Genomic DNA, 68,756 nt, shown 5'->3' on the forward strand with positions numbered 1-68,756 from the left:
TGACCCCTTCCCTAGAGAAGCTTCAGCATCTGGAGCGGCTGCTTGTTGAGCTCAACAGCTGAGAAAACAGCAGAGCCCCGTGTACCAAATGCCCTGTGAGCTACAAACCTGACAAAACAGGTGGATTCCAGCCTTCCGGGGTACACAGGTATTCCTTGGGCAGAATAAAATATGAACAAGCCCTTCCACTGTACCTTGATTGAAGGGAAGTGGTTATCTATGTGAAACACAGATTAAAAAGAAAAGCTTTCCAGTGTCCTGTGTGTGTGCTGACTGCTAAACCTCAGGAATGTACGATGATAAGAGAAACAGGCAAGAGGAGATTTAATTGAATAAAAACTCCAGGCTGTGACAAGGGTGGGACGACACAAAGCAGTAACTAACAGCATACTTTTTTAAATGATGATGCAATTAATTGCATCCTGAGTGTAAGGGGAGGGAAGGGGAGGGGAGAAGCATTCTTCAGCCTAGAAACACTGCTCCATAAAGGGAACTTTGCACTTTCAGAAAAACATCGATGTACAAAAGGCCCTGGTTATCATGACTTCAGCGAAGCCCATATCACCAACCCAAGAAAGAGGTTACTCGTGGCAGAGGAAGCTGACAAATGAATCAACCTTGTATTTCATTTTATTCCGCAACTTGTAACCATTTTATGCTCATCTTTGAGGGAGAGAGATCAGGGTAGACAACGAAATGGGCAGAAATTCAGGTTCCATTCATGCTTTGGGTTGAGGACTAGTCTCCCCTGAGGATGCTGGAGGCGGGGGTCCAGGAGCTGAGAGCCTCCCTGGCGTGGGCTCCCCAGCCTGTAGATGTTTACTAAAACTGCCGTAGTGGGACTGGTAGCAGTCGGTCAGGGTGGTGTGGAGGCTAACCATAATCTGCTCAGGAAATGATTTTTCACAGCCACTGGGAGGCTCACTCGTGTGAGGTGGCTGCTTGGACATAAAAGGAATGCCTCAGAGCAGTGACTCTTCCATGATTCGCACTGATCCTATTCCCTTCTCAGTCCTCCCCATCTGCCTACAGGTTTGAAGACGACAGCTGGACATGTGTTTCAAGCTCACTTCTGGAAGGAACCCCTCGCACTAATTTCTGGGCTCCCTATGAGGCTGGAAAGTCAATGCCCCCTTCATAGTTACAGGACCCCCAGCACCTGCCCAATGATTGAGATGGCCATCTCGATGGGATCATTCTAGAGTCAAGAAACAGAATGAAGTTCATGGCCTGTTGGAAGTCTTGTCATGACCTTGAGTTTCTTCTCTCAAGAGAACATCCAGCCGCAAGGCCACTTGACTGGGAAGGCCTGTCAGTCACAAGACTTATCTTTACACCAATGACACATTAGCCCCTAGCCTAAAGCTCAGTACAGGGTGAATTCTCAGTTTATCTCCATTGTTTTAAGATGCAAACTTCTTTTGCCACGATATCCTGTTACCTCCTGCCCAATCTGGTCATTTTTAGGACTTAGGAGACACTACCCAAAGTTATATCAGCACAGAAACCTGATAACTTGGCTTAAAACAAGGGTTACTTTATTGAATCGCTGCTCCTAAAGCATGTGACATATGTAAAGAGTGAGACACAAGGTGTGTGAACAGTTTTTACGTTCTTGACCTGCCATTGTTGAAGGAAGCGCTTCTTCAGCAGACTTCAGCAGCAGTCACACGCACAGCTCTGGAAATTGGCATTTCACAGCCACAAACTGAAGTGAAAACCCACCCACACATCTACCAGGGCTATACAGACTGAGATGGAGCAAATCAATCTAGTTCTAGGGGGTTGGTGGGAAGGCCACTATTAACTCAACAGAAATGGACGATTACAATACAGAATAGTTCAAACATTCTTTTTTCCTAAACTGAATTTGACCTACGGTAGAGATCTAAAGAAAAAAAAAAAATCCTTCACTACCACTGAAACAAACACTAAAGTCCTTTATAATCTATAGAACTAAAGTTTAAGATGAACATTGTCCTAGCATCTAGGGGGCTGAAATAGACTTAAGCTGACTTGGTTTTAATCAAGAAGGTACTGTTCATAAAAAGACTACACCTATTCCTTGGATTTCAAAACTTCCCATTCAGAAAAGAACATTTTATGTAGTTTTTTCTTTGATCTCTTTAGGCATTTTAAACAGTTGCTTGATACTTCATGGAACTATAAAGCTAGGTATAACGCAGAAATCATTCCAGAACATATGTGCTTCCTTTTTTTTTTTTTTTTTACAAGAAGGTTATTTTTGAGAACAAAGATCTTGTTTTCAAACAAATATGGTCATTAACTGTGGCGCGTCAGAAAACATAGGGCATGTTCGTTTCAACAGAATTATTCCTAAAGGAAGTGACTCAGTTCCCATGAGGAATCAAGACATGTTCAATTCACGAGGACTGGGAGAGAGGAGCCCTGCACGACCAGCTGAAGGTTCACAGATAGCTCGGAATGCTCCCAATTTCAACATGGGGCCAGGAGTCCACATCTCGGTTTATGTCACATCAGCAAAGAGCTTCTAAGAGTCGTAAGCAGTAGCCTTTGTAAAGGCTCTTCGCTGAAGCCCACTTAACAAAGTAGCCATTGCCCGTCTCCCACTTCCCTCTCCTCCGGGGTTAGGGAGTTCAGTGGAGACACAAAATTTCAGAAACTCAAACCACCTCCCCCTCAAAGACGACTATGTTACACTGTATTTAATAGAACAAATGTCAGGGCTCTCCCCTCTTTTTTTTTTTTTTTTTCCTCTTCTTTTCTTCCTGACAGCAGATCCATAAAAAGTGAAAGAACCAGAAAAACATCACCTTGGGAGACAGAAAAGACTAAGACAGATCTGACCACACGACAATTGTCTCGGCCTTGACCTACACGGGGCAGCTAAGACTCTGGAGTGAGAGGCACTGCCCCTACCGCCGCTGCTGCACAACACTGTGTTTAGACGGTTGAACAAGTGCAAAAAGAACCCTGCTGAGTCTCGTTGGTGTGGCCCGGCCCGCGTGCAGCTCAGGGTGTCGGAGGTGGTCTCGGAGACGGGCACGAGCTCTCGCTGTCGAAGCTGGCGGCTCGGCCCTGCCACTGGGGAGAGGAGAAAAAGCCACTTACCCGTTGCCAAGGGAATGTATATTTCAACTTTTGAAGCTCATCCGGCCCATGCACTGAATTCACCTTTTCCCGGCTTTTCATAAGCTTTCGTGAATTTTGCTGTTAGCCATGCAAAGACGTAAGGAGACCAGCTTTCGAGCTTCTAGTTTGGAAGGCCTGATTTTTAGAAAAGACCTGCTGCAGAGATAATGAAAGCTTTCTCTAGCGTGTGGAATGCATGCGTGCAGGTGTGTGTGTGTGCACGTACGTGCGTGCGTGCACGTGCGTGCATGTGTGTTAGTTAATGAGGTGCTATGACTGGACCATTTCTGAATGCTTCAGCCATTTTTCACGCTGAAAATCGGATTTTGTTAGCAGCGAAAGAGGCCGTCTGCAGAGTATGCCCTTACGGCCAAGATCCTGCAATCGTGAATTCTTAGCAGTTTGTCTGGGAGCTGTTCGTACAGCTAAAGCCCTGATCTCGCTTCAGCGCTGGGCTCTCCTCTTCAGTCTGAGTGCTTCCCGGGGGGACTTCACACTCAACTTGTGAAGAGGTGGGAGGAGATGGCAGCCCCCTGCCCTTTCGGGTGCCTCCACCTTTCTTTTCCTCCCTCTCCTGTCTCACAGGCTGCCACCCCCTCAGCCCGACTCTAACCCCTCTGTGAAGATGGTGATGTAATGAGGTGTAATGGAGTGAGGAGAGGGCTGAGGGTGGATGACCCACGCTTGGACCATCGAACCCTTCTCTACATTGAAAAGCCAGGCAAAGCTGGAGCCATGTTTTCTGGACAAGGATCTGACCCTGTGAATATTCCAGAGCCGTCTGGTGACTGTATAACTTCAAAGCAAGTCAGTGTCCACTGCTCACTCCATCCTTTCTGTGAGCAGAGGAGATGCCATACTCTCCTAGGTGCCTGCGGGACAAGGCTCCAGGGAGAGAAGTTAGGTACGTGGGTGAGATGGCCTTTCTGAACCTGAAGTGCAGCCCCTTTTGCTTCTCATGGGTTTTTGGGGTCTCCATGTGGAGGGATGGGGCTGAGGAGAAGTGGACTACACCTCTGTGTTATGTGTAGGGGTAGGATGGGGAAGGACGTGGTCCCTTCTCCACCCCACACCTCACAACACAGCCCTTTCTAGACAGAGCCAAGCCACTTAAGGATTAGACCATCCCTTCCAGCATCTCCTGTGGGAACCCACAACGCAGAGGAGAGACCCAGACCTGCTGATTGCTTTCATGTTCCTGGCTCTTAGGAAAGCCTCTGTCACCTGTCCCCAGGCTCGGTCCTTCATGGTCCCTTAGTACCCACTGGGCAGGCCAACCTGAAGATCTTTACAAGTAATCAAAGGCTGGACAGGCAGGTATTGATGACCACCATAGCGTGGCCTGGGCCTGAGCAATCTTAGCATGCGAAACCCGGAGGCAGGCCTGGGGGATCATCGAGGCTAGCTCTTTTGTTCTTGCAGATAAGAAAACCAAGACACAGAGGAGTCAACGCACAGCTCGTTAGGAGCAGAGCCAGGATCTGAGGCCAGGTCTCCTAACTCCGTCCACACTCAGTGTTCCCTCCGCTCCATCCTGTGGCCACCTTTGCACCTGGCCACATCAGGAGAAGAAGGAGACACACAATGGAATAAGAAACCTAACCTCTTTGGTGCCATACCAGGTACTTACTCCTAACTCCGGTGGCAGTCTCTCTGATTGCAGCATCCACGTGAGTGAAATCACAAGCGAGGGTTTCCCTGGTGAAATATTTTACATAAATAAATGCCTGGTTTTTGAGCCCACTGTGACTCTTCTGACTCAAGTGTTTCTTAACCAGAAGGTGACATAAGATGATTACTAATGCTTTCATTTAACAGATCTTCATTTTAGAGCTTCTGCTTTTTCTGTTACAACCTTTAATGTCGGTGAAAGGTACATTGTAATTACGGGCTTCTCCCCTGGGTAAGCATGCCTCTTAAACAACCCGACTGATAGGCCAGCTCAGAGGAGGAGAAAAAGAAAGGGCTACACAGAGTACATCTTTCTTCCTTTATATAATAGCTCAAAGAGAAGTCACACGGAGCATAATTGTTTATCCAGGACACATGAAGAAGGCACACGGGCTCCCCTGCCAGCCCCTGATTTTTCCTGTGAGGATAAACAGAGGGAGGAGATGGGGTTCCTGGACAACGGGAAGATGAATGGTTCCTGCAGGCTTATCATGGTGGCTCTGAAATAGCATGAATTGGTCTCCGGGACACCAATGAGGATGATTATTCAAGGGCGGCTGTGGTCCAGTGAGATCTTTTATTGTTCTGAAATGTGTGACATTCCAACAGAGATATAAAATCTCTGGCAGATGATCTGAATTTGACCCTTCATAGTAAACCGCCTTGGAGAAGATCGCTGGTCAACGTGGGCTGTGTGTGTGGTGACAGCGACAGCACGTAGCATTGGGCAGGAGTGCTGAGAGGAAAGAGGCCACAGCCTCTGCTGGGGAAGGATGCTCACTGTGGCTTAATCAATTTTTATTCATGAAAAAACCCCAGCAGGGAAAAATACCTTTTCAGTTAAATTGTTCCTTCAACCTAATTTTAAAACTCCAAACAAACAAGCCAGTATGGTGCCCTCTGTTCTCGTTAATAAAAAAGAAATGAGGGCTTCCCTGGTGGTGCAGTGGTTGAGAGTCCGCCTGCCGATGCAGGGGACACAGGTTTGTGCCCCGGTCCGGGAAGATCCCATGTGCCGCGGAGCGGCTGGGCCCGTGAGCCATGGCCGCTGAGCCTGCGCGTCCGGAGCCTGTGCTCCGCAACGGGAGAGGCCACAACAGTGAGAGGAAAAAGAAAAAAAAAGAAATGATCACAGCACTTGAAACTCCTCTAAGAAAGGTAGAATATAAATATAGTGCTTTCTAGATATGATGCCACTTATCTTCCCAGGAGGGGGAGAATAAGAGTTTTGTATGTATTATACAAATGGGAGAAACAAGCTCCAAGAGCAAGGTTCTTGCTCAGTGTCCAGAACAGGACCAAAAAGAAGGCAGGAGCTCTAAGGATGATTGAGATGATAAATGTTCAAGTACAATGCATCACATGAACACAAAGAGGGTGTATTTAATGTTACCCTAGTGGTTTTTAGATGCATCTCTATACAGGTACTTAAACTGTGGATGCTAAAAAGTGCAGGTACACATTTTTACAAATTTGTACTGAAGAAATCCTAAGTCGCCAAGATGAATGTCATTTTCAGCTTCTTCACACAGAGAAATGATCAGCTGAGCAGAAAATGGAAGGCCAGGGAGTGGGGGAAGGGAAAGTCTCGGGAACTTGGTGTGCGAGGTCAAGAAAAAAGTAAACCCAAAGGATATGAATCAATTTATTCTCTTTCCGTTTTCCATATACTGTTACTTTCCCTTTTCTGTCTTATCAAATATTCATTTTCAAGGACTTGGTTCTACTTTATCTTTCTTTTGTAGTCTGGACCAGTGAGTTGGAGTTCTCAAAGCAACAGGACTTGAAATCAATTATTGGGCTTAATTAGGTGGTATTCGTCATGGAGAGCGATGCTGGGGCTGAGCCCCAGCCCCTCTGTGCTACCCTGCACCTCAGCCCCATCTCCAGCCACTGTTGGCTGGTTACTCCAGTCTGTGTGGCCAGACTAACCAGGTAACAGCAATGGATTATTGCAGCTTCAAGGTCAGAAAGGCGATGCAAGTTGTGGGCTCACCTGCCACCTGTTGTCCTGTCATTTTGGGCCAGAGTTTCCTAGAAAAGCTGAGATGGGAGGAGCCCACCCCCCTCATTTTACCAACCAGGAAACTGAAGACCAGGTGGGGCAGTGAGGTGCCTGAGGCCCTGCAGCCCATCAGAGGCCTCTCAGCTCCCATTCCTTGCCCCTGCCCCACGCCATCCTGAACGTTTTAGTATACTTATTCTATCCTTAAATATCTGCAAAGGATTTTAAAAGGAGGGGTGCCACACCCCCTCTCTAGACTGAATCAGCCGTGCAGTCGGTGAGGTGCTGGATGCCCACTGGCTGCCTCCTGTGTAGGTGCAGGCTGGTTGTGTGTACCTCACCCACACCCTGCAGAGAGGGCCTTCTGGAAGAAAGGGGAGCCCAGGAGCTGAGGGACTGGCCTCACTCATTAAAGCTCCACAGCTGTGGTAAAACCAAGGCAAACACCAGACAGAAATGTGAAGCCTCGCGCTGCTGGCCAGCAGGCTTGACCACCCTGAGAGGGAAGAGGAGACGGCGGATCCTCTGGGTTTGCTGCCCACACATTTTCTGTGTCATAGAACACGGGGAAGGGGTTACGCTGCTTTTAAGCTGAGGGGCCATGTGGCTTATTTTTTTATTAGTAGATTTTCCAATTTTTATACAACTCTCTAGACTCCCTGGCTGGAAACCTATTAAAATGAGTGAATGATCACCCGGCTTTCTAGGATATGGGTGGAAGTAATAAGATGAGGTTTAAAACTTGCTCGGCTACCCCCATGTCCCAAACCATTTAAGAAAAAGCCGGCCGGAGGACCACCAAGGTGATGAACGGCAGGATCTTAAATTGGTGCTGTTTGGTGGAGGTGGGGCAGGCTTGTGTCACTGGAAGGAACATTTTCTTTGCAGCTGAGAGACCAATAACTAGCTCAAGATTATGCTGCAAGCTGGAAAGGTCCAGGGCTGGAGCCCAAGTCTCGGGACTCCCAGGCAGTGCTGTGTCCATTACGTCTCTGTTAGGATCCGGCTGGAAACTGGGCCACCTTGAAGCCACACTCTCTTCTCCAACAACGGGGAGAAGCAACGTTCACGAGGGTAGGATCCTCTCTCTGGCCAGCTCCATCCACGTGGCGAGAACTGCCCCAGGACTGTCTGGCTAGAGCCTCAGGGAACTTACTGCTTCGACAGGGGTAGAATTTCTTGCCAAGTTCTGATCTCACCCTCTTGGGGCTCTCTCTGAAAGGACTGACTTGGCTCAGGGACTTCGTGGAAGCATTCTGGGCCTGGCACAGTGAGCTGCCGGGAAGGCTTCCTCCAAGTTTTTCTTTTCTGTTTTGAACTCAGTGTCACTTTCAATATACTCAACATCAAAGGCTTTTTGTCAAGCAGTTTCCCACCATCTTCCCCCGTTTCCTTTCTGCCTGTTACACCCTGGGTGAGAAGCATGTATGCCCCCCCCACCAGTGCCCCCCAAGGACCCACAAAGGCGAGGTCTCACGGCAGCCAACTGCCATTCTCCAGCCCACGCTGCCATGCAGCAAACATGCCAAGGGCCAAGCGTGACCTCACCCACCTCTCTGAAGGATTTCTTTACCTCCACCAAGGAGTGCCAGTGTGCGATGGGCTTCCGCGGGTATGCCAGCATCTCGTTCCAGTGGTCCCTGCCCAGGCCTTCGGCACTGATCCCCACACGACAGACTCCTATGATCTCGTTGTGGCCCACTCTAAGGGAGAAACAAAGGGCCCGGCATCGGTGACCAGACATGCTCTCAGAAAGGGAAGTCCCGCGGTCTCGGTCTCAGCCCCCCAGGTCTAACTCAGAATACTGAGCTCTGTAAACAGATGCTTGGCAGGCCCTCAGGGTGCCAGCGGCGGTGAAATACTGCCCAGCCTCCCTGGGTGGACATTGGACACAGACAGATGAGCAAAATGTTCTCAACTTGTTTGGAATCTCAGGAATGGTGGGCAGATGGCCTGACTCTGGGGAGTGGGAGAGTTTAAGTCTCTTCCTTTATTTGACTCAGCGAGCACTTGAGACATTAGCGCTATTGGGAAATAAATCAACCTGCTCTGAGTACCATTTCTCCATACCTAGCGGCTGTGATGTGATTTATTCGCTCAGTAAGAACATCAATCATCACTCATATTTGTTCACCCAGCATCTACTATGTCTGGGAACTTGTGCTAAAGATCCTGGATTGAGGCTTTACTGCATGTTTTTTTTCTCCTTCAGTGAAAGTGACACCTGGAGAGAAGGAGTCACAGTGGCTGACGTAGTTGGAGAATGTGTTTGAGCGAGCCTTGACGGGGAGGCAGGATTTGGAAAGTGGTGGAGAAGAAACACATACAAGGTGGGGGAAATCAAGTTGGATGGATGTGCTGGGTCCAGATCTGGAAGGTCTCGAGAGTCCAGGGGAAGAGCTTGTCCAGACAGCAGGAGCTACTGATGGTTCTTGAGAGGGGCAGGCCCAGGAACAAAGTGGTCTTTTAGGAAGGTGTGCCTTGGTATGTTGGCTGGGTTGAGGCAGGAAGTGATGGAGGCAGGGGTCAGCTAGGAGGGCTGCACAGACATCCCCAAGTGGGAGTGGTAGCAGCAGTGGAAATGGAGAGGATGGGGGGAGGGGGGTGGGCGGGATTCTAAAGGACAGATGCCAGATGGAGGAATGGGAATAGTCGGGGGTGAATTCAGGGAAATTGATGGGTGGGGCAGCCCCTGATGGAAATGAGCCCATTGGGAAGTGAAGCTTGAGCTTCTACTTTGGCGGGGAAGCCATGCTTTTCCTCAAACTCCTGTGCCCTCCTTGGGTGGGGCCAGATTTGAGACCAATGAGTGTCTGAGCCATGAACCACAAGGTCCAAGGTCCGAGAGCCCTGTGCTGCACTGAGGTGGGGACGAGGGGCAGGGAATCGTGGCCCTCAGGGACCTGTACCTACCTATCATAATCCATGACCGAGATGAGCAGACTGACTTGATCCATATTCTCCGGGGGAATGTCAAAGATGATGGCCTCGTTGTAGACGGGGTTGAGGGTGTTCTTCTTTATGGTGGTTTTCTTCTTCTTCAGTCTCCGCCCGTCACAAAGCAGGGACACTTTGACGTATGGATCTGTGCCAATGGGGGCAGTGAGAAGGGAAGGGAGCCTGTTAAACAGATGTCCTTAAACATCCTGTGCAGCAGAAGGATGGAAGCCCCAGACCTACTGTTATTCTCAGATGGTATCAGTGGGTTGTTAAAATAATTAAACCACCTTGTATTTAGGTAGCACACCTGTCTCTGCAGATGCTCTGCGCTTAATAAACACAGAGTCTTTGGTGACCTCAGGCTTCTTAGCAGAGTGCTTAACGGACTTCCACTAATGGGGAAGCTGGCCCCACATCAGACAGGATACTTGCCCGTGGGTATGCAGTTCACTAAATCTCAACTCTATGGTTGGCTGGCCGGCTCCAAAGGGTGGGGAAGCTAAACAAAGGCACTCTGTTCCCTTCACCTACTTGCAGCCTTTTCTCTGGGGGGTCTTGTCAGCATTATTAACCAAAGCATAAAGTGGGTAAAAATAGAATCGATGACACCCAAGGAGTAGCAATGAGACAGAGTAAATGAACAGCGACAGTCACGATGCTTGTCCGGTCCTCCCTACCTGAGGACAGGATTATGGGTCTCATTGTCCCATCAAGCTCATTTCCATCTGGCATCAGGGAGTGGGTAGGAGCCCTGCTCTCTGCCTCCCCGGAAGCTGTTTGTGCCCACTCTGGGCAGTGGAGGAGGAGGGTGCCGTGGCCGGGGGACTGAGGGAGGCAGCCTCCTGGGACTCAGGGTGGCCGGCTGCCATTTCATCTCTCAGTGGGATCTTGGATCCAGCCCTCGAGGAGATGTCTTTTTACTGACCTCCCACGCGCCTCCCATCCTTGTCCCTTCTTTAGTTTTCTGAATGGGTATTTCATGGTCAGCTTCCTACCCTGAAATTTTCTACTCATCCAAGTGAAGTGACACCGATTGTATCTCATCGCTCTGGTGTCTCAGTCACCGTCATAACTGTTATTTATGCTGCACAACTCAAGAAACGGGAGGGCAACACACAGGTAATAACAGCTTTTGAGACACCGATGTGCTGAGACACCTGCTTGCCCAGAAGCCAGGGCTCCTGTGACTCTGTCAGGAGGTGCGGACCAAGCAGCAGCTCCCAGCTCCTCATTCACAGGCGTATGACTCTATCTCCTGGGCACCCAATTACCCAACGAGGCGCTCATGCTCCCTGGGAAATTGTTCAGGTGGCGGAAGAGGTGCACAGCTTTGGGGAAGCTACAGAGACCTGTGACATGGGATCAGAAACTCAAGCCTTAAAGGCAGTTCTGTAGATGCCCACATGTGCTACGGACTCACCAACGTGACAGCAGCAGCTGTGCCTTAGCCATGGGGGCACTTGGGTTTATGGGGTACCTGGGGAGACCATGAGGTGTTTAATCACCCTGCTGTCTCTGACGACCCATTTGCAAGGGTTCTCTCTCAGGAGGACGTTCAGTAAAAAGGAAGGAGGAGTTCCTAGAACTGCTGTGAGATAGCTTTCTCGTGTCCGCAGGCTCCATTCCCTATGGATACACCCCGGACCGTGTTGAGGTCCAAGCAGATGGGTGGGGTAGCTACCTCCGAGGCCTGTTGTTAACTTGGCAACCTCTATGCTCCTGAAGTGTGAACATTGCCTTGGAAAGCGTCTTCAGGCTTGAGGCTGCCCAAGTGCTGCCTCATCCCCTGCCATGCCTAGTTCCATACACACCCACAGCGGAGCAAACCTCCATGTCGCCAGGCTTGGAAAGATGTGACAGAGCCACCTGTCCCACGGGCCACTAGGCAAATGCCTGATGACTAGCTGGGAGATTCTCAGCTTCCTTCCCCACCTCTATTCACTCGTATGAGGCGTATCTAATTTATAAAATTCAGTGGGTGTTTCCCTTGAAGGAACCCATACTCTCACCATCAACAAGAGGCTAAGCAGAGAGAGGACTCTTCCTTAGGGTTTTTGCTCTAGGGCAGAAGCCTGTGCTTCTAATGGAATGCTGGCTCCAGACGACCTCTGAGGCCCTTTCCTCTCCTGCAGCCAATGATGTTTATGCAGCTGAGGGAGGGGGCACAACGACCAGCCGTGTGTTTCAGCCTCCTTGTCATGAGGGCCATCATAATTCAGCATGCAGTATGTGTCAGGCACCACACTAAGAGATTTACACATATCATGTCAGTTAAACTTCATGTCAACCCTATAAAATATTCATCATCCCCCTCTTCTACATAGGGAAATTGAGGTTTGAGAGATTAAGAAACTTGCCTAAGATTTCAACTTAGCTCTGACTCCAAAGTTTACATTTGTAACCATTAGACTCAAAGCAGTAGGACCAGATGTGGCAGAGATGGATGTGTTCACTCACTCACCATCCCTTTGGGGTATACTGATCCTTATTATTATTTTGTATTATTTTTTATTGTCATGGTTCTAGTGGATAGGTTTAAAGAATTGATTCACGACTAGTTTAGATCGAGGAGAATAGGAAGATCCTTGGTTTTAGAGGTCAAAGTCATATAAATCAAGAACATCCACTCCCTAGTTTAGTCCAACATCAAAGCAGTCCGGGCTGAAGGCAACCTCAAACTTACCCTCCAAAACAGGAGATCTAGTTTGAGAAGCCCCTGGCAGGTGTGTCCCCACAAAGTTCTTTAGCCTATAAATTCATTCATTCATTCATCCTTCAATACATACTTATTCAATGCTTAGTGTGTTCCATGAACTGTCCCAGACACTTGCTTACCTCAATGAACAAAATAGAAATCCCTAGCAAAAAGAGAACCCCTGAATTTTCAGAATCAAGCTGAGATTTAATACCAGATTCCAAACCCAGGTAGAAAAGAGAGGCAATCATGAGAGGGAGGTTAGAACTTAGCGTGAGAAAAGTCTCTCACCCCCAACCCTCTGATGTGGAACAGCCTTTACGATTGCCTTGGCGGCTTCGCTGTAAGCTGTCTCTCTAGCACATCAATTTAATTACACCAGAGAAGATAGTGTGGGGACTTGGGTAGCAAAATCCTATTTCCTTCAGCAGTCTTGAGCGTCCTCAGTGAATTTCTGTCCCTGCACACACTTATTTTGATATTAAAATGCAATCTACGTTGGTTGTATTTTTGGAGGAAGCCAGCTTGCTCTGCCTAAGAGCTTTGCACGTGTCGGAAGAGGTTCTTTAAGCTCCTCACCACATCCTGATGTGTGGTGGTAGCTTCAGTGGAAGGAGAGGCGTCAGGGCAGGTGCTAGAGGCATTGGGTCAGGCGCTATCTGGGGCAGCTTTTGGCCTGGAAGGTATGAGTGTTGCAGAGAGACAGTGCGGGCTGGGAGCAGAGGCTCTGAGGGATTCAAAGCCACCACAGATACACCTTACTTCAGCGTTTCTTGACCACCCTTCCCTGAAACCTCATATTTCAAGGCCTAATATCTCATCTTCTTCCAAATGCACTAGGTTGGGCCTGGGCCCAGATGTTTTCAGCTAGACCGGTCACCTCTTTATGGCAACTGTGATTACACTAAGGAAATAATTAATGAGTAAAAGGAAACCTCTTCCATATACTGCCAGCCAAGTTCAGAGGCACCTGTGGAGTGGATTTATATCGCTAACTGGGATCTCCAGAAGAGCCTCTTGGGTAGGGGTCTAGGGAAACAAACCAAGCCTTTCCCTGCATTTGCTACTAAGTGCAGCCCAGGCGGTTCTACGTGCCTGCTCTCTGGGATGCTCTACCCCATCCCTTGGGCTAACTTGAGCCGACACGGGGAAGGAGGCTCCTGGGACTCCTCTGTTATATCAAAACTCAAAAACCTTCTCTGACAATGACTTGCAGAATCGTGGAAAAGGATCAAACCTCTGACGCCGGGTCCAGCCTGCAGGCTCTGAGGCTGCGTCCAAACCAGCATCTCCTCGGTTACTAGAACAGGACTTCTTTCTCCTGCTGTACCTAGCAGCTCTCCTGGTGCTGAGACAGAGGCCCAGAGCCCTGCAGGAAAGCCTCAGATACAAGTGCACTTTGCTTTTCAGCGCCTCTGTTCCTTTGACTCGGTCTGCAGGGCTGCCATCGCTGCGTTGGACCTACAAACACTTAAGACACTCAAACTTGACATAACCCTTGGAAGTCCTGAGGCCTCACACAAACTAGAAAGATGTTCCTTAATTTTTTCACCTATTTATTTGCTTCTTATTCTCTCCATCCTCAAAGAGAAAGAATGATAGTAATAGCCAATATCTACTGACTGCTTATTATGTATCTGGCACATTTCTAAGCATTTACTTGAATTAACTCGTTTATCCTTAAAGCAACCTGTGTAAGTTTTTTTTTTTCTTTTTTTCCCAGATCAGGAAACCAAAGCATTACACCACAAGGAAGGGGCAGAACTGGAATTCAAAGCCAGACCATTTGCCTGCAGGGCTGTGCTCCTGTTCGAAGAATACTGACAATTCTTCCCCCTTCTCTCTGAACATCTCTCCACATCCTAATATCTAGGCTGCTGGCAGGCCACTTGGCCAGCACTCGGGTAGGAGAGGTACCTGAGTAGCCTGTGATGTCCATCGCCTTGAGGTTCCGACATTTGATCACAGTGAGGGTGAGCCTGCCTGCTGTGGGCAGGTAGCAGAGGGAGAACATGATCTCTCCCAAATCCACGCTTTCCTGCAAAGAAGCAGACAAGAGGGCAGATGAGGGGCACGCAGCTCCAGTGCAGCTGCAGGGCTGCTCCGGAGCCCAGGAGAAGGCTCTCTGAGGGAGAGCGCTATGTCTTTAAGGCCTGACGTTCTGGCCTCTATGCTGAGAGTAACTGGGTATAAAAGGCAATGATAACAACGCTGGGTCTTCAGCAGAATCTGTCCCCTGCAGTATTCCTTCTGAGCTCTGATCAGACTCTGGTCCTTGTCCTCCCCCTCCTGCTTTGGCCTCACCTGCCCTACCTCTGCCCTTTGGCTGCAGCCTCCAGACCACCAGGCCTTTTGGGGCCCAGCCCTATTCTCCAACTTACCCTTCTCAGTCACTGGACCCCTTGACTCCCCACCCTGCCTGGCCTGGGATCATGACAGTATTCTGTACAAGACCCGCTCTGGCCATCAGGGGTCCCCTCTCCCCACATATCTGGTTCTAGCTCTCAGCTCAGTCATTCTTTGTGAGTCCCTCTGCTTTGGCAGCTTCCTTGCCTCTCCTGAAACACATCTAGCACTCCAACTTCCAGGCTTCAGTGTGGAAGCACAGGGAATCAGGACCTGCCCAGGATATGTGCTGACCAAGAAGACGTACACGCGTCATTCCAAGTTTGTGCCAGGGCTTGGATCGGCTTTGTCCTTAAATGTGGTCATGCTTCAGAAGTGAGCCCAGCATGGAGCACACTCTCTGCTGCCTCTCCTGCCCCTAGAATCGTCATGACCAGGGATCCCAATCCTAGGAAGTTTCTGAGCAACAGGGAATAGGAAAATGTCAAAGATGGTAAGCGTGTCCAGCTGTTGAATTAAACAGCACCCCGCTGGACTGCCTTCTCTTCCTGTGCCACGTCTGGTGGAGGAGGGTGCTGTCACTGCAAAACCTCTCCCTCGGGCTCTGAGGCTGACGTGGGGCTCCAAGACATGGAGGTGTTTCCCCTCTTAAATCTCCCAGACCCAGGGTAGAAGAAGAGGAGGTCGGGGTTTGGGCTGGCTCTGATTTCAGATGCAGATATCCATTTGTTCACTCATTCAGTCAGTCAACAAGTAGTAATTGAGCACCTGCTATGTGCCAGGTGTTGCTCTGGGAACTGGAGATATGGAAAAGAACAAAATAGACAAAAATCGCTGCTCTAACGGAGCTTACATTTTAATAGGACAAAGGGCAAGAAAGATGGTAAGTAAGTTGGTAAAAAGGATCAAGGAGAAAAAAATAAGGCAGGGAAACAGGATATGAAATGCTCATGGGTGAGGCTATAGTTGTTGAAATTTTAGACAGGGTAGCCGGGGAGGCCTCCTGGAGGAGGTGACTTTTGAGAAAGAGCGCAGTCAAGGGTGGCTCCAAGTTTCTTGTCCCTTCTCCTCACAGAGAAACACCCTCTACTGGGGACTCCAAGAGACCCCTGATACTTGGCCTCACCTGGAGAATAACCCACCACCCCTTCCAGAGCCTGTGGTCTCAATGCTCTCCCCTAGGTGGCACTGATACCCACCCTTTCCCTAGCCCAGGATTTGTCCTTTTTTAACCCACTGGTGAATCAAATCCCAGGAGTAGCAGGTGAATCCTCCCGGCTCCCTGGGTGAAGAGGTGGAGGGGGCGGGGGTATTGGGGGTGGATGTGAGGGGTGGAAGGGTGGTGTCTGGCTGGGGCAGAGCTGGACACAGCGTAGAGAGAGCTACCCCCACCCCCCCACCCCAGCACAAGAGCCAAGACCATCACCCACGAGCTCCTGTGCCCCACGAAGCTCTTCTGTGACGGGCAGCTCCACCTCTGAGGCTCACAGCCACTGTGCAAGGCAGGGTGCATTGGCATTATTCCCTCCATCTCACAGAGAAGAATTCAGTGTTTAAACTTGGGTGTAAAGTCCTGACCAGGCTTGCGTGGCTGGTGGGAGACACAGCTGGACTCCGACCCTTAGGAGAGCAACGCCCTCCCAGCCCACCTAGGGAGCACCTCAAGGTAACCCTGGCTCCTCTAGACCTTAGACCACAACTTCACCTGTTCTTCTGTTTGTATTTGCCGAGAACCTGCTAGAGGCACCATGTTTAGTGGGGTGTAACCAATTAAAAGAAGGCACCAGGATCTCCCTCTCCCTCAGGGAGACACAGGAAGTGGCCCATGACAGGTGCTGTGGGTGTATAACTGTCCCCTCACGCAGCAGGGGTCGGGTCAGCAGTGCACCTGGCTGAATGTTCCATCTCTGGTGGGGGCACCGAGGTACAAGGAGGCCCCCAGCTCCCTTTATTTCCTTGTAACTCTCCAATCCTGCCCAGACTCAGAGAAACCCTTTCAGACGCAATAACAGGAATAAGAACCAAGGTTATTGCATGCGTACCAGGCGCCAAATCCTTTACTAAATTATCTCCGTCGAGTCGCACCACAGCCCCGTGAGGTAGGTGATCTTAGTATCCCTACTGCACACAGGAGGAAATGACTATTTGGTGAAGTTAAGCCTTTCCTAGGCCAGCGCGGCTGTTCGCACGCTCTCAGTGGCTCCCCTTGTTCGGCTCCTGGAATCAAGGCCCATCTTCCCAGCTTGCATTCCGAACCCTCAGCAACCGGGTCCTGTCTTCCCTCCTCACCTGATTATTTCTCTCTGTTCCTCTATGCCAACCCTCTGCTCCAGCTGGCTGGTATATCTTTGGTCCCTTTGGCCAAAATGCCTCCTCCTCTTATCTTTGCTTGGACAATCCCATGCCTCTTGTAGGGCCCAGGGCCATGCCCCTCACAGGGTTCCTCGTCCAGGGTCCAGCCCACACAGAGCATATCTCCCCTACACCCCTGCAGCACTTTCTGTCCCTGAGCTGCTCACAGGTGTTACGGAGTCCCTGCCTCGCTGCAGCTGGGCCCTCCCATGCCGTCCAGGGACTGGAGGCCCCTTAGGGGCAGGGGCTTTGCTTTACACCTGCTGGGCTTCAGGGGTGCCCGATAGTATAAGAGGAGCTACACACACGCCCGGATAACGTTAGGGCCCTGGTGAGGAATCTGGAAGCTCCTAGGGCCCCCCTGTGAGGGGGGTGAACAAAAGGCTGCTGTCACCCTTTCCCCACACGGCTACTCTGGAGGCTTCGAAGGCTGTCTTGTCGCAGGAGTCTGAGCTGATTGGTTTGTGAGCTCGGAAGACTTGCCTGGGGATGTGGGAGATCCCTCAGGGTGAACGGAATCATCGAGGGTGCTATGGGCTGCCCTCAAGGATGGCTCCCTCTAGGGAGAGCACCGACCCAGCGGGCCCCCTCCTTTTGTGGTAGAACTGTGGCAGCTGGGGGGCACTCGTGGTGCTGAGTCTGCAGCCAGGTTTGGAACCCCCACCCCCATCCTGGTCCCTGCACTGAATAGTGAGCTCCACCCTCCATCGTTGGGCCCGGACAGGCAAAGGGAGTGAGCCAATATCCCCCTACGACTTGGACGCAGAGAGGAAACTGGGGCCGGGGGGCCCGAAGCCCAGTCCAGGACCTTCTGCTGTGGGTGACTGGGCCTCGCTGGACCTGATGCCAAGATAGCTGCTCTTGGCTCCGTGGATCAAGGGGAGTGTAATTCCCCTGCACACATAGGCAGCAGAGGACGGGTTATTTGATAAAGGAAAATAAATGGGTTACTTTCGAGTAAATAGATGGAGCTGAGCAAACAGAGTCAGCATCTCCTGGTCGCCACCTTCCTCTCTGCAAAGCCAGGCCCAGCTTGACCCTATGGGCGGCCTTCCTGGGTTCTCTCAGCACCACCCCCTTTCTCAGGGGGTTTCAGCCCCAGATTCTGTGCACCTTGCCAGCCTTTTATCCTCATTAGGGATGTTTGCGACTTTGGCTTTAATAAAACCAGGGGTGACCAGGGGCCGCAGAACAGCCAGCGTCTTATTGCTTTCATCTTCACCCTCTGTCAGGGGAGGCCGCCATAGGGCCCCTGGCTGGTAATGAGCTCCCTGGTGCTGGGGAGGTCACTGCTGTCCAGAAAGCAGCAGAATCCAAGTTGCCCCTCTCGACTGCTAACCCAGGGGCTGACAGCGTGGGTCTGAGCCCAGTAGCAGCTGGTAAGCGTCTTGGCTAATGCTTGCAGGGGGTAGGCCTTCAGCCAGGATGTCGGCTCCTGGAGCAGTCTGTCCTTACGTGCATACAGCCTGTCCAGCTACATTGTCGCCCGTTATGGTAGCACTCTCCCCTGGCTGCAGTATCCAGGCGTCTGGGCAGGAAGATTTGTAAAGGCCCATCTATTGCACCACACTGCCCTTGCTGTCCCCAGCTGCCCATCTGCAACAGCTCATTAAAGCACTTCTCTCTCCCTGATGCACTCACACAGCCGTAGGCATAGAAAAAAAATTCCTATCCGTGGACTGTCCCGGAAAGAGCAGTGAACCACAAGTCACTGCTTGTGGAGGCGTTAGTCCCTCCACCACTCACTAGCCCAGAGATGTCGGGCTCATCATTTCACATCTCTGGGCTTCGGTCTGCAAAAATGAGGGCGTTGCACTAGATGTTGTAGCCTTAAGGTCCCTGCCAGCCATAAAAACCAAGCATTCAAACTGGAAAATCCATTGTCAGGCATCATCAATTGAGATGGCCCAAGGATGCTTAACTGGTGTCTGTTTATTACCCGCCTCAAGGTATCTAGCAACTTTGTTTTGAAATTCAAAGACACTCATTCCTTCCGTTCCTAATGCCCCCCAAGTGTTTTTTGTTCTTCTCCAGGGCTAGCCTTCCTCCTCCTACATAGGCAATGAGCGCGTCAATGTCTCAGCATCCCTCTTGGGAATCCAGGCTGAGCGAAACAAGAACGATGCTTCCCCATCTCTTAGAGAACACTTCTAGTCTCTTAATCATTAAGTGGCTTGCCTGAATTTCCCATCAACAGCAGAGAAGCATCCGCTACACTTTCAGAAAAGCCACAGGAGAGTAAAGGGATCTCTGAAGCTCTAGGCAGAAAGTGCTGTTAAGTTACCCTGGGGCTGGGGGGCTGGAAGAGAGATGGGGTGGAAGCAAGTTTGCCTCCAATGGGTAAAGAAATGGCCAGTGAGCCTCTGTGTAGGCCTGGGGCTTGGAAGCGGGGTTAGAGGTGAATCAGATGTGGAGGCTGGATGCCGGGACTGCTCCCACAGCCCCCCCCAGACCTCTTCAGAGCCCACACCACGACCGTAACCTTTACCTTGATTGTGGGGTTATATGATGAATGCTGTGTCCTCATTAGATGGTGGGTTCTTTGGGAGCAGGGATAGGGTTTGGTGTTACTCATCATCAACTCCCACGTCTAGCCCAGGGCCTGATTCACAGTAAGAGCTCAGGAAATACTGGCTTGATGAAGGAATTGTTGAACCTATGGATTTGGGGTCAGGCCGATCTGGGTCCAGGTTCCAGCTCTGACATTTATGAGGAGTGCGGCTTACTTTAATCCTCTCACGGTCTTGGTTTTCTAATCTGTGAAATGGGGCTAATAACAGTATCTACCTCTTAGGACTGTTAAGATTAAATGAGGTAATTTGTGTAAAGCGCTTAGCATAGCGCCTGGCACAGAGTAAGCGCTCAGGAAGCATTAGCTGCTATTATAATTATTATAACTATAATGACTATTGTTATCAAGAGTTCACAGTCTTGGTGCAGGGGCAGAGGAGAGAAAGGCACGTGGGTAAGCAGTGGTATCTGGCTTGATCAGTGAGCACTGTAAGAGAAGTGTGGACAGATGTAAGAGGTAGAGGAGGGAAGAATAAACTCTAAGAGGGATTTCAGGGTAGGCTTCCCAGAGGGGGTGATGCTTGGTAGGATCCGGTGAGGTGAGTGAAAGGAGCTGACGGCAGAAGAAACAAGCAAGCACATTCCAGGCAGGGGGTCAGCGGGTGCATAAAGACACAGGGGGCAGGCGCGGAGGTCCCACGTGGCTAGAGGGCAACGTGGATGCAGGGTGGGCAACAGGAGCCCAGACAAGGCTGTGAACGGGGCAGGGCCCACCGTGTCTGCCTCAGGGCCCACACCTAGCAGCTTGCCCTTGACCCTGCAGGTATCTTCTGCCCCATTTCCCTCTCAGCCCACCGCACCACCCTCCACCCAGACCGCCACGCCAGAGACTATCTTCACGTGTGTCATTCATTCGTCACCCGCTTGCTAAAGGTTCCCAAATACGGGGAGACAGTAGTGGTGAGACAGACGGAGTCCCAGCCCTCCAGGATCTTATATTCTGGAGGAGGGAGACAAAAATAAAGTAAGCAAGAGAGTATCCAAAGGCGCTGGGTGAACCAGGGCTGGGACAGAGGGTAGCGAATGGCGGGGTGGGGGTGGGGCAGTTTAGACAGAGGGGTCGGGAAGCCGGTCTGACCTGAGGGGGTGGGGAGGTGGCCTGCCAGGAGGGAACAGTGAGGACCACCACGGGAGTGGCTGACAGGCGCTGTACTGGGGAGCCCCGGGTTAGGGAGACAGGCCCAGGTTTCAGAGGCCCTGAAAGATGTTTGCATTTTCTCCCCTCTGAAAAGCAGGACCTCAGCAGGCTTGCAGAAAATGAATGGCCGGGGGAAGAGTGGATGCCAGAAGGATCCCAGCTTCCTTGCCCTCCTGCAGCCTCCACACCCAGTCAGTTACCCCGCCATGCTGTTCTGCCACCTAAGGGTCCGCAGACTCCGAGGCCCTCTCTTCCCCTCCCGCCTGCACTGCCTTAGCTCTGACCTGCACCAACTCTTGCCTGGACCTCCCAGCTTTCTGACTCCCTCCCTCCGACCCCTCTGATCTATCCTCCTTGCTATAAACAGGGGGTCGTTCTCCTGCTCAGAATCCTTCAGTGGCTCCCCATTCCATACCTGTTTTGTAACTGGAAAACCCTTCTTCAAATGAAACATTGTTAGAAGTCCAAATATATACAACGGATGAAAAGTGGCTTAGAGACAAAGCACCCAGAGCTCCTACCTTCAGCCCCTCCCTGGAGCTTCCAGGAGTCAGCTTGAAAACCCCTTACCCACAGCATCATGGGGCACTCAGGATTCTTCATGATTTGGCCCTTGCCTTTCTTGCCAACCATTCTGGTCCAGGTGCCCTATTATGGGCTGTCCTGTCCTAAGTGCTCATATGTACCGAGCCGTATAAATTTCACAGAAGCCTACGGTTATCTGCATTTTCTCCACGGGGACCCTGATGTGCAGTGAGGCTGTGCCTCTGGCCCAGCCCACAGCTACTCCATGGTAGAGCTGGGATGTGACCCCAGGCAGCCAGGCTCGAGAGCCCCCAGTTTCAGGCACTACAGCATCTTGCCTCTCTATAACTGCCCCTCCCAAACCCTCCAGGTTCTTTTGTACCTTCGTGTCTTCACCCTGTTCTTTCCACTGCCTGAAATAACCTCTCCCTCCCTCTGACTGTCCTGGACAACACTCCTCTTTCCAGCCCAGCTGTCCTGTTCCCTCCTCTTGGGTCACCTCCTCTCACTCCTCTGGTCTGACTTGGGGTGTCTCCCATGGCCCCTGGGTCTAATGGCCTAGGGGACAGGAGTTACAAACGCCTTGAAGCCCGGCAAGGCACATCTGGGAAGAAATCAGCAGGATCTGGTGACCCACTGGCCGAAGGGGATGCAGTGGAGGAGGGCGGAGACTGGCACCCCGGCTGCCCCATGCCCGCATGGCTGAATTAACTCTCTGCTGGGGGAGGGGAGCGGAGGGGGGGGTGCTTCTCCCCGGGTGCCAGAAGAGGGCTCCGGCTGTGAGCCCCGGGCTGTTCCCTGCTCCCCCTCGGGCCTGGGCTTGCAGGGCTGGGGAGAATGCCCAGCGCTGGGGGTGGCCGGGGTAGAAGGGTGGGCTGTGTTTGCTGTGCTGGGAGCTGGGGCAGCTTCTATTTCTTCTGACTTCCATGCCTGCTTTTTCTCTCAAGTGTTTTCTGCCCCAAGGGCATTGCAGCGTTATCAATAAATGATCTAGCAGAATGGAGGCGCCTTAAACGAACTCCATACACTCCGGCTGCAGCCTGTGTTGTGGACACTGAAAGCCTGGGACCCGGCCCGGCCCATGGAGAAGGAGGCCCTCCAGCTCACAGGGAGCGGGGAGGTGAGGGAGACCCTCGCAGTGGGGTTTGGTCCCGGGGGACCCCTTGAGACACTACAGCACATCAGTGGGAGACAAATGTTTCTCTCTCTGAACATCTTCAGGGAAACGGATGGTTTTATTTAGGAAACTTTTTCACAGCCTCTCCTTCGTGAACCTGCCCTTGAAAAGAGGTTTAGCATTTCACACGCACCATTACTTTTGGGCAAATATCCATGAGTCAGAATCACACACTGGGAGGTACAGATCTCTTCCTAATGACTTAAAAAAGAAAGCGGGTAGAGAGGGAGAGGAGCTATGAGGGGCTGGAAGGAGTCTGAGGAGAGCAGAGTTTGGGGAAGTTCTAGAAGAGATGGAGGCAATGCCTGCTCAAGTGGAAAAGTCTGCACCACGGGTGCTTTCCTCTGTGAGAGGCCAGGGTCGAGGACTTCACCTCCTCTCTGGTCCATCCACGGGCATCTTCACTAATGACAGAGAGGAGTTAATGGCACGTTAATGAACTTAATGATGAGACTCTGTCTTCATTTCTTGCCTCAAGTCGTCCTGCTGCGTGGCTGTCAAACAACTGTGTCAGTTTCCCCCGGAAAGGGCGGGCAGCTCAGCGGTGAGTGATCTGCTCTCTGCCCGAGCAGGGCTGTGGCCACAGGGCTCTCAGCAGGAGGGAAGCTGCCCTGGTCCCAGTGGGGCAAGTCTCCTGGGACAGCGGAGGAACATTTCTGCAAACAAGGGCCCCGGGGATGCCAACAGGCAGGGCTTTGGTGCCAGACGAGGGCACGTGCTTGAACCACCAGTGATGGGGGCTTTAGCTTCTTCATATCTTTGCTGACCTGAAGGTTTAGGTTTTCACCTGTCTCCAGATGCTCCAGACCTCTGGGTCTTGCTGTGATGAGGCTGTTCTCCGAAGACCCTCTTTGCAGCCTTTCATGGAGTTGCCTATGCTGCTCTTAAAGCATTCTCTTCGTTTAGTTCTCCTCCCACCTCTGCAGCTACCTTCCAGTCCCTGCTGGATCCTCTTCCCATCCCTACCGCTAAGCAGTGGGTTCTAAATGCTCATTCTCTCCTCACTCACCCACAACGTTAACACCCATCTCCATGCTTGTGACCCCCGAATTTATGGCGTCTTCACCGACCTCTCCTCTAGACTCCAGCCTCGTATGTCCAACATGACATCCCATCCTGGACATCTCACAGAAATTCAAACTTCTCAGATGCTCAGGGTGAACTCTGAGCTGCTTCTGTTTACATTTTCCTCTCGTTTTCTCCAACTCAGGAAATGGGCCCTCCATCCATCCAGTTTCTCCAGGCAGAAACAAGACCTCGTCATTGATGCCTGCCCGCCTTGCTCCTTTGCATTTAGTTCAATACCAAGCCCTGTCAATTCTTTCTCAATTCAATCTTGAGTCTACCCACCTCTCTCCACCTCCAGCGCCACACAGAGGGCAAAATCCCCTCTCATTTGCTCACATGCCACAGCCTCCTAACAGGCCCGCTGCTTCCCTTTGTTCTCCTGCCCCACTTTCCGTACAGCAGCCAGAAAGCACTTCCAAAACTGTAAGATGGACCACGTCACTCCTCTGTTTGAAACCCTCCAGTGGCTTCCCCCTGTGGTAGAATAAAAGCCAAAAACCCTTCCCAAGACCTACAGGGCCCTACATGATCAGGGCCCAACGCTTCCCCCTCCCCCTGCCTCAGCCCTCCTCACTACGCATTAGCCCCTCAGGCTCTTTCAGCTCCTCAACTGTGCCCCCGGGACTTTGCACATTCATCTCCCTCTGCTTGATCATTCTTTTCACAACTCTTCACATGGCAGGTGTCCTCTCATCCTTCAGGCCGCTTCCTCCAAAGCCACAGCCCCTGCTCTAGACTGTGTGTTCCCAAAGGACAGGGACTGGATCTGTTTTACCAGGTCCAGGACTAGGGCAGAGTAAACCAAAGTGCCCAGGCTGCAAAAGCAAAGGCGGTGGAGGCCCTCACTCTTAGCTTCACTCACGCATGCCTCCAAGAGCGAATGCTTCCATACATTCTGCCCTCTCGGTGCCTGGCTTACCGTACCCTGGTCCCTGTCCCGTATTTTACTCACCACGATATTCCCGGGACTGAGCACAGTGCCTGATAAATAAATAACACAGGCTCACCAAATATTTGTTGAATGAATGAGCAACTCAGCTTCGTGAGGTGCACCTGGTTAGAAGGCGGTGAAAAGGACGGGTGTGGGCCCTTGCATAACCTCGGCCTTGGGTCTGTCCGGCAGTGTCCATGTGGGTGACAGCTCGGGGTGGAGCCTCATAAGTTGTTGCTCAGGGTGTGGTCTGGAGGTCTCCTGAGTTGGACTCACTTGGGGAGGTGGGGACTTGACTCTTGAGCTGCGCCCCAGGTCTACAGAGTCAAGATCTCTGAGGGTGGGACCTACGTGTGCGAGTGATTGACAGGCTTCCCAGGTGATTCTTCTATATGCTCGGTTTGTAATGTAAGGCCAACGAGGAGATTCCGAGGCTGCCCTGGACAAGACCCTATTAGAGCCTCTGTGACGTGGAGTATGACGAAAGTCCTTCAATATCAGTGTTGCCAAGCAAAAGTTAGGATCATAGAAGGGCCTCTTCTCCTTTTTTAGGTGCAAAGTTCCGATGGATCAAAGCCACGCTGACCCACCTGGAGCGCTTGCTCACCGTCACCCTCCACTTCTTCCCTACGCGCCTCAGGCACGCCGCAGAGCTGAGTTTTAGCAAGAAGGGGCCTCACCCAAATCCAGGTGGTTTAAGAAAACTGGATGGCGCTCTAGAAAGGTCTGACACAGCAGCAGAACTTGGAACTTGCCAGAAATGCAAATTATTGGGCCCACCCTCACAGGGGGTGGGACCTGGCACTCCATATATTAACAAGCCCTGTAGGGAAGTCTTAGGGGCTGAGAACAATTGCCTTGCGGAGTTAGAAGAACCAATTGACCACGCACACTCTGGCCGGGATTTTGACGTTGCTTCCACTTTGTCTCCTTATTTTCGTGATCAAAGCCAAAGTCAAGAGACAAGGGGACTGACAGATATGAAGCATCTGCTTGTTTGTAGAGACCATGCTGGGTACTTATCATACTGTACTTAATTCATTTCGTTCATACAACATTCCTGGCAGGAACCCACAATTGTTGCCATACTGAGGATCACAGAAGTTAAGTAATCACCTAGGGTCTCAGAGTGATCGACCAGGTCTGGATCTGGACTCCCGTCTGCTGACTCTGAGGCCTTGTTCTCCTCCTTCATGCCACCCAGCCTCCTCTGGAACTGTGCTCCACTCCACCTACCTTCTGCTCCTGGTTATTGAGGATCAGGTGGGCTAAGGACACGTGCGGGTTTTTTTTTTCTTTAATAAATTTATTTGTTTATTTTTGGCTGCGTTGGGTCGTTGTTGCTGCGTGCAGGCTTTCTCTAGTTGCGGCGAGCAGGGGCTACTGTGTTGCGGTGTGCGGACTTCTCATCTCGGTAGCTTCTCTTGTTGAGGAGCACGGGCTCTAGGCGCACGGGCTTCAGTAGTTGTGGCATGTGGCCTCCGTAGTTGTGGCTCACAGGCTCTAGAGCACAGGCTCTGTAGTTGTGGTGCATGGGCCCAGCTGCTCCGTGGCATGTGAGATCTTCCCGGACCAGGGCTTGAACCCGTGTGCCCTGCATTGGCAGGGGGATTCTTAACCACTGCACCACCAGGGAAGTCCCTCTGGGTTTTGAAAGCAAAATTTTTCAGTATTCTGGAAGCAAGAAGCCCTAAAGAGGAAGGCTCTGAGACTCAGAGTCATTGCTTCTCTCTGGCTGCCCCAGTCTGCTTCCTCTTGAAAGGGGACCAGTGTGTGATGTGAGGGGACCCATCTCCTGCTCACTTCAACCAGCCAGTGCCGGCATCCTCAGTCAGCCGTTCCTCATGAAATGCACCTATATGTCATCATCTCACCCAGTGCTCAGTTGCTCCAGTGGACACTGCCTTATGCAAGAAGATTGGGAGAGGAGGAAGCCAGGCCAGCAGTGGAAGGACCCTGTGCTCTCTCTACACGGATCTTCCCACCTGAACTTCTCTGGGGTGCAGACACCAGGTCTGGGAGGAGGAAACCCTTCATGAAGAAATTTTGGGCAGGTAAAGTGTTTCCCTCTGTGTCCTGCAGAGTTGGAGTTATTTTCCTCACTTTTGTTTTCCGGCTTCCTCAGGTCTTAAGGTGGGGCGAGGGGATGGTCTGCAGGCCCTGTGGGCCTCCTGGGAGAGTTGCAAGCATCATATCTTGGGATTCACTCCCTTGGGGTGGGATCTTCGTGGATCAGAGCAAGACAGCTCCACATGCCACTAGGCAGCAAGAGACCACGAGTGACTGGTCAACTCATCCAAGCCTAGCTTCCAAGCAGGACCACTTTAAACTCAACAAATGAGGCCTTTTTTAAAGACATCTCACTCACACCTTTCGCAGTGTTCCATCATCCTGGAACTCAGGAAGTTCTCCTTGACGTGCAACCCAGTGCTTCCCAGGTTACTTACACCCTTCCCTCCTAGTTCCCACCTGCTGTTTCATCAAAACGCAGACATTATGCCTTCACAGTCTTGAAGACAGTATCCGTTTTGACTGCCTTCCCTTCTCCAAAGCTGGGAAGTCCAGTGTCCTTGGGCTTCTCAAGTTTCCAGGCATTTCAGTGGCCCTCATCCAGACCCACAGTAGTCATCAACAAAGAACTCTCAGCTGGGGGGTTGGTGGGAAGCTGAGGTCTCGGCTCTTCATCCAACCAGAGGGGAGGGCATCACAGTTCTGCTACAAAACAGCCCCAGTGGGGGATGCATGGGGTTTGGGGCAGAACCCAGGGTTCAAATCCCTACTCTACTCCATTCCAGCTGCATAACCGTGAACGCCATTGAACTTGTCTAACCCTCTCTGACAACGAGCCATCCTCAAGGTGGTTTCCTATTGGGCAGCTGCTCTAAGCCCCTGATTTGGAGGCATAGGAGGAAACCACAGGGAAGACTTTGCCAGCTGCTAGTAGAAAAATCAAGATTTACATGCAGCGAGCATACAATCATTCTCCTGCCATATTGGGGCAGGCGGTGGCCCTGCACCCAATGGATGTGCTATCCAAAGCCCACCTGGTGGGCTGAGGGGCCAGGTGTGCTCTGTGGACATCTGAGTCAGGAAGAGGAAGAGGGGCAGCTGCCCTGGGCACATCCCTGGGTTGAGGGTGGGAACGAGGACATCTTCTGACCTGGGTTTCAGAGGCCACAGCTCCTGACTTCAAGGCCCATGGGAAGCTGTGCTGGCTAGCAGCCTGCCTCATTCTTTCCTCCCAGCCCTGGGCTTCCCCACCCAGAAGCATCTTCAATAAGTGGGGTTAGGGAAGGACACCTGTGGGTCTTCTTGGGCTCCAGGCACCAGCTCAGGTGTCCCCAGCAACAGGATAAACTTAGGGGTAACATTGAACTTAGAGCCAGGAGGCCTAGGTTCAAATCCCAGCTCTGCTGATGGTTGGCCGAGTGATCTAGGGTGCGTCATGGGGCCTCCCTGAGCTGCGGTTTCCTCAGCTGTAAAATGAAAGCGTTGTACCAGATGACCTCACCTTCTCATCTGTAAAATGGGCTTAACCGTGAAGATGAATGAATGTGTGCACTTAAACCGCTCGCACGGGGTGTCTAGTGCAGCGCAGGCTCTTCACACACTTCCTCAAACGCCCAGGCCCCTTCCTGCTCTGTCCTGCTGTGGCGCTGCTTCGGGCTGGGCTTGGCCTCAGGAGTCTCCAATCCACCTCTGGAAGGAGAAGCTGCTGGTGGAAGAGGAGGGCAAGGGAGGAGGGAGCGTGGCTCCAGGACCCCTAAAGCTGCCCAAGGAAGTACAGAGCTCTGTGCCGGGAGATTGCTCTGCACCAGGCCCAGGGCCTCCCTTCCCCCTCTGCTCACCCAGAAGCATGATGATGAAACACCAAATTAGCTCCGTTATTGTAACTCCTCCAAAAATTATAGGCCACATGCTCTGCCAGAGCCAGCTAATGTCTCCCACTGGGGAGCAGGTGACACTAATGGTTATTTCCTCTCTTCCAGGCACCAAGTGCAGAGTGGCAGAAACAAAGAGTGAGGCTCAGGCTGGGAGGCGGCCCCGGGGGTGGGGAAGAGAGGTTTCGTGCAATCAGTGTTCCTGACTGCCCGGTACCAGAGCCACGGCTAGTGCTGCCTGAGCTCCAGAGCGGACGTTCTTTCAAATCCTTCCTTCCCTCTCCCGGAGGGACTGCCTCTTGGCACTGAATGAGCCTGGACAGCCCCCAGGTTCAGGAAGAGGCCAGCCTGGCATTAAGGCAAGGCCATACCCCACAGCCGTACTCCTGGCCCGGCCCAGCCTCAGCCCCTCATGCTGGGCATCCCCAGGGTTCCCGCTACTCCTGTTCTGGCGACTGCTGCTGACCGGGGGCCTGCTGCTCCCTGGACACCCCCATCTCTCAGGCCCACCTCTCAGGCTCCTTACGCAAGTTGCAGCCCGGCTTTCCTTGCCATCCTCTCTCAGCTCCTCCTCTCACCCCACCTCCACCTGCCTCTGCTCTCACGCCAGACAGCACCATCTCCTGTCTGCAGCAGTGAGGCCACCTGTCCTCATGGAGGTAGGCCTTTCTCAGGCTGATCCGGGCCCCTTCCTGCCAGGCCAGGCAATGCGAAATCACAGATTCCGGGACCTGCGTTCACCGCCAACCACACACCCCACGGCTCTGCAGAGCACCCGCCACTCTGTTTTGGCCCACGCCCTTCTTAGAGACTAGGGTGGGAAGTGGGTCTCTTTATAGAATTCCCAGCCAAGCACCTTCTGCCACTACCGCAATTAGCAGCTTGAGAGCAAAGACCTCTCTGTGATAATCAGTATAAGAGCTCAAGGGTCTTTGGATATTACAAAGATCCCTTCTCGTTTTACAGATCAGAAAACAGAGGTTTTGAAAGCCTGGGCGGCCCAGTTGACGCTAGATGGAGTTTTTTAACCCCTAAACCACTTTGGAATCCCCTTCTTTCACTTTCCAGTTTCATTCCACATGTATGAATTGAGCACCTACAGGTGAAGGCCAGGGTTAAGGGCTACAGGGGACATGCAAATAAACAAGACCCCGAGGGGCAGCAGTGGAAAGTCGAGAGCCCTGGACTCCAGAGACTGCTAACCTCCACCACGGTGAGGATGATTACAAGGGAAGAGCCTTCAAGGTCCCACTCGTAGCTCACACTCATCAAGCACACGTGGTGTGCTGGGCACGTGGCTAAGAGCTCTGTGTTTATAGATTAGGGGTTACTCTTGGCCATATTTTACAGATGAGGACGCAAGCACAGAGATATTCACAAAGATATTAACCAGCCCACTTTGCTAAACAGGAGGGAGATGTGGCTCAAACCCACGCAGCCGGACCACAGGGCCACCCGCTCAACCACCGTGCCAAACCAGCTTGGTTTTCTGAAAGGTTGTCCTCGGGGGTCATATCCGCTACCCTCACTAGCCAGTGTTCTGGTTTCCTCTAATGCTTCTGGAGCCCTGGTGAAGCAGTGTGTGTCAGTGCTTTACGTCTGTTATCTCAGTTACTTGTTCTTATAAATCTTTTTTTTTAACATCTTTATTGGAGTATAATTGCTTTACAATGGTGTGTTAGTTTCTGCTTTATAACAAAGTGAATCAGCTACACGTATCCATATATCCCCACATCTCTTCCCTCTTCCGTCTCCCTCCCTCCCAGTCTCCCTATCCCACCCCTCTAGGTGGTCACAAAGCACTGAGCTGATCTCCCCGTGCTATGCGGCTGCTTCCCACTAGCTATCTATTTTACGTTTGGTAGTGTATATACGTCCATGCCACGCTCTCACTTCGTCCCAGCTTACCTTTCCTCCTCCCCATATCCTCAAGTCCATTCTCTAGTAGGTCTGTGTCTTTAAGAACCTCATTTACATGTCATAGCAAATTCATGAACTAGGTCTTATGATTACCTCCACCCCCTTTGAAGAAACTGAAGCTTAGAGGTGTTCATAACGTTTTGGAGTTCAAAGACCAGGCTCTGAACTAGCCCCGTGATGTTGTTCATTATTCCCTCTGGTCCCAGGAGCAGGGGGTAGCTTTGTTTTCCCCAAGCATCTGGTTTATACTTATTTCATGGACACAGAACCCTGGGACTAGGCTTCCCTCTCACAAGCTGCTGGAATGCTTCCAGGCAAGTGTGAGTCTGCTCCGGACAGCGTTCGGATGGTGGGGCACACGTGCTGGGTGGTGGCCTCTCTGGACTCCATTTGACTTTCTTTCATTTATTCTTTTGCCACATTTGTATGTTGTCTGAAGTTTATTTGTAATCATATTATAGGTCTTGTGAGCTAGCTAAATCCTTTTTAGAGCAACACAAAGCGACAGACACAAATAAATGAAAGTTTTTAGTACTTGCTGTGCAGCCTTCAGACAATTCACTCTGTCTTGCCTCAGCTTAATTTTCTCTATCTGCAGAATTAGAATAATGTCCCTGCGAAGACTTGCTGAGGACCGAATGAGGCAATGTGTGTAAAAGGGTCCTGTAAATTCAATAATGCTATGTAAGGGCCAGGTGGACTTGTAATATTGTTATTAATAGCAAGATGGGGTCCGGGCCCTTGGGGCACGTGCCCCATGAGCGGTCTGGACCCAGGGATTGGTGAGGAGGGTCTGGTCGGCTGCGACCCAGTCCTGCATGTTGGGAAGATACCCAGAGTTGCTGATGGGTTTCTCAGAGTGGCCCAAATGCTGCCGTGGTGGGGTTAGAGCTGTACCACACCACACTGCCCATACCTGGAGGCTGTCCCTGGGGCTCTGCCCACTAGGAAGCCAGCTGGCTGAAGAGGGAGAGGTAATATCCCCAGGGCCACCCCTGGGCCCCAGAAGAAGGTCAAGCATTCACTGTGAGGCTGTAGGGCTCCCCAGAGGGTCTTCCAGGATGTCCCAACCTCATTCAGCTGGGAAGAGGAGACCACTCCTCACATCCCTAGGAACTCAGGGGTTCACTGATAAAGATGAGCAATGGCCATGGTCCATGGTGAGAAGGCAGGCCTGGGGGGCCCAGGTTCCTGAGCCTGGTCTTCACAACCCCACCTCTGAGCCTCGGCCCTGCTCGCCTAACAGTCTCCCCCTCCTGTTCTCCACACCGCATCCTTCCCTTCATGCTAGCATTTTTCCAGAATCGCTTAATCCCAGGAACTTCCAGGCCTAACCTAGACAATGCTTCAACCCTCTCTCGGTCTCCAGCGCATTCCTGCCCCTCACTACCTTCAGGTGAGGAAGATTCTGGATTTCATCAAAATGTTAATGGAGGTTATCTTGGGATAATGGGCTTACGGTGCGTTGCATTTCTTTTTTTGTGGCTTTCTGTATTTTCCAGAATATCTAAAACAAGAATATAATGCTTTGCCTTGAGGCAAGGAAGGATAAAATATATTACAGTCTTACAGCTTTTAAAGAAAATGATCTCACTTTTGGTTCTCTGTTCTATTGCTTTAAAACTTGACTCCAGAGAATCTCCTCAGTTTGCCTCATCTACAAAATTGAAATGCTGATTTTTTACTGTGCTGAGAGTGTTAAATGAGATAACGTACTTGGAACATGCTTTATAAACACATTAGGTGTTATTGTTGTTAGTCCCGGGAACAATCAACTGCGGCAAGAACCTCTGGAGGCCCCTTCTCATTGGCATTTCACCTCAACCTTGTGAAATACAGTTTATTTCCCACATTTTTCTAATGAGGAAACAGAGAGGTGATGTGATTTGTCTAAGGCCACACAGCAGAGGCAGGATTCTCGCTCTGGTCTCCTGACTCCCAGTCCTGCTGACCAGCAGGTTCTTGGGGGATGGCACTGTGTTTGCCTAATGCCTCGCGGAGGCCTCTTGGATCCTGACTGACAGACCAGAGTTGGCCGTGTGGCCTTGAACAGTCCTGCTCCCTTATCAGTGCCTCAGCTTCCCCAAGAGTGAAGAGATAATCCTTATCCTCCCTTCTCAACATGTGGGGGACAGCCTGTGGAAGCAGTTGTGGGCTTACTATCGTCACCCATATGGGTATGTCACAAGCTGCATAATCTTCAGGACGCAAGGTCTTCCTGAAATTATTCTTTTCCAAATGCAGTTTCTCGGGGCAACCAAAAGGTGTCTCTCTCTGGGGGACTGGAGTCCCAGAGAGCCAATTAAGCAAGATTGAATGGGAAGAAGCCTCTTGCTGGGTCCCCAGTGTCTGATGGAGGGAGCGTGCGTGCAGGTGTGTGTGTGTACACGCGCGTGCGTACAGGGCTGCCCGAGGTCTGGCCCAGGGAGGCCCAGGCTGCCTCCAGCTGGCCAGACCCAAGGTGGTCAGGGGACCCTGCTGAGTCCTCCCTTCCTTTCTCACGCAAGAGGAATAGTTGCTCAACCAGAGTTTCTCTGGTAAACATTGCCCAAATTGGGCTGGGGGAATAGTTTTCCTTAGGGTGCAGTCACTCCCGAAAGTGAGCTGGGCATCTGCCCAGCCTTGGATAGGATTTACTAAAACCAAACCAAACCAAAACAAAACAAAACAAAAAAAACCCCTGTCAGGGAATTGGAATTACAAAGGCCCTCGCTGCCTGCCTTTTTTCCATGGCCCCTTTTTCTCCCCAGGCCTACCAAAACAGCCCAGAAGCAAGAAGAAAGTTTGGTCCCATGTTTTCCCCCTTAAAGCATTTTCAAGCAGGTGCCGCCAGTCACAAAGCCAGCCTGTCCCCAACTCCTTAAGAAGGGACGTGCTTATTGTGTTTTCATGACACACCACCAGAGCTGTTTTTCTCTCTCTGGAAGCTGGACTGTTCCAAGCACATGGTCCAATGTGTCACTACAGGGTTGTGAGTCAACTGAAGGCTCTCCAAAAGTGGAATCAGCCCCGCGGGGAAGGAGTCCCATGCCAGTGCTGTTCTAGGGCTGGGCTGGGAGAACCCCGCCCGCCATCCCTCCCCACAAGGGCTCTGGAGGAGGCTAGCCTCGGGGTGGGGGGGGGGGGAAGGGCTGAAGCGGTACCTCCCTTCTCCCCCGACCCTGAGCTGCCCCATCTTCCCTTTGGGGTTTTCTCTTCAGTTCTCTCTGCCCTAGCACCTTCTGCACTCTGTTTAAAGCTCCAACCCAAGTGGACACCCATACCTGGTCTACTCCTGGTCCCCACGGCATCCCTGAAATAGCCCTGCAATGTGAAAAAGCACTCCAAATGCTGAAGGTGAACCAAAGAAGTAACCACAGAAAACACAATGGCACACAGACAGGGCGCCTTCGAAGCCTTTCACCACTGGGCTCCAGGCCCAAAGGGCTGGGACAGCTTCACAGGCCCCTCCCCGGAAGCCCTCTGCCCATTTCTGGGGAGTGGCACCCTCTCTTTTCCGGACATTCATCTGTGGTCTCCTAACAGCCTGTATCCTTCCTGGCTGAAACCTCATCCAATCCTACCACCTGGGGCCTCCCACTTAGGCCTCATTTTGGTGGGCGGGGCTGTTTCATTCTCAGCCTACTGGCAGAACTGGGAGAGCTGAGTTGGAAAGTGGGTCCCCCTTCCTATCTCAGGTAGCAATTTCACCTGTCCCCCTAAAGAGGGGCCTCTCCTGCATATACAGGGATGGCCCTACATGCCCCTTTGTGGGCTCAAGGAATGCCAGTGGCCACAGCAGTTATTAGGTAAAAAGAGAAAACAAATGCTATGTGAAACCACGATTGCCTTCTATGGAGAGTGGAGCCAGCAAAGGCAATATAAGAGTCTCAGGGTTCCACCGCTCCTGGGGAAGAGGGCCCGTCATTCAGTTGAATACCTTCTTGGGTTCTGAATGTTTGCAGATGGGGCTGGAACTGAGCCCCGGCTTAAGGGCTGGCAAGAACAAAATTTCCCAGGGCAATTTAAAGAGGGGCACAGTTTGTTTGTGATTGAGGCAGAGAGCCTGGAGAAGGTGGAGAGGAGCCATTAGGCTGAGGGGAGCAGGCATTCTATGGGAGGCAGGGCAGCAAGAACCTCTGGGAGCAGGTGCCTCCCGCAGCCTCCCCTGCCGCTCGAGGCTGTTCACTGGGCAGAGGGGCATAGATACCCGATTCCCACGAGAACAAACCTCCAATCGAGCTCTGCTACTCCCTTTGTGTTGCTTGGGGTGGAGTGGAGCTGGGCTTGCATCCCGTGACTGGGTCAGTGAAAGAAAAGGCTGAGAAGGGGACCCTTCAGAAGAGACAGACAATTAGCACCAGAGAGGGACCCGGAGAACATCTGCTGTCCCCATCCATCCTAGGAAGAGGTGGCTCTCGGGGACAGCCCCCCGAGCCAGCTCTTGAGGCAGCAGAGAGTGTTAGGGGCACATACAGTGGAGCCCACGCACCCGGTGTGACTCCGGGCTCTGCTTCCCACTGGCTTTGTGAGCAGTGGATCACAACAGTACCCGCTCTGCAGGGTGGTAGTGAGGGTTAAAGGTAAGCGCACAGAGCCTGGCACGTGGAGGGAGAGAGGCCCCAGCTGATGCCCCGCTCATGCCTGCAGTCGGAATTGTGTGCACAGACGGCGATCTCAATCTTGTTCTCTGATCGGTTCCCATCTCACCTCAACTCCTTCCCACCACGTACGTGCTCAGACACACGATTTCTTATCACAATAGAAAACAGCTCCTGGAGAAACTGGTCCCAATGTCAAGGATGTTGGCGCCCTCCCTGAAATCCAAACCTTGCCAAGTCCAGACCATTAGCAGGAAGACAGGCAGTCTTCTGAAGCAATCATTGGTACTTCTCGGCCATCAAGATCGAGGGCAATGCCAGCCTGCACTGGCCAGAGAGGGGTGAGGGTTTAAACATCTTGCCCCAGCCCCTCCCATCCCAGGGGCTGTCTCCCCCCCTCGAATTCCCAAGGCCAAGTGGATTCCATGGAAAACCCTCCATCCCAAGTTTCGCTGCAGCCCTAGAGAAACCCTCAAGGTCTCAGAGACTTTGTCCAGACAGGAAGGCATTAAACATTCATGGAGAATGAGTAGGTGTCATTTCAGACCTGCAAAGAAAACGTGGCTACAGGGGACGACTGATGAGGATGAATGAGGACCAGTTGGGCAAGGGGTTGGCAAGGGAGTGGGGTGGGGATGGGAGCTGCCTGCTGAAGAGGCCACATTTTTCTTCATTGTTGCTGACATGGAAACATCATTAAAATATGCTAGCACTTGGACAAGGCTGACCCAGACTCTACAGCTAGCTCTGTCTCCTTCCTCCTCCAAGGAGTAAATATGTGTGCGCAGTGGGAGGCCTGGAGGTGGGGGTTCGTTGGCTTAGGGTCCGAGGCACTTTGATACGTAGTTTCTCTTCCCTCCTTGGTTTCCTTGCTGGCGTTGCCTGTTGGTTTGCCTATTTCCACTCCCAGTAGAGACTAGACGTCTCTTGCGTGGAAGAGACTAATTGCGACAGAGAGAATGTCATCTTTGCTCTGTGCCCTTTGACACCTCATGCCTTGGACTCCAAGTCTTGGCCCTCTTCCCTACAGGATAGAGAGGTTCACAGGCACAGAATGAAGCCAGGGAGTGGGCAGAGGCCTGGGAAGGGAAGGGAGGAAGGAGGGAGTAAAATAACCAGGCCAAGAGAATTCCCTATAAAAGCCTAGAGGCAAGGAAGTCAGTCGGAAGAGCACGGGGCTGGGTCTCATGAGACCGGGGTTGGGGTCCAGATTCACACAGACTCACTGAGCCACCCCAGACAAGTTGTGCAATTTCTCTGGTCTTAACTTGCTCATCTGTGGCAGGAGGACGTTGGGCCAGATCATCTCCGAGGCCCTTTCCAGCTCTGACCTTCCCCGAGTCCACGAGAAAGCAGAGTCGGAACACCGGGATCCGCAGAAATTAGAAACCCCTCAGGAACTGCCCCAGTTCTTCCAAGTCAGTTGCCATTCTGGTCGTAGTTATACCCAGTGGCCCCAGTCTCTCTGGATTGCTGCTGATGTAGGGAACCCATTGCAATCCCTTCCTCCCAAATGAATCCTGCAGTTTGAATGTCCTTGTTAGCGTCCAGAAGGGATGTCTGGCTGTTGCTTCCCTTGTGACCAAATAATCTCTCTCCAGGAGAAAAACGTCCCTGTGAGTCATCAGGTGGTAGAAGCCGTAAGACAAGTGCGTGCTCTGCACGGCAAGGTGGGGGGAGCATGAAATGCACCAGTGTTGAGGAACAGATTTTTGTTGATGCGTGAGCCTGTTGCCTACTGATTTCCCGTTCATTCTCTTGTAAGGGAAAGATTGGATATTTATACCATTGAGATGCACAGCATACTAATGAAGGGCACGTGGGGCCAGGGCAGGGCAGTGCTGGCTGGCCCAGCCAGCTCGGAGCTATGGCAAGCTGCTGGCAGAGGAGGGAGGCAGAACAGGGCTGCGGTCTGGTTGCCAGTGGGAACTGGGTTCTGCAGGCAGCTGGCCAGAGTGGGCAGTGGGGCTGTCCGGAAGCTAGGAATTTATCAAGGGTGAGAAGGGAACTGTCTCCACTGTTCTGAGCCTCTGGCAGTCTCTTAAGGCCACTTCTTCCGAAGCTGCAGGGAAGGATCTATTGTGAAAGGCTGATTTTAGAAACAACTTAAAAGAAGCCAGTGGAGCCGTTATTTACAGCCGGGTCAGAGCCCTGCGTGGAACGATGAACTATGTTTTCCAGCCCTGCATGGGAAACCTTTAACCCCATGTACCCAAGAACGGCTACTGGCCACACTTGGCCCAAGTGAGAGGGTGTGGAAGGTGCACATCCGTCACCTCTGCTGAAGGGACAACCTGCAGGTCTGGAGCTTTCCCCTGTGGTGCAGGGACCGTGTTGTCATTCTGGGATTCTATCCCCTCTCTCTCCTGAACAGACACACTGCCTGTGGAACGGAGCTCGGACCCTACACCCCGCCTCTCCCCCTTTCTGGGTTCTTGATAGATTTTCAGCAACCCTTTGCTAGAGGAGCCTTGGCCCTTTGAGTATTTCCCAGAAAAGTCAAGGTCACATTGGCTGCAGAACCTGGAGCCTAGCGGGTTGAGTCACGTTCTCAGTACCTGAGCTTGAAGCATGGAGGGACCCCTGGCGCACCCCCTTCCAACTTCCTCCTGGTCATTACAGGACATGAGCTTGGAGGGCGGGGCTGCAGGTCTTATTCTGGAGCAGGAAAAGCTGCTCCTGGCTTCGACATCCCTAACATCACATGGTATCCTTGCGGGAGGCAACCAACCAGGCCCTTCCCCTCCTCCTCTCTTCAGGGAGGAGAGCAGAGGAAAGAGCCCAGCCAGCTGCCCTCTGCACTGGCAGGAGCTGAAGGAATAAACTGCGTGGGGGCAGGGACTGGACACTGTTGACCTTCCCCCAGCCTGAGGGTGTGGGTGCAGGAGAGCTCAGCATTCCAGAGAATAATGAGTGTAAGGAGGCCAGGCCCTGGGGAGTGTGTGGGTAAATGAACATTAGCAGAGACAAGGAGCTCCAGCTGAGCAGAAAGTAAACAAGAGAGGCCTGCAGCCCTGGAGTGACCCAGGGCTTCTGACCCGGGCAGTGGGGTCAGGCTGCCGGGAGGGCACAGCCAGGGCTCGCGGGGGGCCAGGCCGCTCAGAGAGTGGGCAGGGCTGGCCGGCTTCATACATGGTTCAGAGCAGCTCCGGCTGGAGGGCTTGGGGAACAGTCTTCATGGGTTTGGCGGGCAGCCCAGGCCCAGCCTTGCTTCTTTCACACTTCCTGGGGCTTCCATGTGACCCTGATCTGATCTCTTTTAGAAGGTTCTCTCTCTCTGCTTCTATCCTGGCTTGGTTCTGCTTGCAAGAGTCCAGACACTCGGGAATTCAAGGCAGAATTCTAGGGATACCTAGACTTGCTGCAAATTCCTGATGCAACGTGCTATCTTGGCCTGATCTGCTCTGCGTGAACTGGGGCTGCTCACCCACTTTCCCCCATCCCCACCCCACCTTTTCCCCAAGTATGGCCCATACATGGAGCTAGCCTGCTGGCACACTGCAAAGCCAGCCTTCCTAGGCCTTGAAATCTTGTCTCCCTAAATGATACATAAATGATAAAAAAAGAGTTCCCCCCAAATGATACAACCCATGTCCCAATATTCCGCAAATGACCTCATCTCCAACGGGGCTCCACCAAACAACTCGTGGCAAGGCAGATGCTGAACGAAGTGGTCACGTCTCAGTCTGCACCTTACTTGATCCATTGCAGCGTCTGATACACTTGATCCTTCCCTCTCTCGTCCTGGACACACTGTCCTTGTTTCCTAGGACACTGTACTTTCCTGGTTTTCCTCCTATTTCACTGGCTGGGTGTTATCAGTCTCTTTTACTTCCTCGTGGTCCCCACATCTAAACATTAGAGTGTCCCAAAGCTCAGTCTTAGGTCTTTTCTCTAAATGTGGGATCTCAACTAGTCTCATGGCTTTTGACACCATCTATATGCTGACATCCCCTAAATTCAGTTGGTTAGCCGAGGCTTCTCTTTTGGACTCTACACTCTTTTTCTGGCCACGCAGCATACGGGATCTTAGTTCCCCGACCAGGGATGATCAAACCCGTGCCCTCTGCAGTGGAAGTGCAGATTCTTAACCACTGGACCACCAGGGAAATCCCTGGATTCCACACTCTGTATCCAAGTTTCTATCCAACATCTCCAGTTGGATGTCCCGACGGTATCTCAACTACAACATGTTCAAACCCGAGCTCTTGACTTTCCTCTCCATATGGGTTCTTCCTCCAGCATTCCCCAGCTCAGTCAATGGCGACTCCCTCCTGAGTTACTCAGGCCGACAACCTTGATTTTTCTTTCTCTACACCCTAGACCGTGCACCCAATCTGTCAACAAATACTGCTAGTTCTACTTTCAAAATGCATCCAGAATGAAGCACATCTTACATTTCTACCCCCCATCCTTGTCCAAGTCACCATTGTCTCTTTTTCACGGCAATAGCCTCCCAACGGACTTCCCTGTCTTTGCCCTTGTTGTAGAGTCTGTTCCCAACCCATCAACTCTAGTGGTGCTTTTAAACTTTTGACTGTGGAACACCATGAACCTTTCCTGCCCCTTTACCTCTCCCACTTCATCTTTTATTCTCTCTCCTCCCCAGTCCCATTTCTGCTTCAGCCACACTGGACCCTTACGGTTCTTTGAACAAGCCAGGCATCCTCCCACCTCAGTGTCTTTCCATTTACCATTCTCTCACCTGGACCTCTCTTCTTCCAGATATATGCATGGTTCTCTCCCTCTTGCCTTTCAGGCCTACTCAGATGGCTTCCTCTTGGGGATGTCTCCCTGCCTACCCTGTTTTACCCTGCAATCCTCTCCTCCAGCCACCCTCCCAACCCCAATACCACCCCCCTCCCACCCCGCTGCTTCCCGGCTTTACTTTCTCCAGGCCACTTACCACCCTCAGCCACACTATTTATCTCACACCCTCATGGTCTCCCCCACACGACTGTAAGCTTCATTTACCACTGCATCCGCAGTGTCTAAGACGGTGCTTGGTACCCCACAGATGCTGGAACACATCACTTCTGGTTGCCTAGTTCCCGAACTATCCCTCCTTTGCCTTCCTCAGTTCTCTTCTTTTCTCTCGGATCTCCCCCTGCGTGGTACCCTTTTCTGGACCCTGTCCTTCTTCTTCTTGACTCTGGGTGTTCCCCAAACTCAGTTCTTGTTCTCAAATTCTCCTTCTGCCATCTGCATCTCCCATTCCACTCCCTTACTCTCCCAGCTTCAGCAATGACCTCTATTTTCCCCTTCTCCCATTTCGTGCAACTTAAATAACTGTGTCCTTTGGATTACATTTTTACTTGCCCCGAAAGCTCCACCCAACTGTAAGCTCCTTAAAAGCAAGGACTATATTTGTCCTTCAATACCCAGTGTTCTTGGACCCGAATAAGTTCTTTAAGAGATCACTGAAGACATGTTGAGTGGATGAAGGTTCATGATGCTTCCCTCCTTCTCCTGCCCGGCTCCTAGCCAGGATAGAACTGGGATCCTAAGATCCAAGGTGGGTACTTTGACGGCATTGCATCAAGCTGCTGGTCAGTGAGCGTCTGGGAGGCTTCATCCCAGGTGACTGACTGAGTCACAGCGAATCAATTGTGCCGATTCTTTGGTTCTACTCGAAAAGGCCTCTTGTAAGCTACCCTTGGATCACACTAGACTTGAGTATGTGGGTGTGAGAAAAGAATGCAACTAACTCTTTTCTGGCAAGGAAGGCAATTTCATTCCAGGAGGCCAGCCTTCCATCAGCATGCTGGGACCTGTGTGTCCCCTGGGATGGTGGAGGTGCTTTCCTGACTCCCCATAGGACTGTGAGGCTTTGAGGACTGGACTGAGTTGAAGTTATGGTATCCCCTGTGCTAGCCTGGTGCCTGGTACACGGTAATTACACCACAAGTAGTTACTGCACAAAGCAAAGAAACCCATTGTCTTCGAGAGAAGTTCTTTCTAGATCCTTCCCCCAATCCAAAGAAAATAGAGAAACACACTCCCCTCCCTCTTTCAACACTCTCTTCCTTCACTGCCATCAAAGCCTGGCCTAAAACTTTCCTTTTCTAGCAGCTTTCCCACACCAGTCTCATCTGGCTCTGATTTCTTTTCTCCATCTCGCCTCAACACTTCTGCACATGGCTTGCAGTGCAGTGGCTTGCATGATTTGGTTGTGAGCTTCCTGAATTGCTCTGTCCCCAAGTATGTGCCCTGTGTGCAAGGGGGTTGAGGGGTTTGGGGGTCACTGGGCATGCTCCACACTTCCCAGTAGCTTGGTCAGAGGTGGGGCTTTTTCTTTGCCATCCTTTCCACAGCCCGGCCCAGCTTCTGTATCCAACACATGCTCAGTGATCAAACTGAGAGCACATAGCTAACACTCAATAATGTTTGTTGAATGAAAGAGGAATGAATGTCAAACTCAGTGCCGCAGGAAGAACACTGGGGAGGTGGTAACGGAATCCAAGTGTCAGCACAAAAGCTGCCCCCTGAAACGAGAGGAAGGATCCAGGCCACAAAGAGAAAATCAAACCAGTCACTCTTCTGGATCCCCTGACGAGCTGCACAGTTTCAGGGTCTGTCTTCTGTCCAAGGAGCAATGTAATCACACTCACTCCCCTCTAGCCATGCAAGGACGTGGGCTCTGTTGAAGACCTGGACTTGAGTCTTGGCTCTCTAGCACCTTCTGTCTGGGTGACACTGGATGTCACTGAACCTGGAACCTTCGTTTCTTTACTTACATACAGGGCACAATAATAAGGCTTATGGTGAGGATGAAATGGGATAAAGTTAGTTGTGCTCTTGGCTCCCAGTAGAAGCTCAAATAATAACCTGCATATTAATAACCAGTAAATGGGGGGCCTGAAAGGTGGGGAGGGCGCTGAGCCTGTTTGCAGGACTGTGCCTCATGGGAAAAGGAGGAAGGAAGCTTGCTGGTGGGGACTTGCTTGTGGCAGGAACTCCCCGGAGGACATTTCCAAGGGGCTTAAAGAGAGGACTGATTCTCACTGACATTGAAAGGAGGAGGGTGTGTCTGGAAGTTCTGCCCTGTGGCCTGTCAGCCTGGGGTTTAGGCCTCTACTAGGGAGACCACACTTCCAGCGACTGGGTATCCCTGCTCTGAAAGCAAGAGAGCCAACCACTTCTCTATAGGGGAAGCTGAGAATCTCAGAATCTCACAACTTGGAAACTAGTTTCTGAGGAAACCACAGCTCAGAGAGGGCAAATCACTTTTCCAAGGTCACACAGAGAACACATGATAGGACAAGAAGTAAAAGAGAGAAATAAATAAAACAGGAATAATAACAACCAACAACCTGTCGGAATAGGTGATCTGGAAAAAAGTGGGCGATCAGGCCTGGGAGTGGTACAAATAGTGACCCACAGGCCGAGTTAGAAGGAAAGGCACTGTAAGAATGGGGCTCAGGAGGCTGCGCTGTGACAGTGCTGCCCTAGGCATCTTGTGCATTTTATTTCATTTACTACATAGAATACCGCTATGAGGTATGTACCATCATTATCCCCATTTTACTGATGTAGAAACTGAGGCATGGTTTAGACAATGTCCCCAAGGTCTCAAAGCTAGAAAGTGCAGAAGCTAGAATGCAACACAGGTTGGTCTGGTATCAAAGCCTGAGCTCTTTGTACACAACTCTGCTCATTGCCAGGCTAGAAAAGAGACTGTTCTACCACATAAGGCACCCCCTCCTCCCTGCAGACTCCGAGTCCAGGCTCCCTGGAATTATACAGAGCACTCCATCACCCCCAAAACACACACATACCTGTACACACACACACACACACACACACACACACACACACACACACTCATTCTGACCTGGTGGGGACCTGGTAAGGCAGGAAGTTGGCCGAGTCCATCAATGCCACCAAGCACAACACATGTTTATGGCCCCAATGACAGCCTCCATGAAGGAGCTGGGATGGCAACAGGAATACCTGTGTGCACTGGGGTCTGAGGCCTCTGTAACAATAACTACAAGAATACAGAGATGTTACCAAACCCTGGTGATGGCGGCTCTATTTTAATGATAAATCTACAGCTTCATATAGAAATAATGAGACTGGGGGCTGGAGAGGGGGGAAGGGAAGAACAGAATGATTTCAGCCAATCGAAGTTGTGTGTGGAGAGAAAATGACAGACCACGGGGAATGCCCAGGAGACCAGCAGAGGACCTTAGTCAAGCCAGGCAGGAGGTGGAAGCCTCAGTGGCAGACCTGCCCATGCCTGAGCTTCTGGATTCCAGGGAACAGCAGAGACCTCTGACTGTGCTAGCACATCTTGTTTGCCTGTTGCTCACCCTCTGGTGGGGTGTATGTTAGCTCCATGACAGCCTAGGCTTCCATCCAGAACAACCTGGGGATGCTGGGGGGAGCGGCCCTTGGGGCTGAAGATTTGCAATTAACAAAGGGCCAGCCTCCCCAGATGAACACCTCCCCTTCACGAGCCTTGAAGCTCCATGTTCAGTGGTTGTAAGAAAACAGCACAAATGCTCCAGGCTTTGCTACTTCAGACCACCTTGGGCACTGGGGCGGGGGCCAAAACAAGGAACCTGTCTGGTTCCACCTGCCAGGGCCGCACCTGATTCTCCCATACAAGTGTGAGGAGTACCAGGGCAGCAGCATTCATGGACTCCTGTGACATCAGAGCAGCCTCCCGAACCCACTTCTCACAGGGCCTCTCCTTCTACCCAGACTCTTGGTCACTGACCTTCCACTTCAGTCCAGACTGTGGGTCCCTGACCCTCTACTTCAGTCCAGGCTGGTTAATCTCTTTGCTACTCCAGACATAAACCATCTACCCAAACCATCTCTCTGTAGGAATGCACAGCCCAGGTCTCTCCCCACCACGCCTGGCTCTACTCACTTTCAAAATACTACTTGACTTTCTCCTCCAGGAAGCCTTCCCAGGTTAACTGCACCCAAATTCCATTTCTTCTTTAATAATCCTTTCCTTGTGCACCAATACATAGTTTTGTTTGAATTAACTAAGCCATCTGTCATTCAACAAGAACTGCTGAGTTCTTACGTTTGCATAAAATGACACACTCAGCCCTGAGGGAGAATACAAGAGACAGTCAAATGTGGGACACAAGCCATTCCTGAGCCACTGGGGACTCTGCAAGGCATAAGATGACTCAGTGTATAAATGAGGGACCCAGAAAATAAATCCAGAGGAGTGATTGCTGTGAGAGCGGAAGGGCTTCAGGGAAGCTTTGAAAGGTGGATTGGTTTGGGCCACGCAGAGAGGTGGGGGAAAAGCCTGTCTGCCAGAGAAAACCTTGGGAGCAAAGGCAAGAGGCAGAAATGCTGGACGTGTTCAGCGACAAGCCTGCAGGCCGGAGGAGCTGGGGGCCAAAATGCAGCTCTAGGAATGAAATCTGGCAGGAATCTGGCATGCAGGAAAGATGGGAGCCGGCTGTGCTCATGTGCACCGCGCCCCACGATGCTGGCTGCAGGATTTCACGTACACTGAGTGCTCAATCATTGCCCGTTACTAGGGCTTGGGCCTCTCTGGCCTCAAAATAATTCCAATTTTAGAGTAAGCCCAGGTAAAAGCACCAGCCTTTTATTACCTTTTCCTTTCCTTTGTCTGATTCCTCACCCCCCAGGATAAAGAGCCCACCCCTGAGAGCTGGCCTGCTGGAGAGGCTGTGGATGGGAGGGCCCCAGGGGCCTCACCACGCAGAACATTCAGTGCAGACAAACTGCGAGCAAGACAGAGAGTGTGAGCAAATGACCCGATCTTCTGCTCCAGAAACTCCTGGGCCCAGACTCCTCCTGCTTTTGACTATCAAGTTATATATACCAGTCCCTCCCTACCCACCTGAATTCTCCTTCCCCACCCAGGAAACCTTCCCTGGCTGTCCTAACTCTCAGATCTTACAGCCTCACAGTATTTGCTACTTTGCATCACTAGCTACTGCATTAAAGTTCCGTGGCTCAAAGAGGCTGTCTTCTGTCCCAGCCCCCCTTGCTCCCGAGTTCCTGGCACAGTCCTGCTTAGAAAGAGATGGAGGAGGATTAGAGTGGTACTGACTGAGGATGATGAGGGTGGCAATGATTTGTCCAGCTCCTTTTGGACGACCTGCCTTTTTCTGAAGCTGGGCTGAGGAAGGGGTGTGGGATGAGTGCAGGGACAGCCACGGAATTCTAGGATGTAGGAAGTTAGCATTCAGGGGAGGGGCACCCTTGGGCACGGACCGCACGCTCCAGGACTAGGGCTTTCATCGTGCCTGGAGCTCAAGTTACAGGAAAGGGAGGCCTCTGGAGAGGAGAAGGGAGGCTCTTCAGAGGGCTGAGTTGAGCCCTGCTTCCCACAGCCCCTGGCCCTCACACCTACCTCTCTCTGAGCACTTGGGCCTCAGCCTCAGTATGGGGGGGACTGAGCCGCTTTTCTCTACCCGTATAGTCACGATAATGAAGCTGCTGCCTTACGAGCCCACAAGGGAAGAGCTGCACCAGATGTAAACTTCAGAGTGATTTATAAAGCGGAGCTCTTGGGCTTCAGGCGGGCACACAGCTGCTGTTCCAGCCCGCCCCGTCTGCCCGCCCTGTCTGCCGGCCCCGCTGCTTGTGCTGTTCTTGCGGATGACATTTCAGGAGAGCAAAAGTAGGGGAGGCAGTGAGACATCGGACAGGGCTGGTCAAAGTCAGCAGCAGCTAGGAGAATGGGCTGTCCCAGAGACCTTCTCTGGAGCAGAAACGGAGCCCACCAAGCTTTCTCTCTTTGAACAAATCGATTCTTATCCTTTTCCCACCAGAGTGGAGCTGATTCTCCCAGCCTCTCTCCTTACAAGTTCAGCCCATAGATATTGAGTATTGATTGTCCAAAGGGAGGGTCTGCACTCAGGGAAATAGTGCAAGAAATATCCCAGGAGACACTCAATCAGTTAGAGTTCAAGACACGAGACACAAGGCCATTGGTGTTTGGTGGCAACACCCCTGCAGGGCTCTCAGCTGTCTGGCTGGGCTTAGAGAGAGGCATGCCACCTACATCTGTGGGATGCAATTACACAGCTTCCTCAACAGCCACCCAAGGGACTGGAGAACACTGTCTACACTGGACCAAAGGGCTCTGGAGATGCCCTCTTAACTCTCTGTGCCAAACCTGTCCTCCCTCTTAAAAGCCAACTTGAGCCCCAGCTCCTTGACACCGTCATGGTTAATTCCAGTTGATCATGAACAGGCAAGCATCCCCTTCCCGCATGTGTGGATTAGCCAGGTCTCCCTTCAAGCCCCACCCCCCGCCCCGCTCCAACTCCCGAACTGGCCCAGGCAGGCAGGGCCTAAGAGCAGGGGCTCTGCTGCATGGTAGTCACTAGTGCTGTCGTTAAGTACTTCCAGTCTCCCTTCTGGACACGTGGTAGGATTGCTTTGCCCGGCCCCCTTGATAGTAGGAGTTGCATGTGTCTTGCTTTGGCTAATGAAATATGAGTGAAAGTGACATGTGCCACTTCTGCATGGAGGCTTTAAGAACGAGCACATGATTTGCCACATCTTCTTCCTCCTCAGGTGGTAACTATAGGGGCACAGGTCAAAACGGAGCCTCTGTTGGCTTGGGTCCCTAAGTAACAAGGAAGAACGGCCAAGCTGCAAAGCACATGTAACATGAATGAGAACTAAACTTTGGCTACGTTAAGCTACCAAATCCTAGGATGGTTTGTGGCTACGGCATAACCTGGTTTATCCCAATTAATACAGCCTGTTCCTGATTGCTCGTGCCGGGCTTCCAGCACACACCGAGGCCCTTGGCTCGCACTGCTGTCTGAGTCAGGCTACGGGCCTGGCCCGATCCTTACCCATGATTAAAGACATATATCATTTTATAGGTGGTAGACCTGAGGCCTGGCAGGTAGAGAGAACCACTTCAGAACATGCGATCAGAAGCCATAGATATGTTCCCTTCCCTTCCCACCCACATGGGGGCTCTGCTCCCTGCCCCCCCCACCCCCACAACGTGGGCCCCAGGGCAAGGACTTCCCCAGAGTGGGCTGGGCTATTAGTCAGAGTCCCCTTTGTACCCTGAAGGGCAGAGGCCCATTCGTCTCTAGGGGTGAGGAGGATGCGGGACACATCCCAGTCAAATCCAGGACTGCAAGTCCTCAAGAAGCCCAGGGAGCAGGGCGGTACTCACACTGGTTGCGTACTGGATGTCCTTCCAGATGGAGGTTTCCTGGGACAGGTCAGAGGCCTCAAAGAGGTTGTCCAGGATGACCTCCCCGATCATGTCATGGCGGGAGAAGCGGTCAAAGTCGAAGACACTGAGATGCAGCTTGCGGTCAGCCAGCTCCTCATAGGGCACGGGGAAGTGAAAGTTCTCATCGAAGGTGGGGTTCAGGGTCTTGCGGTGCACCCGTGTCTGCAGCTTGCATTTGCGATCAGGCAAGAGGTAGATCTTGACGTAAGGGTCAGAGCTGCCACAGAAGTCCTTGGCGGGGAGGTCGAAGGCCTTCAGGATGCGCACGATCAAGGTCTCGTTCTCGTAGTCGTAGCGCAGGCTGAAGTTGATCTTCCCACAGGTCTTGGCCTCGGTTTTGGCGTCGTCCCCCTCCACTGACTTCTGCTTGTAGAGCTCGGGCTTGATGCGGCCAATGCTGGTGGGCTGCTCCGCCGCAGGGGGCAGCTCATTGCCGTAGTCCACGCTGGAGACGTGCATCTGCCGTGGCAGGTGGCGCTTGAAGGACGTGTGCCTGGCGGAGGGCAGGAGGGGGTGAGAGAGTGAGGTGGGGGAAGGAGTGGGGGAATGCCGGCAGGCATGGCTCGGGGCCCTGGCTCATTCTACCCCTTGTGAGGCCCCCTTTTCCTCCTGCCAGTTGACCCCCTTTCCCTCTGCACACACTCGGTGTGCGTGACTTAGTACATGAAAAGTAGTTGGAATGGAGCCTGGTACATAACAAGCTTCAGTAAGTGTTAGCCATTGTGATCATTATCATTTTTCCTGCTTTTCTGCTACCTGCTTTCTAGGTTTCTTTCCTGGTAGGCATGACTCTGGTTCCCCCATTAAACCATAAACTCCCTGACTGAGAAGGACCATCCTTTCCCACCCTCCACGTGGCATTCCTTCATCCCCACCACTACCATCCCCACCACCATAGTTAACATTTATTGTGCTTTGGAGTCAGACTGCATAGGTTCATTTCGGCTCTGCCACATTCTAGCTGTATGACCTGGGGCAAGTTATTTAACCTCTCTGTGTTATAAAATGAGGATAATAAAAGTAGTAATTGCATAGGATGCTGTGGGGGTGAAATGAATAAATACAATGAAGTGCTTAGAACAGGGCCAGGCATATACTAAGCTCTTCCCCCCCGGTATGCGGGCCTCTCACTGTTGTGGCCTCTCCCGTTGAGGAGCACAGGCTCCGGACGCGCAAGCTCAGCGGCCATGGCTCATGGGCCCAGCTGCTCCGCGGCATGTGGGATCCTCCCGGACCGGGGCACGAACCCGTGTCCCCTGCATCGGCAGGTGGACTCTCAACCACTGTGCCACCAGGGAAGCCCTATACTAAGCTCTTATTATCACATGGATTCTTTCACTGGCTCCTCATGGATACCCTTATGAGAGTCATTAGCCCTATTTTACAGTTGGGAAAAGTGAGGCTCAGGAAAGGTGAGCAACTTGCCTGAGGTCAAACAACAAACTCTATAAACGTGACCCAGCACTTTCATCATTTCTGGCTTTCAATCTGAAGACCAGGCCTGCTTCCCTTTGGCTGGTCCCCTGGGGGCCTGGACCCAGGAATCCACAAGAGCCCCCAGTTTTTTTTTGTTTTTTTTTTTAACATCTTTATTGGGGTATAATTGCTTTACAACGGTGTGTTAGTTTCTGCTTTATAACAAAGTGAATCAGTTATACATATACATATGTTCCCATATCTCTTCCCTCTTGCATTGCCCCAAGTTTTTAACAAATACAATGCCTTATACCTGCACGTACCACATCATTGAAAAGTGTTTCTGAATTTGGAGTAGGTTTTTGTCATTATGTGGTGGTTGTTTTTTGTTGTCATTTTGTTTTTTCAGTTAAAGAATGTCATGTATACAATTGCTGTCATACGGGGAACGCTGTCAAAAGCTATCCTCATTCTCAAAGTGTTAGGAATCTCTTGCTTTATCTCCCACGCACTGCAGCCTCCATCTAGGAGGCTGTATTGACATAGACACATCATGAACTTCTCTGCCTCTGCGCCTTTGCATATTCTCTTCCCTCAGCCTGAAGTCTTTCCTTCCCTCCGGATAAGCCAACACCTCGCACCCACATACATCCCAGGGCTTACCACCTGCACAGCACCCCACCTCAAAGGTTCCCCTCTCCTGGCGCCCACCTCCGAGTTGACCACCCACCAAGGAGCACATCATCGGACATATTCTCCAACCAGAATATGCACATGATTATTTCTGGTCTCTGATCCTCACAGGCCGGAATCTCATTAATGTATTGGATCCAGGAATGTGGAGGTAGGGAAGGGAGGGGTCCACCCCTCACCTGGTGGATGACGCTGGCTCTGTGGTCTGTCGCTGCAGCCGTGTGTGACGCATGATGTGCTCTTTGACCGACCTCTGCACCTCGGCAGGGATATCTGGGGACGTGTGGCTGATCTTCACGGCTGCCTCTAGGAAGCCCAGGGTGTTGGGGTCTTTCAGCTTGTCCGCCATGTTGCCTCTGGAACTGGGGCTCTGGAGGGCCTCCGGGGAGGGGTTAGCAGAGGAGGGGCTGGAGGCCTCCTTGTTCCTCCAGGGCATCCAGCACAGCTTCCAAAAGAGAAAGAGAAAAACTGCCACCAGGGCCACGCCACACACAATAACTACCACTGTGAGGAGGCTGACAGAGGTGCCTGCCCTCAGCCAGGCGGGGAGCGACAGGGACAGACACAGGAGGGGAGAAGCAGGGAAGGGTGTTCAAAGAGGGGCCACACAGAAGGGACAGAGACGGAAGAAGAGAGAAGAGTGGTCATGAGAAGGCTGCCCAGGTAGAGGAGGGATGGTTGTAGGGCTGATGCTCCGTATCCACCTTGTGAAATATCTGCAGCCTCGGGTTCACCTCGGTCTGATTTCTCCAGCTTTGCCCCTCCCCCCACCGCCAGCTTGGGGAGCACCTGGGTTGCCTCCCCTCCCCGTGGGCACGTGTATGGGGAAGGGAACGTAATTTAAATAGCAGCCTAAGCAAATGTGCAAATTCGTGAAGCAGTCACATTTGGATGCTGTTTGAATTTCTATTAGAGCTGTTACTATGGCCAGATTTACAGCAGGGTTGGTTTTGCAGACAGCTCTCTTCCTCCACAGGCTGTGGGGCCTCGGGGACCCTCATTCCCTTCCCTTACCCAGCGCCTGCCAAGCCCACAGCAGGAGCTGATGTATAGTTAGTAGGTTGACTTGAAGTGAATGAGATGGGGCATAATCTCCTCGAGGAGGGGGATTAGGTCTAATGCTTCTGCCGTACTCCCGGAACTCTGCACACAGTAGGCTCAATAAATACTTGTATTAAGTCGGAATCTGATCCACACAGTTGACTTCAAAGCTAAATACAGATGATTCCGATAGCTGTCCTTTCCCCCCATTCCTGTGGCTATGTGAGAGCTTTGCTGTAAAACTGAATGTCGCGATTCGTTCAGAGGCAGGCATTCACTGTCCCACACCCAGCCCACCTCTGCCCCCAGTAGGATGCCCAATACCCCAGGAGAACTGTGAAGGATGCCTCCCTCTGGGAGAAATTAGTAAGCAGGCTTCCCACCCCACCTTTAGGAATGAACCTTTGAGCCCAAGGCCTCTTCTTACTCTGAGATGTCAGAGGCCTTGAACCAATGATGGGTTTGCACAAAGGTCACTTGTAGACAAGCCAGCAGAGGAGGCTCGCCTGGCTTACATGATGATTGAAACATTGAGCAATTCCGTCATCACTATCATCATCATCACACCAGATTTCTAGCTTCTCTGGAAAAGGCCTGAGGACTTGCTAACTGGACCTATGCTCCCGCATGGTGGGAACTGGCGATGCCCTTCGGAAGGCTGCATGCTCACCACCTGCTCTCCCTGTTACCTGCCTGGCCCCTGCAGGCCTGTGAGTTTGTAGTCTCTGGATTATCCTGTCCCCATGCCTTAAGAAGCTTGGGATTTAAGATGAGAAATGACCCTACAAGTGAGGCTGTGCTTTTGCAGATGGGAGCAGTGGTCCAGAGAAGGGACTTGCCTGGGGTCACAGGTCAGACACAGAGCCTGGACCAGGGTCCAGATGTCCACTGCCCAGCCTGGGGCTCATTCCACTGTCCCAGACTCTTTGTCCCTGATTAAACTATAGGCTACTATAGCCCTGTGTTTTTTATATTTGTCTGACTCAGGGCTCAGCATAGAAACTGACACATGAGAATGAATGAGTCAATCAATGGCACATAAAACAGCTGTCATTATCTCTCAGCCAACATTTACTGAGCACTTGCCATGTTCCAGGTGCTAAGCTAGACTGGGAGTATAGAGATGCCCAGTCCCTCTTTGGGGGATCAAGAGTACTCTCACGGCACATGGGCCCCCGTGAAAGCTGTCCCCCATCCAAAGGCACCTGAGAAGGAGGCCAGAACATCAGCCACCCTCTCTGGGGAGTTAGCACTGCCTCCCAGCTCCCTGGTTGGAGGGTACTGGCCTTGACCAGCTACCACCTTCAGGAATAAGGGATGAGAGCACAGGATCCTCAAGTCCTTAGCAACCTACTCCAGCCCCCAGGTCCCTGCATGGAGACAGCAGAGTCTTTCCCCAATATAGGAACTGAGGTTAGTCCACCAGAGACCGCCAGGGACCAGGAAAACTGACTCCTATTTAACTTCTAGACTGAAGATCTGCAATTATGGTGTGCATGCATCCTGGGAGCACAAGAGAAAAAATATCAGATTGCTTAATATTTATTTATTATAATAAATAAATATTTATTTTTATTTATTATCTTAAAAATAAGAAAGCAAAATTGTAATACACAGGTTGACAGTAATAGGAATGATACCATTTTATTGTTGGATTTAGTCAAGTTATTGAACATTACTATGTCCAAGGTACAGAGCGCTTTTTATGTATTCACTCATTTAATACTCTCCAGTGAAATACGTAAAGATTATTATCCTCACTTTGCAGATGAGAAAACTGAGGCACAGAGGGTTAACTAGATTGCCCAGGGTCACACAGCTGGTAAGTGTTTGGACTGAGATACAACCCAGACACTTCAGCTCTACAATACCCCCTCTGTACGTGTGTATAGAACGTGGGAACAAAAAACACATATTGGAGGTATTAAATCAAAATAATTTTTGCTGTTATGAGTTCATGATCTAAATGGTTTGAAGACTGTGTTTTAGGCCTGGATCCCCTTGGGGTTCACCAGGAACGCTACCACAGGTATGGGTGCCCTTATTCTAAGCATCTGGCCATCTCTGGGCCCTCCACATCTGTTCTCTGTTACAGCTGTTCCGGGTGCAGTCTCTGCAATATGGGTCACCTTAAAACAAAAGGTATTTCTAGGGTTTTGCTTTCCTTTGATCATACATCTTGCTTGCTCTGGTAATAATTAGAATTTTAATGAGAAAGGGGGAGAATGGGGGAAATCCAGAGAGCGGAGAGTGCATTTAAATGTTCAGCCTGACAAAAAAACTGAATTCATAAATGAAAAGAGAGGTGGAGGAATCAATTTTTCCTCCGTGTGGTTGCTATTTTGAATGCGTCTCCACGTGACCCCCGCCCTGGCTGTTATTCCCTCGGAGATGTGATTAGGGAAGGCAGAGGTATGGATTATTGGGAATTGGCACTCCGCGCTCAATACTGGTTATGTAAGACCAGGAGGCCCTTCCTCTGCCTGGAGAATCTTTTTCCGGGATATCTCGCAGGCAGGCAATGCAAGGAGAATTAGGTCCTGATGCTGAGTGGGTTCACCCGCACAGGGGAACAAGGTGGTGAGCAAGGCTGGTAAGACCAGAATTAGGCCAGGATGGGTATGATTGTATAGGATTTAGCCCCTTTAAAATCACTACATGTGGCCTTGAACTCAGCCAGTCCGTGTAGCCTGGCTGAAGGTACATAATGGCCCAAGGGCTGTCCAAAGGCCCAGATGACCTAAGATATGTGCCTTCCTACCCTAGGCCTGCTGGGACCAACCCACCAGGATGTGTTGCCCTCTAGTAAATCACAGGTGCATAGCAGCCTTCAAAGCCTTCTTCCCACTCATGTCTTGTTTGAACCTCAACCTTATGAGGCAGATAGAATTTTGACGGGCAATTCAGCCACCTTTTGAGTCCTGACCCAGTGCTCTTCATATTTATTTGTATTCTTCCTCCCTGCCTTTTTCCTTCTTTATTTCCCCTTCAGGCTGGAGAGAAAGAAGCACTGCTCTAAAGTCAGACTGGGCTCATTCAACGTCCATCTCTACTGGTTTTAATCTCTCCCAGCCTCTGTTTCCTCATCTGTAAAATGGGTACAGTAATAGTATCTACCTCATAGGGTCATTGTGAGATTTAAACGAGATCAAGTGCATCAAAATTGCTCAGGACAGTGCCTAGAATGTAGTAAGCCATATCATAAATATTTGCTATTTTTATTAGAATTATCTAGCTCTGCCCAATATGATTTTGGACATCTCCTAGTTCTGAAATTTCTTTAGTGGGCAGAACACGTGCAAACCATGAACACTAATAAACAGAGGTAGCTTTAACTTTATCATTACAAACTAGGAACCGCCTTACTAGTAGAAATAATATAACTATTTCATATATAGCTAGGTGTCTCTGTATCTCAAGGCATAATACATAATATATCAAAGATCTCACATCTCCAAGTTTTTCTGTCAACACTCATTTGCTTGCTACTTGTTCAGTTGTTTTGTCATTACTGTCACCAGCCAGCTGGTAAACAGGAGCAAGCTCCAAAGCAATGAGAAGAAATTCATGGAAGAAAAATGTTCAACCGAGAACATGCTCCGCTTTTGCAAAGTCTTCTTGGAAACTGGGGGAAAGAAGTCCATTACTCAGTATTAGGTGCAAAACATCTTCATGGAGGTATCAGAGGAGACCAGTATTCCATGGGTCCCTGGTTTGGGGAACCCTGTTGGCCAGTCACCCAGCAGCCTCTGGGAGAGCGAATAGCTGTGGAATTCGGCTTCAGAAACACACCCAGTGACCTGGCGCTGTGCAGGGCACGTGGCTTCTGGCCTGGGCTAGGGAAGTGGGCATCACTGGGTGCTCAGACACCAGGCAGACATCTCAGCTGAGCACCAGTGCCAGAATGACCACAGAGCACACCCGCCCACATTTCTAATTGCGTGACCTTGAGCAAGTTACTTAACTTCTCCAAACATTGGTCTCCTCTTTTATTTAATGCGGATTCTAATTATCCCTACTTCACAGAATCATTGTGAATATTAAATAAACTAAGGCTTTGAGCACAGTGCCCAATATATGGTGAATGCTCCCAAAAAGTAAGCTGCTATTACTTCTTCCTGTTTTGTTTTGTTTGTGTTTGTCTGTTGTTTGTTTGTCTGGTGGAGGATAATAGTTTACTGGGTACAGGAGGGACCCAAAGCTTGGCCATCTGAGGCAGGGAAGGGGACCCAGGACCAGAGGGCAAAGCACCTGAGAGACCTCAGGCTCCTTCTTTCCTGGGAAGTTAAGGTCCCCTGAATGCCATCAAGGCAGGACCTGCTTGTCACCTTAAGTGAGATTGTCTTACAGGGGTGATGGCTCATGGCCTCCCTCTCTTTCTGGAAAATGGCAAGCTATTAATTAGCAACCCAGGGCTTTCTTATCACCCCAATGACACTTCTTTCTCCAGAGACAGAGCCCTGGTGCCCCGGTGCCCCCTCCTCTTCTCTCCACCCACAGTGTTAGGATTTATCAGCAGTCCTCATCTCTTGCTATTGTTTCCATTTTTCTAATGGGCCTCCATGTCAGGAAGATCCATTTTGTAATAGTAACAGACATTCTCGCTAACAGATTGTAATTGAAAAGATAAACTGGGGAGAGGAAGTGAAAAGAAAGGACCATTTTCCCTGCTCCCCTCAAAGCTGGAGAAGGCTGGCTTCAGGGTCTGGGGCTGCTGATGGACCCTCGGAAACGGGCAATGCCAGGCTCTGCAGAGCAGGAGCTGCCTTGGCCAAGGAGCTGCCATTCAGACACAGATGGAGAGATAGACCAGCACAACCCAGAGACCAACCAGCAAGAAACTCAGAGGCCCTAAAGCCTGGAAGGAGCAGCGGGTAGTCTGGGAAGGGAAAAGACTCTGGGCAGAAACATTACTGCTAATACTAGTAATAGTATTTGTTATTTATTTCTACATGGTAAGCACTGTGGCCCTCAGTGATCTCATTTAACCTTCACATCCTCCCTAAGAAATTCACCTCTCAAAGATAAATTAACTACGTTTAGAGATGTTAACAAAACAACTTGTTCAAGTGTACCTCAGTTAAGTGGAAGAGCTGGTATTTGAACCCGGACTTTCTGATGCCAAAGCCCAGGTTCCTGAGCCAGGCCCTTGAGGGGTCTGAAGGCTGAGCTGAAGAACTACAGAGGAGAAGCCTGGGCAGAGAAGCTAGAGAGGTATTTCTTCACTATAATCAGGAGAGGGTGGGTTGCATAATCTACTTTTTGGCCTGACCCTCTGAACCGGGGCAGAGCCCCGGGGACTAGGATTATGACCAGCCTCCCCATCCTCCATTTCTTTCTCCTTCCCTGGAAGATGCAGACACTACAGCCACCAGGCAAATAACCAATGGCCCCTGGAAAAGTCCCATTCAGAGATGTACCTGAGAAATACCTGAGCGTGTGTGTATGTGTTGGGGCAACAGCGGCTATTCTGTTCTGAGGCTCACAGACGTTCTCCATTAATAATAAGCTCTGCTGTGGCTTGTAAATGTATTAGGAGAACGTAGTATAATTAAAATGTAGGGTTGGGGGGGGGGGAGCAGAAAGCCTTGGCTTCCTTTCCGAGATCCAGGCCGAACTACCAATGGGGATAATTAGCAGAGTCCAGACAGAGAAGGAATTAATGCTCTTGGAAAAGCTGTGATGAGGAGAGACAATGCTGGGTTAATTACGGCCGCACCAAGCTTTATGACCGGGAGCCTGTTTCCACCATCATTAGGGGATTCAGGGATAAATCAGAGACTAATGTGGAGTGTTAGAGCTAACAGAGCATTGGCGTTAATTTAGCAATTATTAGTATTTTGGCAGATGGTATAACTGTGCCTTTCTGCCTGATTGGTCAGGGCATGCAGCCCCTCTGAATGGGGCAATCAAGCCTGGGGTGATGGGGGGAGAGGCAGACAGAAAGCTTCATTCTTTTCCCTCTACTCCCCTCTCCCTGTTTATACCTGCAACTAGTGAGAAGAGAGGTCTGCCTGGGTCCTCTGCCTGGGTGGAGCGAGAAAAACAGTTCAGCGCCCCGCACAGAGAGAAGGGAGGGATGAGGTAGTGTCAGACACCTGGAGCATTCAGGGCTGGATGCCCTGCTCACTTCTACTTTCAGCCCCTCTGCCTTCAGTTCAAGTGTGGCTGAGTCCTTCCATTTTTAGAGGCTTCTTTTCCTAAGCTGGACCAGCAGGGGTGCCACTTAGCTGGGTCAGGACTTTCTCTTAGCCTGCTGCGCCCCGCTCCAGACAGCCCTACAGAGACCAAGGAAACCTGGCCTGATCCACATGCCTCAGTCTTACTCCTCCTTATTTTCAGTCATACATCATATCCCAACTCTATGGACAAGGAGGACAGAGTAACATTAGGACAGTTAGAAGAGAACACATCTTTTGTACAGAGCTTGGAGGGATGCAGCATTCTGGATCTACCATCCCCACTCTTGAAGTTTCCACACAGAGAGAAGAGAACTTCTAGACCTGTACATCCAAGGGCTCTACAACCCCTAGATACTGGACCCTGGTTCTAGAATTGTAAAGCCCAAGACACACCGTAGTGTCCGAATAGCATCACCATGGGTTCTAAAGGATTGTGGATTGCACCTTTCCCCAAAGAAGGCGAAATCTGCAGAATTCCTTCCTTCCATCAAGGAGTGAGGGAGTGACTCACTCAGTTATAGAAACAGGACTTTTGTATTCTGATGAAATGCTGTGCATTTAATTTGGCATCACAAGCAGGAAAAATACCTGTGCTGCAAAAGGCCAACTTTAAAGCCAGGTGGCTGAATCACAGAACATCTCCATAGTCATTAGAAAAGTGAACAAACGTCACATGCATCTCATGGCCATAGGTAAGCCGGAGAATAACCATTCCTGCCTACCAGTCTGGGAGGGGCAGGGCAGCTCAGGCTCTCTCAACAGATTCCTGCATTTTCTGGAACAACTCTGTACTTCTGCTCACTACCTTGAGAACCATACAACGCAGAACCCATGCTACCCACACTTAACTCTCTGCAACTTGGCTCATGGAAAAAGTTTATTCACCTCCATAAGGCAAATGACATAAAGAAAGGTGACGAACTGCCTGCCAGTTTCCCCTGGGGTGGGGTTGTGGGGGTGGATATTAAGAAGGAGGGCAGACCCTTTACCTTTAGAGTTTTTTTTTTTAATAAAAAAAAGATGGGACTTGCTTTCAGCTTGGACAGTTTGTGTAGAGATGTTTCCCAGTCAGGGTCTGATTGAGATTTCCTGTGCAGTTCCTAGCACAGTCCTTGGCATATAGGAGTGTCCCAGTAAATGATAACAGAGTCTGAATCTCTGTTGTTGAATCTCAGGGTGTTACTAGAAATCCCATGAGCTAGAGACTTAGAGAAGGAGTGAAGGCAGGGGAAAACATACAATGGTAAAGGGAACTGGGCATGCTCTTGCCACTTGCATTTTTCATACAACTGCAAATGAAAAGATGCAGCGTTTCTCTGACTGGAGAATCTGGACCCAGACAGTGGCTCTGGGATGCAGGGAGTAGGCTGGGAGATGTGATACCTGCGGGCCCTGGTCCCGAATACCACAGCATCTCCCCAGACGCCATGCTCCCCTAAACCCCCAAGATCCCAAAGCCACACTCAACCATTTTCTTTCTTCTGCTTTGATCAAGGGTGTCCTTCGGCCTTCCCCATCCCTTTCAGCCCTCCCCCGCCCCAGCTTGGCCCCAGGGCTTACTGAGACTTGTGATTCAGCAGCCAAAGTTAAAGTTCCCCAAGGCTGACAACTCAACCTCGCTTTCTGAAGCAGCCTGCAGGAAAGGCATACTGATTCATCTGGGCCTGCTGGCTCTCACCCCTCAGCCTTCTCTCACCCGCAGCCTGGCCACCCAGGTACCTGTCATTCCAGACTATGGGGTGTCCCTCTGGAGTCAGAACACCAGTGCCTCCCTGTATCAGGATGTGCTACACACATATGCCAGCCGCCCCCCCCCCCCACTCTTTGCATTTCTGCCCTAAACAGACAGGAGAAAGAGACTCCATACCCGACGGAACTCGACAGGTGAGTTCTCACCTTGAATTAGCCCCTTTAGGATCGGAGGGGTCAGAACCAGCATTAAGGGCCCCACTGGAGATGGATCACTGGAGGAAAGGATGGAAGGAGCTGGGGAGGCAGGAAGGAAGAGACACCCTGACTTGGGGAAAATTGTGTGTCTGTTGGATATAGGGAGCTGGGTGGTGTAGATGGTGAGGGCACGGAGAACCAAAGTCTGATAATACTTGCTGGGCCTAATTTGCTCAGAGATTCTTCAAGAAGAATCAACCTCTTCAACCTCCATCACTGTACCACCCTCTAAAAGTTCTGCATGTCTAACCTCAGTCCCTTCTGCTGCAGTAATCGACCCATTGATTAAACATTGCCAGGGCCGGGGAGAGAGAGAGAGAGGGAGCAGCGCCCCCCTACAACCTACACAGGGCCGAGGTGGGCTCCACGCGCCCCGATGCTGGACAGAGCTCCACCTCACGCACACAAGCCTCCCCTGGCCCACCACCCTCTTCTCTCTCCCCCATCCCCCAGCGGCACTGTTCCTAACCTAGGACCTATCTGTATCTCCGATCTCTAACCTCAAGTGAAAACAGGGCCCTGGAACCTGCGGCCTCTGGGGAGCTTACCCCACCTGTACCTCCCTCCAAGAACCGCGGCTTCCGGTCCCAGGAGAAGCGTGTGGAGACGAAATTCCCGCCTCTCGAGGCCCCCTCCTCGTTTTCCCGCGCGGGTGGTGCGCAGCCGCGGGGCGACCCCAGCGTACCTCTAGGCCCAGTGCCACTGGGGTCAGGGCCGGGGTACAAGGAGGGGTGCAGTCTGCGGAGCCAAAGGAACCCCGGCGCCTTGGTCCCTGCAGGATCTCCCCACCCCCACTCCGCATTCTCTCGAGGCTTCGCACTGCTCCCAGCCTCTCCCCGCGCAGAGGGAACGCGACCCGGTACTCCCTTCCGCCCAGGACCCTCCAGACGTCGGGATCCGGACAAAGAAGCCCGGCTGTAGCGGGAGAGCGCGGCCGCGCGGCGCCGGTGAGGCAGGTAAATACCCGCCACCGGCCGGCCGCCAAGCTGCCCACCCACCCGCGGCTCCGGCCGCCAGGGCGCGACACGCCATTCCCGCTGTCGCGACTCCCGGGAGACACCGCAGCTGTGCGCCGGGCCCGGGCCCTGCGGGGCTCGGGCTCCAGACTCACCGGCTCCGGCGAGCTCGACCGGCGCGGGCTCCCGCCTGGGCTCGGCGGCCGCCTGGGACTGCGTCCGGCGCCGGGTCCGCACCGTTCGGGCAGGAGGCGCCCGCTTGGCAAAGTCGGCAAGAGGCACCGGCTCAGTCGCGCACCGGCCCCGAGTCCGAGTGAGTCAGAGAGAGACCGAGGGAGCAAGTTATAGGGGCGGGGGGTAGGGGGTAGGGTGCTGAGACACCCTCCCCCACCCCGCCCCCCGCCCCCCAGCGGAGACGCAGAAAGCCACTCGCAGCCGGAGACACCCGGACACAAAGACCTCGTGCCAGCCGCAGATCCAAGTTTCTCCCTGAGAGACCCAGGGGGCTCGGGCCACGTTCCCCGAGAGAACAGATAAACTAACGGACAGAGCGACAGACGCACCCAGGGACGTCGACACCCCCGAAGAGACGAGTTACTTCCTCAGCCGGGATGTCCCTGGTCTCCTGCTCGCTCTATAGACCCCTCCACTGGCAGATCGCCCGCAGAGCGAGCAGAGAGACAGGAGGGAAACTGAGGCTCCTTGGGGCGCCGCGTCCCGGGAGCCCGGCTTTCCGCGGGGGTCCCGCAGAGTCACACAGGAGGGGGCAGTGGGATTCTCTCCCTCCCGGGTCCCCTTCACGTCTCTCTGCTTGCCCTGCAGGCGATGGGCCAGGGCACTGGCCGAGGCTGGATCCGAATCCAGAATCCTGCGCCGGAGTTCTCCATCTAGGTTCCGGGGTTCCCGGGGTTGGGGCTTTGGGGAGCGGGGACAGCCAGGGCGAGAATCCAGGAAGGGAGGGGGCCTCGGCTTTTCTGTTACCTGCGTCGGCAGCGCTCGGACTCCGCTCTGGGGGCTCTAGCTCGAAGCTCCGACAAGTCTCCACGTCCAGCCCGAGAGGGGGCGGCCGAGCCCGGCACAGCGAGGCCAGGACCGCGAGCGCCGCCTGGCACCGAGGCTCCCCGGTTTCCCACACCCCGCTCATGCCCTGGATACCCCAGCCCTCCAAGCAGCCGCCCGAAACCGCGCCGCGGCCGGACTGGGGCGGGGCAAGGCGTCCCCAAAAAGACCCTCCCCGCAGCGGCCCCCTCGGGCTCCGTTCGGCTTTTAATCACTTCCCCGCAGGGTCTCCGCCCCTCACGTGGCATCCCGCAGCAGCTGGCAAGTCTGGCGCCTCACGGCCGCCCCCTCTACACTCAGCGACCAGTCTGAGTCCGGGCGGTTCAAGGCGGGGGAGCCAGGTTGTTCTGCATCCTGGAGGGTGCAACACTCGGAAAAGAGCCTGGGATCTGGCTCCACATTCACGGCCTGGTGTGACCTTGGGCCTCTCTGAGCCTCAGTTTTTCCTCTCTCTATAAGGGGTATAATAATTACGAGTGTTTCACGGGTTGACTGGGGATATAAAGATAGTGTTTGTGAAAACACTTGGTAAATTGCCACATGCCACACAAGCGGAAACGAAATAGACAAACCTATTACAGAAAGAAGGATGACCCCGCTGGGGGTGGGAGGACCTTGGCCAAGGTTCCTGATGGGAGAAATTAGTCAGACTTGGCCCAAGTCGCAGCTTCGAAGACAGAAAACCGTAAGACTGCGGGGCGATGCGAACTGCAAAAAGACTTTCTGAGCCCCGCAATCCTGAGGTCCGCGGTACCCGCACGTTGCTATGGCGACGGGAGGCAGCGGCCGTCTCTCTCCATGGCAACGGGAAGGGAAAGTTTCTGGCGAATCGGAATGGGGGATGTTTCAAGAGGGCTCTCAGTTCCCGCCAGACCCATCTCTCCGCATCCGTGCAACACCACTGATGTTACGCTTGCTATTAAGCGTAACAAGGTCCAGGAAGACCGAAAACTAAACGGGAGGATTGAGGCTAGATAGGGCAGAACAATTCCCTCCAGGAATCGTGGCGTGAGGTCCAGGAGCAGATTGACTGAGGGGCTCCTAGGCGCCTCACTCAGCCTGGATGTCTGTGGAGAGCCACCGGGTCGCGGCCCTGAGGGGGCCCTGTCACAAAAGTCTTGCGTCATCAGCTGGTCCGCGGGTGGGCCTCTTCCTCTGTGCGGTTCACCTGAAACCCCAGGCTCAGGTCCCTTTGCCTTCCCGGAGCTGGGAAGGAAACTTTAGCTGGAGCCTCTGGAAGCCACGGGGCTGGTGTGTACCTGGGTGGCGGATGGAGGAGGAGGGTCTTTCCTCCTAATTAACACGCTAATTGGAAGTGGCTCGGGAGGTGACTCGCGTTCCGGAGGCAGGAGATTCGGAGCCCCAGCTCCTGGCGGTGTCCATCGTGCTCCATCTGCACCAGCCGCGCTAGCCGACACTTGACTGCCCTGGGCATGCCCTGGGTACAGAGGGTCAAGCCAAGGCCTAAGAGGACCGTGGCCTAACTGGGCGGTTTTTCCTCTCCCCCATGTGCTTCCTAGCTCTGTCCGTGGTGCTGAAGGCCCAGTGGGTGCGACCGTCGCGTGGGCACCCCGTTAGGGATGGGGGGTGGGGCGGGCAATTGCGGTGGGTTCGAAGCTTCCACCCTGACTTCAGGAACTTGCGACAGGGGAGGGCTAGGAACTCAGGCAGGAGGGACTGAGTAGGCATGATCCCAGCCACACAATGCAATCCAGGCTGCCTTCCTGTGGGAGGTGCTCAGCTGCTGTTCCAAGAACAGGTGAGGCTGTGGAGTCCCCATTCTCCTCCCAGTGCTCTTAGAACTCACCTGAGGGGCCCAGAGGCCCCATCACTTTTCCCTCCACCACCCGATGCAGAGCTCAGTAGCTGGGAGAGACTGGAGCTCAGAGGCCCCTTGTCACACGCTCATTAGCAGTTTCCGAGGGGGTTGGTTTGTGTTTATGTAAAACAACAAATGGAGAAGAACCGCTCTCTGCGCATGTTTATGGCAACTCTCACTCCGCGGCGATTTCTCCCTCCCCCTCTCAAATTCCCGGGGAAATTTGCAGAACAAAGCGCCTTGTGTTGCCTTTGCAGAAAATGAAAAAACACAGGTCTGTTCCAAGGGCCCAGGCCCCTGATGCAGGGAAATCAATATTTTGCTTTACAACGAGTGGGGGAATTTGCATCTAAACTGAAGGCAAAGGAGCCTGTTCGGAGCAGAGCAGGTGGTAGGAACTGAGAATTAACAGATAATTTCTCATTGTTCCAGGATTCTGCCTCCACACTCGGCAGGCGGTTCTGCAGCGTCTCTGGTGCCCCGGCAGCAGCTCCGGACCTGGCATTTCTCATCCTAACGGGGAGAAAAAGGTTCTGCTCTGACAGGGCTGCGGAAAGGGGCTGGGGCTCCCCAGTCAATAACCATTGAATCTGGATTGTGCAAGTGACTGTGTGCCTGTGAATGAGAGAGAGAAACAAGAGAGACAGAGACCGAGATAGAGATAAGAGACAGAGACACCTGGAGAGGCAGAGAAGGAGAGAGACATACAAAGAGACAAATAGAAGAGATAGATTCAGAGAGCAGAGAGAGACAGAACTGGCATGCATGTAAAGGGATGTATAAAGGGACACTCATTCAGAAAGAGAGATAAAAGAGAAAGGTGGTTTTTCTTACATTAAGAACAAAGCTTTGCCTTAGTAGTCATTTTCCTGCCCTCTCCCCCACAGTTAATTGCTGATACTTGTGGTCACATAACCAGACACAAAGCAGAAAAAATATCCTCATGTAAAGATGGGACCCTTTCCTCTCTAGAACCCCTTTCCCTTACAAGCCCACTCCCAAAACACATCTATGCTTCTTCCCATGTGAAGAGACCAAATTCAGGCTCCCAGGGTCCGTCCTACTCAGACCTGGGGAGGGAAGGAGAGGGAAGAAGTGAAATTGTTGCCCCTCAATGCTACCTCTCACAGGAAGACCATTCTGAGTTTTATTTAGGGGTGGGGAAGAGAAGGAGGGGTGGAAACAGCCAGCATGGCATAGGCAAACAAAGGCACAGGAGGCTGGGTTCCACGACTGTTGCACCAAACCAGCCCCTCCCCTGTAGTCACCTCCCCTGCCAGGGCCTAGGTTTTCTTATTGGCAAGACAATGAAGTGGGATAAGGAGCTCTTTGAGTCTCCGTCCAGCAACCACACTCTAGGATTTTACAGGAGGGGAAAGGAGGAAGCTGAGCAGGGAAAGGAAGGAGGGAGTGAGGAGCAGGTTCTTCTGGCTCTCAAGAAAAGAGTGTGTCACAGATGTTCACACCCACTTTGGGCTTCTCCTCCCTCATTACCCTCATCTCCTGTACAGTCATGGCTGGAGCATCCTGAGCCTGGAGCCCCCGAGGCCAGACTGCTCAGAAGCAGGAGAGGGGGTTGGGGGTGAGGCGAGAGGAAGAAGGAGAAGAGAACTGAGGCAAAAACCAGCAGCCTCTCGCTGCTTTGCTGTCCGTCCTCTGATCAGAAATAGCCAAAGTACACTTCCCCTTCGCCCCCCACCCCAAGTCTCTTAGGCAGTGGCCTGACTGCCCTTGGAAGCTTCCCAACCTGTTCTGAGCAGCAATGTCCTGTTGAGTTATACGAAAAATAAAATAAATTAAAACAAAATAATAATTTCAAAAAAGAAATTAAACCTCAGTAGGAAATTGCTAATGCTGTAGGCGGGAAGAATGAGCTCTTTTGACATGAGCCGATGTGTCATATTGTCTTTCCATCTCAATGCAATTTCTAAATAGGGAACCCTTTCCCCATTCCCTCCTCCCCTCCAAACCCCCAGCAGAGATGTGAAGGAATCAGTCTGATATTCATAGGTGGATTGTCTGACGCTCAGGGAGAGATACAGAGAAATAGACACAAGCAGACCCACTGCTTTGCCGAGCAGATTGGAGCCAAGGGGACTGTGACCCAACCTTGAGGACCACTGATCGCCTCTCTCCACCTCTCCCATTTTCTGCTTACTGAGGCATCTGGCCACTTTCTGCGAAGGTTTTTAACTTAAAGAAAACAGACATCAGCTGAACCTGTTCTACTGCTGGTGGAGAATTCAGTTGACGTCCTGAATTGGGGAGTGGGAGTAACTTTATCCCATTTTTTGGAACACGCTCTTCTATGGAATCCACATGGGGTTTCTGCCAAAACAGCTTTATTGGTGTTTCCAGCAGATGTCACCCTATGCCCCCAACCTCACACCAACATAGCAACTCTAGCCAAAGCTGGGTGACTTCTGCAAACCATGCCCTTCCAAGCCATTATAAGAGTTTTCAGGAATTCTTCCTTGCCTGAAAGATGCAGAAGACATTGCAGAGCCCTGAGTCGATGCCCAGGTATTTTTGAGAGTCCAGTCTTGCTTTTATTCTAGGAAAGGTCCTTGACAATTCAAACCTCCTGAGCCGAGGGTATATTTGCCCCTGTCTCATTTCTTCCCCATTTCAGAGGCCCCATTTCTGTTGTGCTTTCTGCTCAAGCATACAGAGTTCCAGATCAGACTTGGGAAGACTGGACAGAGTTTGCTGCTTCCAGCCTGGCTTTGTGGGCTAAAGCAGGCTGGGGACCAGAAAAGCAGATACAGGTTCAAGGTCAGAAGGCAACATCCTCCCTAAAACAGTTTTAGACATGGACCTAACAATGTTGGGTCCAGGGCTTTCTCTGCATTACTTGAGAAGTGAGCAGGATATTGGAGGGGAAGGGCTGGGAAGGAAGCCAATTGTTCTCTTCTTCACACTGACCTTGGATAGAAGAAAGAGCATCGGTTTTGGAGTCAGACAGACCTGTGTTCAAATCCTGGCTCTGTCACTTAGTAGCTGTATCACTTGAGGCACTTAGCTCTCTGAACCTCAACTTTTCATCTGTAAATTGGGACATATAAGGCCTGCTTTATAGTGTACAAGGATTAAGTACCTGGAGTTAAATGCTTACTATATTATGGCTGACTCATGGCAGGTGTTCAAACAAATGATAGTTCCTATCCCTTTCTTCCTTCTCTCAGATCATAGAGGGAAAGCCAGCAGGAGCATCGTCTAAAGGTTAACCATACCCTGAAGATTGCCAAGAGCAAATCTGCCTCATTTAGTTTTATAACAACCCTAAGAGGCAGAATGGGTGGGTGCTAGTAGTCCATTTGGTAAATGAGGAAGTTAAGTGACTGGTCCCTGGTCATACAAGCTAGGATGTAGCAGATAACTGGAATCTAAGCCTTCTGATCCCTGGTGAGTGTCTCTTCCTTCTACTGGGGAGGATGGTGAGGGTATGAATAACTTTTTTCTTTTACAAAAAAAGGTTATAATATTTTCAAATTGACTTCATAATAAATAAAAAGTATTTGGAAAGAAATTACAGAGTACTGAAAGATTCACTCCTGTGTCTCTTTGCAAAGGTCTTGGCCCTCTGACCTTAGCCATCCAATTACCCCTTGGACCCAGTTGCTGGTCTTAAGAAAAGACAGTGTCATTGATGAAACACAGGGCTGGGACCAGACAGCTTCATGGCTCAGGACATGCTTGGCTGCTTCACTCGACAGAGATAGGGCTCCTCAGAGGACAGCTTAGGGAGTCTCTGCTACAGCTGGGTTGTGTCCTGTGGTCATAGCACAGCTTCCAGGAAAGGTCCAAGCCAAGATTCTTGTACGACCAGGACCCCAAGGACTGGAATTATCCCCAAGGAGCCTGGAGGGAGTTTGTAGTCTCAGGACTCTGGCTGTTCCACTAATGAAAAGAAACCGGATAAAATGCCAAAACTGGGCTTCCCTGGTGGCGCAGTGGTTGGGAGTCCGCCTGCCGATGCAGGGGACACGGGTTCGTGCCCCGGTCCGGGAGGGTCCCGCATGCTGCGGAGCGGCTGGGCCCATGGGCCGTGGCCACTGAGCCTGCACGTCCGGAGCCTGTGCTCCGCAACGGGAGAGGCCACAAGAGTGAGAGGCCCACATACTGCAAAAAAAAAAAAAAAAAAAAAAGCCAAAACTAATTAAAGTCACAAATCCAAAAAAGGCCCTGTCAAAACTAGGAAGTCTTAATACTGGATTTCAACAGAACCCAAGCAGGAAGAATCAACAGAGTGTGCATTGGGTCAGGGGCCTACTGCCCCCTGTGCAATGAAGGGCTGGAACCCCTGGAGAGAACAAATCTGTTCCCTAAATTTTAGCCTCCATCCATTCAGTAGGATAAAAATCCTTTTCCATCCCAGCCCCCAAGCATCATCTATGTGTCTGCTGTTTGCTAGAGGTACAGTGAGTGGTTTTATTGGCTCAGCCCCCACCTTCATTACTACTCCTGTACGTTTGTAAAGTGGAACAGTTTATACAACGGTCTCACGTATGTTGTCTCATTTCATACTTGCAACAGCCCTAGGAAGTGAATATTATTATCCTCCTTTTACTGGTGAGGTCTCAAGAGAGGCTAAAAATAACTGACTTGGGATCACAGCTAGCAAGTGACAGAGCCAGAACCTGAGCCTGTCTTTTTACGTCATTCATTCATTCAGCATTTATTGAGGTGCTACTAAGTCCCAGTTCTGGACCAGGCACATAAGAACAGACCTGTGTTGTTTCCCATAAGCACTAGCCCTCCATCACACACAGTGTGCAGAGTCCTAAGCATACGGCCTTTGTCCTGGGGGAGTGTGCATAATCGGTTGCAGAGAGAGACCACACATGAAATTGGTTTAAGATGAGTTCTCCGACCTCTTTGCTGCAGAGTTGCCCATGCCCACATCGACTGTGAAATTCGCTCCTGTGACATGACTCTCTCTGGATCGCTCTTTTCTCCTGATTCTCTCACTCTCTCCTCTGACTCCTCCCAGCCCTTCCATTTTCTCCAGGGTTCAACTCTCGTCCCTTCTTCTGTCTCTGCACATTCTCTCCACTGATCTCATCTACTCCTAGGGCTTTAAATACTAAATAATACGAATAGTAATAGTACTAAACACTTATTAAGACTTATTGTGTTTCAGGGTCTATGTTGCTTGCTTAACATGGATTACATCATTTAATTCCTACAACAACCCTGTTATTATCTGCAGTTTATAGGTATCGAGTGATGGAACCAGCACTTGAACCCAGGCAGTCTCACTCCAGAACCTAGCTCCTAAGGACTCCCAATTCTGCTCTGACTCATCAGTCTCTCCTTGGTCCTACACATGCATTTCTAAATTCCTCTTCTGAACACTTTCGCCCCAGACCTCCTGAATCTAATATGTTCAAGGTAGAATTCATATTTTCCTTCACAAACCTGCCGTACCTCCTTAAAGGAGGACGTAACCAAACCAAACTAAACCCAAAACCTTGATTCTTGCCTCTTCCTTTTCTACCCATATTCGGCCTGTCACCAAACCCTCTTGTTTTTATCTTTAAAATGATCTAAGCCCTGTTCTCCACACCACTGTCACTGTCCCAGCTTAGACACTCAAACTTCCTCTTCTGGATCATGGAAGTCACCTTACGGGATACTGTAATTATGTCATCCTCTCACTTGAAACCCTTCACAGACTTCCCGGGGCCTTCAGGATGAGGTTGACACTCTCTAGCATCGCATACAAGTCCCTTCCAGACATGGCCTCCGTCCACTTATGTAGCCTCCTCTCCAGACACTCCGGGTATCCCTGGAGGCTGCCTGTGCTGCGGTCACAGAGTGATAATCCCTGTCTCTCATCCTTCCACCCCACCCAACCTCCTGCTTTTGCTGACTGTTCCCGCACATCCTCTCTCCTTTACCCATGGCCCCTCTAGATTCTGGAACTTTGCAATTGCTTGTCCCTCTGCCTTGAACACCTTTCCTCTTTTCCTCGTCACCCAGCTGGTTCCTATAGGACATAGAGGGGTACAGAGGTAAAGACTGTGGGCTTTGGAGCCAGGCTGTCTGGGTTCAAATCTTAGATCTGCCGTGTAGTAGCTGTGTGACTTGGGCAAGTTGCTAAACCTATCTGTGCTTCAGTTTTCCTCTTCATAAAATGGAGACGATAATAGCAGTACCTCTCTCGTCAGTTTACCAAGAGGTTTAAATGAGTTGACATACATGAAGCACTCAGAACAGCCCCTTCCCTGACTTCCAAAGCTGTCTCAAGATGTCCCCTTTCTCGTCAGCCCAATGCTCACTTTTTTTTCACAGAGTTTTGCAACAGCACACCATTAACTTGGTTAACTAGGCTATGAGCTCCTTGAGCTGGGGTCTGGATCTCATTCATCTTCATCTCCTCAGTGCCTCACACCTAATCCACATTCAGTGAGTGACTACTGCTCTGAAGACAGGTACATATGTGAATGTAATGCAGTGCAAAGCAAGGATGTGAGTGCCAGAAGAATCCCAGAATACAATTAAATGGGCCA

The 68,756-nt window shown here is 51.5% G+C and overlaps 1 protein-coding gene across 9 annotated transcripts; it reads right to left on the reverse strand.

The window, feature by feature from the left end:
• Nucleotides 1-1,825: 1,825 nt before the first annotated feature.
• SYT6 (synaptotagmin 6) lies at nucleotides 1,826-60,621 on the reverse strand. 9 transcript variants are annotated; one of them, XR_010941005.1, is made up of 8 exons: nucleotides 60,345-60,478; nucleotides 49,417-49,682; nucleotides 47,066-47,621; nucleotides 14,343-14,463; nucleotides 9,704-9,875; nucleotides 8,364-8,493; nucleotides 4,745-4,812; nucleotides 1,826-3,066 (listed from the first exon to the last, which is right to left on the reverse strand). XR_010941005.1 is itself a non-coding variant. In XM_067727339.1 (7 exons), exons 1-7 carry the CDS (start codon nucleotides 60,505-60,507, stop codon nucleotides 2,995-2,997), a joined length of 1,584 nt encoding a protein of 527 aa, XP_067583440.1. In that variant the 5' UTR covers nucleotides 60,508-60,621; the 3' UTR covers nucleotides 1,826-2,994. The 9 variants fall into 9 exon arrangements, 5 of the variants coding, with proteins under 5 accessions (XP_067583440.1, XP_067583437.1, XP_067583435.1 ...); XR_010941004.1 differs by having other exon boundaries at nucleotides 8,343-8,493; XR_010941007.1 differs by lacking the exon at nucleotides 60,345-60,478 and adding an exon at nucleotides 59,519-59,662.
• Between the last annotated feature and the right edge of the window lie 8,135 nt (nucleotides 60,622-68,756).

Source organism: Pseudorca crassidens, chromosome 2 (assembly GCF_039906515.1).
Source record: "Pseudorca crassidens isolate mPseCra1 chromosome 2, mPseCra1.hap1, whole genome shotgun sequence".
NCBI classification, from domain to species: domain Eukaryota; kingdom Metazoa; phylum Chordata; class Mammalia; order Artiodactyla; family Delphinidae; genus Pseudorca; species Pseudorca crassidens.

Bases quoted from the DNA above. Each gene is read 5' to 3' on its own strand.
- SYT6 (XM_067727339.1), bottom strand. From the start codon at position 60,507: ATGAGCGGGGTGTGGGAAACCGGGGAGCCTCGGTGCCAGGCGGCGCTC. The intron at 9,876-14,342 runs GTACCTCTCCTA...CCATTGGCACAG, and splicing joins GGACATCACAGGCTACTCAG to ATCCATACGTCAAAGTGTCC. The intron at 8,494-9,703 runs GTAGGTACAGGT...TTTCTCCCTTAG, and splicing joins TCGGTCATGGATTATGATAG to AGTGGGCCACAACGAGATCA.